This window comes from Camellia sinensis, chromosome 5 (assembly GCF_055761805.1).
Source record: "Camellia sinensis isolate YWXY chromosome 5, ASM5576180v1, whole genome shotgun sequence".
NCBI classification, from domain to species: domain Eukaryota; kingdom Viridiplantae; phylum Streptophyta; class Magnoliopsida; order Ericales; family Theaceae; genus Camellia; species Camellia sinensis.
The window spans coordinates 119,082,737-119,154,825 of NC_138965.1; the positions used below are offsets into that span (position 1 = coordinate 119,082,737).

A 72,089-nucleotide genomic window follows, 5' to 3' on the forward strand; every position below is an offset into this window, starting at 1 on the left:
CGCTGGGTTCACAATGAAATATGTAAAGTAATAATATATGATTATGAAATGGGCCCAAGGTCGTTCGGCTTACTTGAAGAGGATATAAAATGGGCCTAAGGCCGTTTCGTATAACTGTGAAATGGGCCAAGGGCCATTTCGAATAAATAAATGATTGGACCTAAGGTCATTTTGAACGCGGAAATGAATGTGGACATGATCATGGATCATAAGTGCACACAAATGTGAATATGGGTTGGTTGAACCGAAGGTCGTTTTGCCTATAAATTGGACCCAAGGTTGTTCTGCATATAAGGGACCAAAGGTCGTTTTGCAAATACGAGTTGGACCCGAGGTCATTCGGTACATGAATATGGATATGATATATGATGTGTTGGACCTAAGGTCGTTTTGCGTTGATATTGATCAACAAGTTTAGTTTATAACTTATGATTAAACGAATATCATTCATGAACTCCTTTACTTTAGTATTATTCACTGGGCGTTAGGTCACTCCTTATTTATATGTATGTAGCTGAGCCACGAGATGTCCAGCCCCAGCCCCAGCCCCAGTGAGCAATGAGAAACCAAGTTTTGAGGAGTCAACCAAGGTCGCCTCATGCAAGAGGCCTTACTTTTGTTTTGTTTTTCCTTTCATTCTTTTGTGGTCACATATGACCAACTTTGTGTATAACCTTGGTTTTGCTTAATACTGACTTTTGCATAATCTTGGACTTATGTACTGCATACATGATATAGATGTTTGTATAGTATGAATTATTACATATATGAGAATGTTTTGGTTGAGCCATGTATGCACAGCTCATTGGACAATCTTTGTAAATTTTTCTTTCGCAATTTGGCCCTCTATTATTAAATATGATTTGATTTCTGACTAAGGCCGCATGTAATCTCATGGTTATTGGTTGGTTATGGCTCTAATCCATTGGGGCGGGTTTGGGTCATGACACTTGGGGACTTAGAGAGAAGTGGGCGCATGTGTACATGAAAATGGTCATTTAATGCGGATATGCGAAGCATCCAACTCAGTGAGAGCTTGAATGCCAAATTAAAAAAGCACTTAAAATCTGACCATAATATTGTTCAATTCTTTACCCATTTTGATCAAGTTATTTTAGACAAGTGGTATAATGAAAATTATGCTATTTATCAATCTAGACAAAAGTTACCCAGGATAAAGATCAAGAGTTGTCCTATGTTAGTTCAAATCGCGAAACTATATACCCCTCCTATGTTTGACTTATTCCATGGCAAGTTTGACAAGTCCCTTTCTTGTTAAGTAAGGAGATGTTGTGAGTTAGAAGGAGAAATTAAACATGTGATTGGCATGTATGGAGAAGATAGAGAGAATATTGTGGTTGGTGAAATGGAATTTGATAATTTAGGAGGCAAAACTCTACGAAATGTTCGTTGTACTTGTCAAAAATTTGAGAATTTTGGAATTTTGTGTGGTCATGCGATTAAAGTGCTCCATCAGATGAATGTTATGGAAATTCTTGAGAGATATATACTAGTGCGATAGAAGCTAGATGCAAAGGATTGTTCATCTAAAGACAAAAAAGTAATAGTGAATGAGGTTGATTGCAAGTTGGTGATACTATTTTGTTCATTCGGCTGCTACAGTTCAGACTCAAATGTCACGGTTCTGAATCTAATCTCGTAAAGTGTAATGCAAGACCGATAAATCACCAAAGAGTCCAAATCCGGCAAATCGTTTTGGAAAACTGATTTTTTTAAAGAAGTGCCAAACATGGACTGCTTTGCCAGATACAGAGTCACTACCTAAATATTTTATTTGTGGGGAATTTAGGAAACCCTGACTCATTGCCTAAGGCCACGTGTCCGTCATCACCAAAGTTGTCTCGGCTCAGGAACTTGGGTACAAGAGGGGAAGGTCATGCAATGAGCACCTCCGCTCGCCCGATCAAAGATCGGCCTGTACTAAGCATGATATCTTGTTTTTGAAAACACATGTGTTCTTATTCCGGTTATTAGCTAGAATTATTATGTGATGTGCACAACACACAAGTATAGACTAGATCACCTAAGTTGGAACAAAACGTCTCATGTTTGTTTGAAAATGGTTTGAAGATGCTACTCGCAAGTAGGCTAAGACGCAGATTTTGCCACCCTCAAGTGGGCTTAGAAAACATGATGATTTGTCACCCTCAAGTGGGCTTAAAACTCGCATTTTGATGAATTGTTCCAATTCAGTTAATCCAACCTTCACCCGCAGGCATTCAGACAGTTATATCACACAAGCAGTTAGCCTCATGGCAATCATGCTATCATGGTAACACTCACACACATGCAAGATGCTAAAGCATAAACACTCACCGAGTACTCCGAGCCAAAACAGAAACTAGTTAGTAATCAATGCATGATCCTAGTTCATGTTAAGATGGCTAATGCAACACATACGAAATGCAACTAGAAATAGGCTCGGCTATTCTAAAATAGCATGTGAAATGCAACAGTTGATACATGTATTCAACTTGGTATTGAAATACAATGCAGTTAGTATGATGCACCGCCGAGCCCGGTGCATGCAAGACAGATGAATGATGCACGCATGCAAACATGAGGATGCTAATTGAAACATGCACTAAAACTAACCATCAAAAGTAGGTAAGTAAAAGGAAGAAAGACGTGAGGTTGGAAAACATTCACACACTCACGCACACTTATTACAAAATTCACCCTCTTGACGGAGGGTCCGAATAAATAATACAAATCAACTAATTAACTAACTAACAAGCTAATTAATTATTACGGAACCTTAACTAATTAAGCAAATTAATTAAGTTACAAAACAGACTAAGTATGAAACTAAAGAGGCTGCCACAGCTCCGCCTCGAAATGATTGAATGATGCATACTCGATCGCCTCGCTCGGAAACCCGTTGCCATGCCTCATGTTGCCTCTGTTTGCACTGTTCTACACCTCTAAAAACTGTGAAAGTCCCTGTGATGCTTCTGAATCACCCCTTGGTCACTGTGAGAGGCCATCGGCCAAAAAGTGTGGCCATTGACCAAGGGAAATGGGTTATCAACCATTTATGAGTTCATCGGCCAAAAATTGTTAGCCGATCGGCACTGAAGATAGCCGATCGTCCATCTTTTCCTGCAGATTACTCCTTTTGCTGCAGCAGAGGGCAAACAAGGGCATGGCAATACATTTGCAAGAAAATATTGTGCAACCACACCACTTATCATGTTTGAGACTCAAAGGAGTGTAGTGTTCGACTCATGATGGCCAAAGAGGCCGAATTGCACAAATCGATATGGAATGAATGTACAAAAACACATGAATGCCTCACACTCTATCATGTTGGATCAAGAGTGTCGGCGACCGAGGATTGAGGCACATTTCGTCACTTCAAGTATGAAACGTCCCTCGTTCCTCGTGTCTGGTTTGACACCCCAAACCAAACACAATGCAATGCATGCAACATGAAAAAAAGCTATGCAATGCAACATAAGCATGCCAAATGTAATATGATTCAAACATGGACACAAGGTTAAGGTAACAAGCATGCCAAATGCAATGCAACCTAAACAAGTATGTGACAAAATGCAAACTAGCAATCATGCAAAATGCAACCTAAAAATACAAGACATGCAATGTAATAGGCATGCAACAACAATACCAACAACAAGCATGCAACAACATGCAATGCAATAAGCATGCAACAACACACAAACCGCATGATCTATGGAATTATACTGAAAATGGATAGACCTCAGTTATGCCAAAAACAATGGCCAAAGTGATGAATTGAAAGCATGAAAGCACATACAAACATGTACACACTTAGGTTCATAAACAAGGCAATAAGACACCAACTTTTAAGAGCACTAAAGCGTGGAAAGTATGAACATGCGACAAGCATTGTGAGCTCTGAAATTATGCATGGAATGGTGCCAAACCACTCAAACTACATGCCAAAGTGAGTCTAAAACATGCATGGACCAAGGCCAAAACAAGTCAACATGAAAGGCCAAAAGCATGAAGCATGCAAGGCTACAAAGGGGTGTTATACTACACCTATTAAGACCAAGCATAGCATGACTTAACCAATAAAAAATAGAGTTATGGCATGTAAAAATAAGCCCGAAAACCCACTTAGATGGCATCCCAAAAACCTAAACATGGAGGCATGCACAATGACCCACTCTTAAGGCATAAAACACAAACCTCCCAATGCATTGAAAAGGTGACAAATGTGAATGGATGGCCACATTATATGGACTGAAATCTCATATGAAACAATGCCAAATCATGAAAATGGCCTAAACAACGCATGCTAGTGACTTGGACACTCAAAGTTAACAAGCTAGAATGTATTGTAGCTATACAAAGCATGGCATATATGATCAAAACAACAAAAAACAGAGCTCAAGCATGGTAAAACATGACTAAAAGCTTCTTTGAGTTGAGCTAAAACATGCAAGCATGATGGTCCAAATGCATGATGCATGTTAAGGGAAATGAGAGGATTGCAAGACAAATGCATGATGCATGTAAGAGGCTATCAAACCAACTTAAAACAGAGGTATAGCATGACAAAATAACACCAAATACTTGCTGAAATGAAGCTAAAACAAGCTAAGCAAACATGCTACCATTATGAGCCAAATATACAAGCAAATGAGACACAAGGAGAGAGGGGTGTCCCTCTCCTATACAAGACTCAAAAACCACCTTTCCACCACTGAAAATTCTCTGGATTTCAGTGGTAGAAAGGTCAAAGCAAGATTGTTCCAAAGCTCAAAAGGGAAGGCACAAAAAAAGGCCAAACAAGGCCTAAGAGGGGGTAGACTACCCCCAACCAAAATGTGACCTTAAACAAACATGCCAAGCACACAAAAAAATAACTTTTTTCAGTTTATAGTTAAGCTTAAAACAATATGCAAATAGGTCTAAAAGCTTAAGCCAAAATGGGGGATTAAAAGGTAGTTTACTCACCCTCGAAGAACACCTTCAAGAACACAACTCCAGCACCTCTTCTGAGCTTAAACCACTTCAAGAACACTGAAACCAACTCCTAAGGACCTTAGCAATCAAAGGATGGTGTTCCACTAGGTGTTTGTGTGCAATAGTATGGAGATTCTACACTTTTGAGCACAAACAAAGGCAAAACAAGAGAGAGAGGTCAAATATATATATAGAGAGAGAGATATAGAACTTGTATCTCAGATTTTCAGAACCTCTGGAAAGGGAGAGGAGGCTCCCTTTTTATAGAATTTCAATTCTCAAGCTTGTTCAACAAGCTTGAGTCTTGAAACAAATCCCTCCATACACGTGTATGGAGGATGGGAATTATGCCCACCAGCTGTTACAGCTGGCAGAAAATATCTGCAAAAAGCAGATGGAAAGGTCTCGGCTCAAAAATATGGCCGATCGACCACATAAAGTGCTAATCGACCAAAAAAAGTGCCGATCGGCCATCACTTTTGGCCGATGGAAAGAAAACAAGGCCGATGGCATCACTCCTTGGCCGATGGGTTGAGGGGATGGTCAACAAGCCACCCTCTTCCCTCAGAAGTACAACCACAAGCCCTTGGTCCACAACCAAGCACAAAACAGACAAGTTGAGAGATCCTAAGGCAAGGCGTGCAGCCGAGACCTTCGGGAACTCAAAACGAACACGAGCATGGATGATCATCGAGTGTTCAAACGATGACGTCCAAGTCTTGAGGACAGTCAAAAATGGGGTGTCTACACCAGCACGTTATAGACATCTTTGTCCTAGAATGGAAAAATTAGCAGCTCGATCATCTGAATATGATACCATAATCAATTTGTGGACAATAGTATTTCTGATTTGTGTGTAAAAGTAGACAATATGATCATTTCACTAAATAACTCAAATGCTTCAAGTAATGGAGGCCCCATTGACATGGGATTAAATGATATTGATCCAAATTTTGAAAAGTTAAGGGTTTGAAAAAGAAAGACAATTACAAAAGAGTGGTGGTAGATTAAAGCATTGGCATAAGAAGATTGGAACGAGGACAAAGTTGTTTCACGACATTGCATCACTCAAGTATTAATCTTATTTAGCTATGTAATTTCTATATTTTTTTTTTATTTTTATTTATTTATCTTACTTTGTGCAATGCACTTATAAATACTTCAAAACATCCGTAAAATATTGACCAATGCAACAACAATATAGATGCCCAAAATTCATCTTCAAACCAGCCACATATGAGTTTTTCTTTTATTTTTATTTACAATTTTATGGTGCAAATGTAATGATAATGACACATTATGTTTACTTACAATTATTTAGGATGTTCAAACACCTTATTGGTCACAAAAAATGAATTATGGGTATAATCTGTTCACGCATGATGTTAACTGCCTACCATCACACCCACAGTCGATGTTTTACTCTTCCCAAGTATCATATAGTCCACCAATTTCTCAGGTATTTAATATACTTACATTTGAATAGATAAACAAAAATATAGTCAATAAATTTTATTCTAAATACATTTTGTTCTATACTTTTTTTTTCCCATGAAATTTCAGTTGATCCAACAGTGCAAACTCCCATGGAGGTTTCGTCATGTTTGGACAAGGATGAATTTGTTAATTTCTCTAGCAATTCACAACCACCCCCACAAAATTGAAAGAGATGACATTTGATTAACATTTAACTATTGCCCTATCATTATTGTAATTTTCTACTTTCTAGAAATATTGGGCTCGATCATATTATTGTTTATTCATTTTAATGATTTTAAAATTTGAATTTTGGATGATTTGGTATGTCAAGGAATTGGATTTAGAATGATATTGAATATTGAATTTATTGGTTGGTTCACAGTTTGAATTCAACTTTATTTTTTTATTTTTGATTTAATTTAGTTGTCACAATTACACACACACACAAACACACACACATATACATATATATATATGATAGCTACATGTACTTTTTGTATTATATCATTGTTACAGGTTGTATAATTGAAATATTATTTGTTGGTTGGTTCACAGTTTGAATTCAACATTGGTTTTCTTTTAAAATTTAAAGTAAATTACATCGGTAGTTCCTAAATTTTGTCACTTGTGTCGTATTGGTTCTTACACTTTCAATTAGCTCAATTTTGATCCTTAATTTTTTAGATTTTTGTGCCAATTTCGTTCAATTGATAATGACGTTTGGATTTTTGATGAAAAATAATTACTAAGTTAGTTGATGTTAACTCAATAAATTGATAAAGTTTATAAATCTGTCCTTACGTGATACATGCCGCTCATATGCGCATTTTTCATAAATAAAAAAATAATAATTATAATAAATTGAATTAAACTAGGACAAAATCAAAAATATATAGTCAAAATAGAATTAATTAAAATTGCATGAATTAAAATGGCACAAAAATAAAATATAAAAATATCAGTATAATTTATCCGAAAATTTATAAGAACTAATGGTCAGATGCTTGTGTTTTTATTTTTTATATAGCTTCTCCTTATTTTCCTAAACTCAACCTAAATGTTGTTCTACAACAAAGCAAGACAGCAGCCTGCGTGTGATTCAATATTTTATTTTATTTTTAATAAACTAAACGATGTGGTTTCGTTGTTACAACATGGTGCTGTGACAGCACCTATCCCGTCCCGTAAAATTCCCAAAGTTGTGGCCTACCACAGGCATAGCGATCACATCGCTCAGGTCTACCTAACTAGTATAATTAAATATGAGCATTTTTCTAAAAAATTTAAAATAAACATCTTCAAATATATATTTTAATAGATAGAAAAATGCAAGTTCTACTTAATTATGTATTTAAATGGATGGCATATGGGAGTTGAGTGTTGAAAACAAGGATTTCTACCTCCCTCAGATCATTGCATTCTCAGATATTATCAAAGTTCTTCTAGTCCTCGGTAAGGGCGCTTCATTAGTTTCACACAGTCAGTCGTGTTCACATTTAGACATAGGGTCAATATGGAAACATGTTAGGAAGTGCCCCTTTGTCTGATTCCGCTTGTGAATGAGGGGGAGAACTGTTGGGCGAACCAATGAGATGCCAAAGTCAATTTTTGAATTTTAAACTATTTTAGAGTCATATTATTTTTTTATTTTTTTATATATATTTTTTAAAAACAACTTCAAAAAATTAAAAAAATTAATCTTTAACCAACTTTTAAAAACAACTCTTAGTCTTGTTGACTAGCATGACTTCTCTAAGGATTTATTCCTTAACTGAAGTTGTGAGTTCAATTCTTCCTAGGCGAGTTGAGTTTAGGAGACAAAGTATAATAGGTGGAGATGTTAATTTTCATAAGTGTTAATTTTAAAAAAAAAAAAAAAAAAAAAAAAAAAAACTAAACAAAACAAAACAAAAACAAAAAAAACAACAATTGTTTAATTGGTAATTACATCTCTTTGCACATGTTTTCTATGCCAAACTCTGAAAAATATTAAAAATTGACCTAGAACATTTAGTCAACCAAAAAATGTATGCATATATGTGTCTGGCTAGGCCTCGATCCATGTCACAATTAAACAAGAGACACAAAGAAAGAGCAAAAAAAAGAAGCAAGAGAGAGGGAGAGATTGAGGGTGGAGGAGGGAGAATGGAACAGAAGCTCCAGGAGTTCCATGAAGCAATAGTTGAAAAGAATTTAGAAGCATTCAAAGAAATACTGAAAAAAGATCCAAAGATTCTTGATAGGATTAAGGTGGGTTGTTTCATTCACACTCCTCTGCACGTAGCAGCGTATCACGGGCATTTAGAATTTGTTAAAGAAATTCTAAAGAAAAGTCCGGGACTTGTTGAGGTGTTGGATTCGCGCCGATGGTCTCCTCTTCACTTGGCATCTGCTCAAGGCCATCTGGCGATTGTACAAGAGCTTGTATCGAAAAATCGTGACATGTGCACATCTCTTGATGGAGATGCTAGAACCCCTCTCCATCTTGCAGCCATGAAAGGTAAGAAGGAGGTCTTGGACAAGTTGTTTGAAGAAAGCCTGTGTAGCCCTCATGCGTTGATGAATGCCAAGGATGTTGCTGGTAATACCATACTGCATCTAGCTGTCAGGAATAAAGAATTCAAGGTATGCTAATAATTAAGTTTGTTTTAGTAAAAATATTAGAAATCTCAAAAATTCTATCAAAAATTTTACTAAATATCTCACATAAGTATGGAACCCACGTGAAAATCACATTGTGTGATCCCACACTCATTTAATAGAATTTTGTGTCTCTGGCCTTACTATACATTTTTGTTTACTAATTTTTGACTTATTGACACAAAAAAAAATTAATTTTTAAAAGAGTTTCACTGCTATTATTAATTTTTCTTTAGCCATTCTTGAAGTTCAATTTTTTTTTTTTAAATTTTTTTTTATTCATATAAGATATTATAATGAAACTCAATGAATTACAATGATAATAATAAAGATTAAATACAATATAAACTTTTTTTTTTTATAAAGAAACTCTCAAAGTAGAAGAGAAAATCTTAATTAATATGCGGGAAATAAGACTCACACCTAGATAGAAAGATTCGAATTACTAACCTCCTAATGAGGTGTAAGAGTTCTGACCAATCGGCATAAGCCCGTTAGTTTGCCATTCTTGCAGTTAATGACTAGCCAATATATCATTGAAGTTTCCATAGTGCTAAATAGTATTTCTACCATAATTAAATTTTGAATATCATTTAATTTGTTATTAAAAACAGGGATCATAAAGATAAAATAATATTAAAAATGTTAGAAGGCCAATACGCATTTTGCATAGCAGAAGGTTTTCCTTTAACCCAAGATGTAGGTGCTGTGTGTTTGATTGGGAGGATCATTTATTGTGCGGATTGTAATCTTCGTACAGTAAATTTAATTCGATGTTTGTTTTTTTTTTAGTCTGCCGGATATGGAATTCGGTCGGACTTCTTATCCCCCATATGGGGGATTATATTATCCCCATATGGGAAATTATATTATCCTAGGGGGGGTGTGGGATAATTTTGGGGGGATTATTTACTGTTGAGATTAGGTGGTGAAATGACCATTTTGACCCTCTACTATTTAATTATGGATTATATTTAATAAAATTCAATTAAATTTAAATGTCTCAATTTAAAAATAAAATAATTTTATTTAACTTTTTATTGATGTTTTATTTATTTATTTTAAATAATTTTTATAGATATTTTATTGATGTTTTATTTTAAAATTTTGTTTATATTTTATTTAATTTCATTATTTAAATGTTAATAGATGTTTTATTTAATTTCATTGTTTAATTATTATTATTTTTAAAAACAAATTTATTTAAAATTTTAATTAAAGAAATAATATAAATTTTTATTGATATTTTATTTATTTATTTATTTTTAAAAAAATAAATTTATTTAATTGTACAAAAAATAAAATAAAATAATTTTTTATTTAATCTAGCTAAAAATAATTAAAATATTAAAGATATGTTTAATATTGCTATTACTCAGTAAACAATTGGAAAATGGTAAAATAGTCTTTTATTCATTTATCCTATCCAATCCGTCCAACCAAACGTTGGATTCACTAAAAATAGTCATTTCCAGACATCTAATCCCATGAAAAAACAAACACAGGATACATATTCAATCCAACCAAATAGTCTAGGGATTCACAGTCCTAGGACTCAAGTCCGATGGATTCTAATCACCCTTTATCCAGTCCGTCCAATCAAACACACCTTTTAAGGGTAATGTGGCACCTTATAATTAGCTAAGAAACAACTCAATTCAAGAAAACTTGTATTTAGAATCCTACTTATCTTAGATAACTTATTTATGTTTTTTGTAGTTAAATTTTTATGTCCAAAAAAAAAAAAAAATTCAATATTGGCAATTTTTAGATAACCAGCTAATTTTTTGTACGATTAAATTGTTTTACAATTAGTACGGCTTGAAAATTTACATATATCAGATAACATTGTGTGTCGTAGAATTTTGTTAACATAAATAAGTATGTTTGGTTTTATTATTTAAAAATAATTTTGAGTATTTTATAAACTTAATTTTTTTATACATTTTAAAATTATTTCCATACATCTTTTACACGTCTATTGAAATTATTTATAATCCAAAGAACTGTCATTAGCATTTTCATTAAAATACTAGTATAATAGATTTTTAATTATACCAAGACTTCATAAATTATTAGCAAATATTGTATTGCGCCTTATCTTTGAATTCATAGATATTAACCTTCATAACTAGAAAATAGTATAAATACCCCTTTTAAAGGAAGTTTGTAAGGGTGAAAGTGTTACATTTTTATAGATTTTTTTTTTTTTTACCAGCAAAAATTAAAGACACTTTATTCATGATAACATAACAAAATATATCATGGTATACATCAACAAAGAGGAGAGGCAAAAGCAAAAAGCATCATTCCAAAACAGTAGCAGCATGGTTACATTTTTATAATTGAAGGACTCAAAATGTATGAATTCATAAATAGATGAGATAAAATAATATATACTAATAGTTAAGGGTATTAGTATAATTAATCCTAGATAAAAAGTGCAACCCATTAAACCAATATATCCATAATAACTTGTGGTACTAAATAAAATGTTTTAGATAAAGGTGGTTGCATAACTGTAATTAATGTCATTAATTTTTTGTGCACTATTTTTTTAATTTTGTGTGTGTGTGTGCGCGCGCGCGCCATGACTACCTTGGCCCTAGTGTAGGGATATAGGCTTTGTATGGAGCTCTGTCTTACATTCTTTCTTTTTTATAATGAAACACTCATTTACCCAAAAACTTATTCTTTAAATTTGTAAACATTTATATCACTACACTTAGACTGTTTCATTTATAAATTTGGAGAAAAATTTAGGAAGGAAAAGAAAAAATGGAGGTGCAATGTGAATGAAATATAATTACATTTCACATACATTTTCTCTTTATTTTCTCAAATCTCTCATCAAATCTATAAACCAAACACAGTCTTATTGGGGAATTACTAGCTAATTACATCCAATTAATGTTGACAATGGAGTATAAATTTTGCAGGTTGTGGATTATTTGCTTAAAAAAATAGAAATGGCAGAAAAGACAGAAAATCGAATAAAGGCAGTAAATGCAGTAAACAATTATGGCTACACAGCATATGACATGATTGTAATGGAAATTGAAGAAAACACAGAGGAAATTAAAGCCACCTTTCGAAAAGTGAAAGCAATGAAAGCAAAAGATCTCTCCCAAGGTGCATGGTTGTCAAAAAAACGAGACATATTAATGGTCGTGGCATCACTTATCGCGACAATGGCTTTCCAAGCTGGGCTGAATCCTCCAGGAGGTTTCTGGCCAGACAATGCACCTTCACATAGAGCAGGGGAAGCTATAATGGCTTATAACTATCCAAATACATATCCGTATTTCATTCGTGCTAACACGACAGGATTCGTTGCATCTGTGAGTACAATCTTATTGCTCATAACTGGTTGGCCGTTCAAGAAAAAGTTTTTCATGTGGCTTATGGTCGTGATAATGTGGGTGACAATTACATCAATTGCTTTTACTTATGCATTTTCCATCGTAGTTGTGTCACCAAAAAAGCAAAGGGAACCACTTTCGAATACAATTGTGGTTGGAGCCATAGTGTGGTGCAGTGTAATGGTGAGTCTCCTCATAGCTCACACAATTCGCGTTATAAATTGGTGGTTGAAGACCAAAAAAGGAATACATGTTTGGCCAGAAATTAAGAACTTCTTCAACTCATGTAGACAAGTTAGAAATTCAGGTAATGGTGAAGATCATCAAATGGAACCAATTGGACAAGGCCAACAACAATCAAGAGTAAATACAAATTCAGTTAATGGTGACCATTCCAATGTTTGATCTTTATGTTTAATGTGTGAGTTTCCATTTTTTTTTTACAATAATAATAATCGTGCATGGTAACATTTGATCTTGTGTTTAATGTGTGACTTTCCATTTGTTGTAAAGTTCGTATTTTTGAGACAATAAATTTATAAGTGAAATCACAAATTAGTTCTATTCTATTATATTTGGAACTTTAATCTGACTGTTAGATTCACTAATATTGAGAAAATTAGTTGTCCAAAAGTTTGTTTGAAAAAAAGATTTTAGAATTAAATTATTGTTCAAAACTAGTAGTTGATCTATGCGATGTACCGGTTAAATTTTTTTTTCATTTTTAAATAATATTTTATAAAATAAAATAAAATTATTTACATATATATATATATATAAATTATTTTTAGAAATATGTTGCAATGTATACATTAAAAAAGAATAATACTAATTTTATCATGATAAAAAATATAACATAAATAAATATATAATTTTAGTTGAAATATTTATATATATATGTGTGTGTGTATATCTATATAGAACTATTTAAAAAATATATTAGAAATATTGCAGTGCATTTTTTGTTAGGAAAAATTAGTCTAAGGTCCCTCTCCCATTTTTAGTAATGAAAGAGATCTACAATATTATTTTCTGATATCTAAAGTCCCTCAACCCACACCCATCTATCGCAGAGAAATTTGATATTAAGAAATCTCCCTCTCATCCTCTCTCTCTCTCTCTCCTCTTTTCTTCATCTCCGTCGAACCAATCTCAACAACCGACATGGAGATTAAATTCGCACTCCACATAGCGGAAAAAATAGGTGCAGATTCGCCGATTACAAGCGTTGCAATAGAGCACATAGGGTATGGCGGCGAAGAAAACAAGAGGGTGCTGGTGGTGAAGTTGAGAGCTGATGAGGAAGGGTTTTGAAATTGGGCATCTAATGTCAAAGAAGGTTGCGAGCTGAGAGAGGTGGGTTCGGGGTCGGAGGGGTTTGGGGAAGAGGAGAGAGAAGAGAAGGGTTTGGGTGTGAGGAGAAGATGAGAGAGAAACAGAGGTCGAGAAAGAAGAGTGGATCTGAAGATTGAAGTCAAGAATGTGTCTTCTTCGAATCCGAATATTGAAATTTCAAATGTCACTGAGGACTTGCCTAACAAGTTTTCTGGTTCTGAAGCTTATGGAATTAGTATCTATTTGTCTCTATTTTTTGGCGTTTGAGTAATTCAATTTTCTCTGGATTGAAATTTTCTCTGGTTTTTCAATTTTTTTTTTAGATTGAAATTTTCTCTGGTTGTTCAATTTTTTTTTTAGATTGAAATTTTCTCTGATTGTTCAATTTTCTGACTTACCAAACAAGTCCTTGGATTCGTTTAGCATTTCAAATGTCAATAGTGGATCAAACAGGTGATTACTAGTTGGCCTTTTGAACCAAAAAGTCTATATGTACTTATGCATCTTCAAACTTTTGGATTCAATGTAGCTAAGGATAACATGGAATGTATTTCTTATGGGAAAACCACATGGGATGATATTTTATTCTGTTCTTATTAATTTTTTTTCCCTTCTAATGACGTAAACTGTCATGTTATAGATGCAATCATGCGTTATTTATCTTGAAACCTGGTGTTGATTTTTTTTAGCATTGGTTCCCCCTCTCCTGCCCCTCCCATTTTTTAAAATTTATTTTTTATAGATTTTTTCTACTCCTTTTATATATTTATTAAATATAGTTACAAATATCGAGGTAAAATGAACTTCATTGGAAGTTTGATCCCTTCAATGGCATGAAAGACCTTTTGCCTTTCAAACATTTTTCTACCCTGAAATTTTCAAGCCAGTGCATGAAGCTGTATTGTTTACAATGAAAGTCTATTGTAGACCTCTTATCTCTATATAGTATTTGGTTGTTTTTTGGTGCAAGTTTACGTAGATGGGTCTAACTATATTGGACTTCTCAAGTCTAATTTATATATGGAATGTTTTATTGCTAGCAGGGTGAGTGTGTGTTGGTGGTGGCAAAATGAGCTTTTTACCTGCAGAGGCAAATCTGCACAAGATTTGTGCAGCAAAAACTTGTATTCAAGACAGATGTAAACAATAGAATCATCATCCTCAAAGTGAAGTTGGTTTATTTGAAGTTAGACAAATTTGTGAAGTCAGAGAAATTTCCTGGATCAATGTACAATCACCAAGGTCTGTTCATAAAAATATAATTTTGCTGTAAATAGAGAGAATTTCTCTGATCTGTCTGGTTTGGAGAGAATTTCTCTGGTTTTAGACCAGAGAAATTTCTGGATTTGTTAGTAAAGATTGTATTGTGGGCTTACATATTACACAAAGTCAGAGAAATTCTTTGTGAATAGAGCAAGAGAAATTTGTGAAGTCAGAGAAATTTAGTAGATAGCCACACAAATTTTCTCTTCACAATTTTCTCTGGACTTCTTTGGTACTTAGAGAAATTCAATTTTCTCTGGCTTGAACTTAGAGAATTTCTCTGGAGAGAATTTCAATTTTCTCTGGAGAGAATTTCTCTAGGACTGAAATTTCTTTGGACAAATGTTGAGGGACCTTAGACATTATGAAAATATTTGATATCCTTTATACTATAAAATCTTAATATCAGGGACCTTAAAAAAAATCCCCCTTTTTGTTATGTTGAACTATGAAAGTGTATTTATATATATATATATATGGTACTTTTGTACTTAATTTCAATATAATAAAATAAAAATTCATTATAATATTAAAAATAATGATTAAATTAGAGGAAAAATAAAAGTCATCTAATTAAAAAATTATTCTAATTATTTATTTTGATAATCTTAAACTTATCGTTCTATAAAAGTGTTATTTAAACAAATATATATAATAATTTTATTTTAATTATTTATGTGTATTTTAATAATCTTAACCCTATCGTTCTATAAAAGCGTAACTAAAATAAATATATAATGATTTTATATGATATTAAATTATGAAATAGTAAAATAAACACTCAATTTGACTTTTATTGACGAAATTTTGAAAATGTTGCCAATAAATGTATTTTTAAAAATAAAATAATTTGGTGCAGAAAAAGTTTATTTTTAAACCAAAAAAAAAAAAATAGTCCTCAAAAGATATTAATTCATCACCAAATATCTAATTTCGTTTGTGAAAAATACAATAAAGATATTTTCGGCAACTTAAGGTTGTGTTTGGTAGAGTTTTGTAGATATGATTTAAGAGTATGAGTTGTATTTTGAGTTTGTGAGTTGTGAAATTATGATTTGAGTATAGAAAATTTGTTTGGTTATGGTTTTTGAATAGAGTGTTGAATTGAGTTTTGAATTGTATGTGGAATTGAGTTTTGAAAGTTTGATGTAACATGTGAAATAAGAAAATTTGTTTGGTGATGAGTTTTCAAAATAGTTTTCAAAACTTAATTCAACCTATAATTGATAATCAAACACACAACTCATAACTTGATATCCGTATTTTTGATCAACAGTCATAACCAAACTATTTTTAAAATGCTCAAATAAAAAAATGATTTTTTTCCAATTAATTGTTTTTAAGTAATTTTTTTGAATAATTTTTTTTCAAATAATTTTTTCTTTGAAATAACTTCTATGTAATTTATTTTATGTCAATTAATTTTTCTGTCAATTCATTTTTTAGGCATATACAAACATTTTGTGCAATACGTTTTTAATATTTTTCGAAAATTTTGTTCAAGTCAACAAGTTTGGAGATTACATATTGATAAAAATTAACAAAAATCAGTTTGTTCAATTTTTTTAAATACAAACCAATATGTAAACGTTACCAAATATTATCAGCAATTTTTCATTTATTAAATTTTATTAATTTAATAAAAAAATCGTATCTTTTTGTAGGTTCATTATTGTCCCTCACACCTAACTCTCACCCACCTATGAAGCTCATATAATTGGGGGCCATTGAGTGATATTTGTCTACAAAATAACCAATTCGCCCCTCTTTCATAGAATGGCATGTTGTTATGTAAGAATAAAATGAAAGGGTAATAATGTAATTTCACTCATCCAATAGACCCACTCCCTCCTCTGCTGCGTGTCAGTTGATCACTGTTCGATAAAGGAAAAGAAAAAAGAAGCCAAAAACGAGCACAGATTATCAGTGATCAGTGTACGAAAGAAATGAAAAAAAAAAAAAAAAGAAAAAAATGATCAGTATACTAAAGAAATGAAAAATAAAAAAAAAATAAAAAAACCCTTCTGGACCTGAGCCTTTATATAAGTCAGTATCTCTGCATTTGTTTAACCACACCATCTTCACCATCTCATTCCAACAACTTCAGCAACTTCTTCACCCTACAATATTGACTACATTTAGTGTAGATATCCGTGTAAACGAAAAGAGAAGAGCTTTCATAAGAGGTTAGTTTGAACCACACTTGATAGTTTCAGAGCTGAGTTGCAGAAAGGCGAAAAATCCACCATATGGGACAACCGCCCGGTTATCTCGCCGGTCATCCGGTTTCAGCCACCAGTTTGCCTTTTGCGCTCAGTTTCGCTATCTGTTGGTTGCCTTTTAGCAAAGGCTCAGTTTGCCTATTTGTTCCTTTTTTTTTTCACACCAACATCATACATTTTGCTATACATTTTTCATACATTTTTTTTAACTTTTGCAATCATCATGCCGAGAACAAAAAGAGCGAGACCCAAATGTGGAAAAACCTCTAACCCTGCACAACGTCAACAACAACAACAACATCATCGCTATCCAACTGTTGATTTTCTTACATACAATCACGAACAAACTTATTCAAATTTTGCTAATCGACCAATTGTTACGGGGAGAAAGGTAAATCTACCTTCTCAATATGATCCACTGTTGCTTGGCAGACTGGATACGATAGGATGGTTACCTTTAACTAATTTACCACATAAGGTATATCCCCGTCTTGTATATTTATTTTACCTTCACTTGAGATCTACTGAGGGACAAATGGAACAGTGCAGTCTGACTGGATACGATGGGATGGTTACATTTAACTAATTTACCACATAAGGTATATCTCCGTCTTGTATATTTATTTTACCATCACTTGAGATCTACCTTCTCAATATGATCCACTGTTGCTTGGCAGACTAGATACGATGGGATGGTTACCTTTAACTAATTTACCACATAAGATATATCCCCGTCTTGTATATTTATTTTACCTTCACTTGAGATCTACTGAGGGACAAGTGGAACAGTGCAGTCTGACCTCTTATGTGAAGGGGAAAGTAATCACACTAAACCCCCACACTTTCGTACAAATTATTGGAGTTCAAAAAGGAGGTTTGCAATGCCATTTTCAAACTGAGGCTCAATTAGCTAACATTGTTAGTGATCTAACTGAGGTTTATACCACAATTAGTGAGAACCGATTTACCGACACTAATTTATAAGCAAGACATTTAAGTCAATATCTCTGCATTTGTTCGATAAAGGAAAAGAAAAAAGAACCCAAAAACGAGCACAGATTATCAGTGATCAGTATACGAAAGAAATGAAAAAAAAAAAGAAAAAAAATGATTAGTATACTAAAGAAATGAAAAATAAATAAGAAAAAAAAAAAAAAAACCCTTCTGGACCTGAGCCTTTATATAAGTCAATATCTCTGCATTTGTTTAACCACATCATCTTCACCATCTCATTCCAACAACTTCAGTAACTTCTTCACCCTACAATATTGACTACATTCAGTGTAGATATCCGTGTAAAAGAAATGAGAAGAGCTTTCATAAGAGGTTAGTTTGAACCACACTTGATAGCTTCAGAGCTGAGTTGCAAAAAGGCGAAAAATCCACCATACGGGACAACCGCCTGGTTATCCCTCTGGTCGTCCGGTTTCAGCCACGAGTTTGCCTTTTACGCTCAGTTTCGCTATCTGTTGGTTGACTTTCAGCAGAGGCTCAGTTTTCCAATCTGTTCCCTTTTTTTTTTCACACCAACATCATACATTTTGCTATACATTTTTCATATATTTTTCTTAACTTTTGCAGTCATCATGCCGAGAACAAAAAGAGCGAGACCCGAACGTGGCGAAACCTTTAACCCTGTACAAGGTCAACAATAGCAACAACATCATTGCTATTGAACTGTTGATTTTCCCACATGCAATCACGAACAAGCTTATTCAAATTTTGCTAATTGACCAATTGTTATGGGGAGAAAGGTAAATCTACCTTCTTAATATGATCCACTGTTGCTTGGTAGACTGGATATGATGAGATGGTTACCTTTAACTAATTTACCACATAAGGTTTATCCCCGTCTTGTATATTTATTTTACCTTTACTTGAGATCTACTGAGGGCTAAGTGGAACTGTGCAGCCTGACCTCTTATGTGAAGGGGAAAGTAATCACACTAAACCCCCACACTTTCGCACAAATTATTGGAGTTCAAACAGGAGGTTTGCAATGCCATTTTCAAACTGAGGCTCAGTTAGCTAACATTGTTAGTGATCTAACTGAGGTTTATACCACAATTAGTGAGAACCGATTTACCGGCACTAATTTATAAGCAAGACATTTAAAACCCCACCTTCGCATTCTTCATCTATGGATATTTGAAAATGTCACTCGCAAAAAAGGACATTTTGATGCTGTTCCATGTTTTAATGTTTATTTGTTATATTGTTTTGAAATTGGACAAACATTAGATTTATGCTACATATGACTGAAAGAAATGATGGTTGTGAATCTTGGTACTCCCAGTGGCCAGTCACTACCTTTTGGAGCTTTGTTAAGAAAAATTTTCAAAGCGCATCATGTCAACCTTCAAGGTGAAGTAGATGTGATAATCACTTCACCAATTTCTGAGTACACACTGACCTAATCTAGTGGTGCTGAAAACTTACTAGGCTCTATTAATTTTGAAAATGAACCAATACTTGATGAGCAAGAACCCAATGACAATGCCGTGCCACCAAATGAACAACCCCAATACTAGACTGATTATTTATTGTTGGAACAAGAATGGTACAATTAGTGCTTACAATGGGAACAACAAATGGCTAATCAAGTCAATACATTGGGTACTCGGTTCGATGAATTTGCCGCCGCTCAGAACTCACTAATTCAACAATTTTGTGAGTTGCGTGTAGACTCTGGGAGACGTGATAAAGTGACAAGGAACCGTATTGATCAGATTGACCATCGAGTTACTCAGGTGTGCCATCACTACTTCCCTCCACCTCCACCTCCACCACTACATGACAATTATGCTTAACTTGTTTCGATGAGCGTTCAAATAATTTTTTCTTTGAAATAACTTCTATGTCAATTTTTTTTATATCAATTAATTTTTCTGTCAATTCATTTTTTAGGCATGTAGAAACATTTTGTGTAACACGTTTTTAATATTTTTAAAAAATGTTGTTCAAGTCAAAAAGTTTGGAGATTACATATTGATAAAAATTTTCAAAAATCAATTTGTTCAATTTTCTTAAATTCAAACCAAAACATAAACGTTACCAAACATTATCTACATTTTTTCATTTATTAAATTTTATTAATTTAATAAAAAAAATCGTATCTCTTTGTAGGTTCATTATTGTCCCTCACACCTAACTCTCAGCCACCCGTGAAGCTCATATAATTGGGGGCCATTGAGTGATATTTGTCTATAAAATGACCAATTTGCCCCTCTTTCATAAAATGGCAGGTTGTTATGTAAAAATAAAATGAAAAGGGTCATAGTGTAATTTCACTCATCCAATAGACCCACTCCCTCCTCGACTGGGTGTTAGTTGATCACTGTTCGATAAAGGAAAAGAAAAAAGAAGCCAAAAATGAGCACAAATTGTCAGTGATTAGTATACAAAAGAAATGAAAAATAAATAAGAAAAAAAAAATGATCAGTATACTAAAGAAATGAAAAATAAATAAGAAAAAAAAAAAAACCCTTCTAGACCTGAGCCTTTATATAAGTCAATATCTCTGCATTTGTTTAACCACACCATCTTCACCATTTCATTCTAACAACTTTAGCAACTTCTTCACCCTACAATATTGACTACATTCAGTGTAGATATCCATGTAAATGAAAAGAGGAGCATTCATAAGAGGTTAGTTTGAACCACACTTGATAGCTTCAGAGTTGAGTTGCATAAAGGCGAAAAATCCACCACACGGGACAACCGCCCGGTTATCCCACCGGTCATCCGGTTTCAGCCACCAGTTTGCCTTTTGCATTCAGTTTTGCTATCTGTTGGTTGCCTTTTAGCAGAGGCTCAGTTTACCTATCTGTTCCTTTTTTTTTTTTTCACACCAACATCATACATTTTGCTATACATTTTTCATACATTTTTTTTAAACTTTTGCAGTCATCGTGCTGAGAACAAAAAGGGCGAGACCCGAACGTGGCGAAACCTCTAACCCTGCACAACGTCAACAACAACAACAACATCATCGCTATCCAACTGTTGATTTTCTTACATACAATCACGAACAAACTTATTCAAATTTTGCTAAACGACTAATTGTTGCGGGGAGAAAGGTAAATCTGCCGTCTCAAAATGATCCACTGTTGCTTGGCAGACTGGATACGATGGGATGGTTACCTTTAACTAATTTACCACATAAGGTATATCCCCGTCTTGTATATTTATTTTACCTTCACTTGAGATCTACTGAGGGACAAGTGGAACAATGCAGTCTGACCTCTTATGTGAATGGGAAAGTAATCACACTAAACCCCCACACTTTTGTGCAAATTACTGGAGTTCAAATAGGAGGTTTGCAAGGCCATTTTCAAACTGAGGCTCAGTTAGCTAATATTGTTGGTGATCTAACTGAGGTTTGTAACACAATTTGTGAGAATCGATTTACCGGCACTAATTTACAAGCATGACATTTAAAACCCCGCCTTCGTATTCTTCATCGATGGATAGTTGAAAATGTCACCTCCAAAAAAGGACATTTTGATGTTGTTCCATGTTTTAATGTTTATCTGTTATATTGTTTTGAAATTGGACAAACAGTAGATTTATGCTACATATTACTGAAAGAACTTATGGTTGCAAATATTGGTACTCTCAGTGGCCGGTCACTACCTTTTGGAGCTTTGTTAACCAAAATTTTCAAAGCGCATTGTGTCAACCTTGAAGGTGAAGTAGATGTCAGAATCACTTCACCAATTTCAAAGTACACACTGACCCGAGCTGGTGGTGCTGAAAACTTACTGGGCTCTATTAATTTTGAAAATGAGCCAATACCTGATGAGCAAGAACCCAATGACAATGCCATGCTACCAAATGAACAAAATATTGGACTGATTATTTAGCGTTGGAACAAGAACGGTACAATCAGCGCCTACAATGGAAACAACAAATGGCTAATCAGGTCAATACATTGGGTACTTGGTTCGATGAATTTGCCGCCACTCATAACTCACTAATTCAATAATTTCGTGAGTTTCGTGTAGACTCTGGGAGACGTGATAAAGTGACAAGGAACCGCATTGATCAAATTGACTATCGAGTCACTCAGGTGTACCATCACTACTTCCCTCCACCTCCACCACCACATGACAATGATGCTTAACTTGTTTCGATGAATGTTTAAATGGTTCACACATGCTGTGGTTACATTTTATTTTCTCATTTTGTTGTGGTTATTTTGTTTTCTCATTTTGTTATGGTTATTTTGTTTTGTTATTTTGTTGTAATATTTTGTATTAATGTTATGAATAGTAAATTTGTTTTTTTGCACTGTAAAATTAACCAGTGACAATATTATAACAATTTGTGGGTTATATTATGAAATTAAAAAAAAAAATCGTACAAAAATTAATAAAAAGAAATTAAAATTAATAACAAAGCCTTCATTTCAATAAAATGAAAAAAATAAATTAATTAAAAAATGTCGTCTACCAATTAATAAGAAAATTAAAATTAATAACAAAACCATTATTTTAATAAAATGAAAAAAGCAAATTAATAAAAATATTTGGCTAAAATGATATAAAAAAAGTTAAAAATTAATAATTATACATTTTTTTTAATAAAAAGGAAAAAAAATTAATAAAAACATATTTGGTATAAAAATTAATAACAAAACCATTATGTTAATAACATGAACAAAAAAACAATTAATAAAAAAGAATTCGTATGGAAATTAATTCAAAATTGTATAGAACAATTAAAGTTGATAACAAAACCATTGTTTCAATAAAACGAAAAAAAAATTAATAAAAAAAATGTGTAGAAAAATTAATAAAAAGAAATTAAAATTAATAACAAAGCGTTCATTTCAATAAAATGAAAAAAATAGAGTAATAAAAAAAATGGCGTCTACAAATTAATAAAAAAAATTAAAATTAATAACAAAACCAATATTTTAATAAAATGAAAAAAATCAAATTAATAAAAAAAAATTCGCTAAAATGAAATAAAAAAAGTAAAAATTAATAATTATACGTTTTTCTTAACAAAAAGGAAAAAAAATTAATAAAAACTTATTTGGTATAAAAATTAATGACAAAACCATTATGTTAATAAAATGAAAAAAAAAAACAATTAATTAAAAAGAATTCGTTGGGAAAGTAATATAAAATTGTATAGAACAATTAAAGTTGATAACAAAACCAGTGTTTTAATAAAACAAAAAAAAACAAATTAATGAAAAAAAAATTCATACAAAAATTAATAAGAAGAAATTAAAATTAATAACAAAGCCTTCATTTCAATAAAATTAAATAAATAAATTAATAAAAAAAAACTCGTCTACAAATTAATAAAAAAATTAAAATTAATAACAAAACCATTATTTTAATAAAATGAAAAAGAAGTTATCGAACATTATAAACTGCAATTTTTGCATGCACCATTCAACTATCAAATTCAATAAAGTGTTTGCCCATGCATATTATACATTGCATCAACAACATATTTCAGTGTCTTCATTCACGCAATTACATTTTGTTGATTGACCATGTGATGATCTTTGTGTTCCCTTTCCTTTAATTGCCATTTAGCCCAATCCTTGTCCTCATTGTCAGTTATCCTACAAAAAGAGAAAAAAAGTCATTAAATTCACAGTTACATAAAGTGGGTGAAGTTATGTAATAAAGGTGTCATAATAATTGAAACTAGTAAAATAATTATACATTTTAAACCATTGGTCATTACGATATTCACTTGCCTTGTTCACATCACAAATTTATCTATGGCCAACACGATTTTGCCACATAGCAGTAGCAATTGCATCACTAAAGTTTGATTGGTACGTCAACCCAAGTTGTGACATATCAACATAGTTAGCTTGGTCTCCAACAAACCCGTCTGCTTCCGCTTCTACCGCCATTTCATTACCATCTTCCATGAAAAATGGGTCCATATCTGCATGCAAACGGATCCAATTGTGCCGTACACAACATGCAATCACAAGAGGGCCTTGTCTTGTAGACTTGTAATTTGGCATGGACCGCAATATTGGGAATCGCTTCTTCAGAACACCAAATGCTCTTTCTATGACGCTGCGTAACGACGAATGTCGATGGTTAAACAATTCCTTGGGTCCTGAATAATGACGGCCATGAAACTCTTACAAGTGATAGCGTTAGGAACGAAATAGGGCAAGAAATCTAGGCATGTTCGTGAAACCAGCATCCACTAAATAATACTTGCCTACATGTAAATAATGAATGCACTATTCTGTCAAATAGATGTACAAAAAAATAATTTCAAAAAATGTACTGTACGTTATTTCGTGACACTCACTATTGGGTGGGTGTGGGAACTGAAGATCAGCTCTTGTAATAGAGTCAACTAAAATAGCATTGTCGTAAGCGCTACCTTCCCATCCAGAATTAATAAATGTGAACAACATGTCGAAGTCGCAAGCTGCTGTACATTTTGCCATACCGTAGATTTTGCGACCACAGAATGTATTTTGTCTTGAAGCAGGGACCCATGCATCCACCAATGTGCCATCGATAGCACCGACACAATCCTACTTGAAAGATATTTGTTTGACCTTAAAAGTTTTCAAACTTGGATATTACTTTTATAATAGGAGAAAAACAAAATATCGTCCCTTATTCTTATTGAAAACTCACAGGACAATCATTAAATTCATACATTGAACCAGGGAAAAAACCTCCTGTCATTTAAAATTTTTGCCGGTATCTCGTCTTGGTTATGTGGTTTGATAACCGTTGATGCAAGCTTGCACAGTGCCCGCATAACAATTTTGATGTGCCGACAAATTGTTTCCATGGAGTGTTGAAATCTATCTGCCAGTAGTCAATGGCGATCATTTTGTGCGAAAGTGTATAAAAAAATTCCAAGTGATTCCGCGACACTGATATGCATATGTTCAGTATCAATAAAGCCATTTTGAAGTAAGGTGTCTTTCAATAAAATGAATGTTTGTGCATCCATTCGTATAATGTCCATCATTGTTTCTGGATGGCCATTTAATAAGTTGAAGATGTAATCATCACCTCTGAATGGACAAGTTTGTTGTGGTCGCCCACTACTTGATGCGTTGATATGGCCATGCATGAAAGCAATCATCAAAAAATCCATAAAATCTTCAATAACCTCATCCTCCTCTGATGAGATCTCCATTGCATTGTTTTATGTGTCGGATGACATATTGTTTCGTCTACATCACAGTAAAAGCATAATTATAAAATAATGTTTTACAACATGCTAACGCTTACCATTATTGGTGAAACTGAATTAAAAAGTGACTACATGAATAGTCAAACTTAGTCATTTACCAGCATCCACAAAAATATATACGAGAAGAAAATTTGTTTAATATGTAGTCATCTTGTAATAACACAACATACTGATGTAAAACAAAAACTACTTAAAAGTTCAATAAAAATAAACATACGAAGATGGAAAAAAAAAAGAGCATCTCATGGGATGAAAAAAAATGATAAAAAACAAATCAGGAATCATCAAATCATCTTGCAGAACGACAAGGAGAATCGCTAACTCAATTAAAACACAACTTCTCACTTCACTGCAAAGCTAGGATCATAGCTAGGCGCATATGGGTAGGAGTACGCACAAAAAACCTTCACCATTCCTTTTCTTTAAACAGTGTCAGTGCCCTAACATACTAGACCGGTGGTATGTCCTTAAGCTCTAGCAATGCATCTTGACATGCATCAAGGGAATACTCATCACCACCTGCACTTACAACCTCTGTGTTAGTTGATCGTGCACGTGAATGTTCTGTTTTTGCCTGTACGTAGGATGTGAAAGTTGCGCACACATCATCGAACCCACTTGACCGTGACTTTTTGGAGTGACCACTGTCAGTCTGGCTGCTTGTAGGGCCCCTATTGTGACTTTTGCCCCTCGCTGGATCCATGTATTCATCGCCGAATAAGTCAACAGGAATGGCTTTAGCAGCATTACTCCTACCAACTTCAGGGTTCCAAAATTTATTTAGCATTTCATTTTCTTCATCTGAGTCAAGGGCTCCTTGTGTGGATGCACGAGACAAGGCCCCTGTGGCATAACAATTTTCAACAATTTCCGCCATTTCTTGGAAATACTCAAATCTTTTTGTCCTAAACTTCTTTACATTTCTGGTAGCCTACAACAATTGAAATATTAAATTAAGCATACTGTACGTGTGATGAAATGTTACAAAATTTTTTTTTTTGAAAATGGTACAGGTTAATGAAAAACCTTATCTCAAAATTCATCAGGTGCAATAACAGTTCATACAATGGGATCCCATCCCAGACCAGTCTGTGCCTGCAGTAGCTTAAACATCTGGTAATCAGCTTTCAATCGTTGATATTTTTGTCGCACCTGCTTTGCTGTATACCGAAATCCATACAGATTGTGCAACTAATTTGCAAAATGATTCTAATACGTAATTGCCCACACAGTAGTATGGCCTGCTGTTTGATTTTTTTTAACCTCTTCTCTCAACATGTTTATTAATTTCATTTCAATTCTAGGAGTCCACATTTTTGTATCTTGATTGTCATCTAAATTGTTTCCATCCATCTATAAACACACAATTTATATTTAACCTACTCTAGAGTAGATATAAAAAAATAACCGAGCAAACTACTCTGGAGTGGATATAAAAAAATAACAAAGCAAAAATCAATTACAATTATTAACGCACGAATCAAAATTAATATTTATTTGAACTTGTTAAATAATGTTAGGAAAAGCAGATGGTTTAAAGGGCAACACAGAGACAAAATAAAAACCACATAACATTAATGTTTATTTGAACGTGTAAAATAATGTTAGGACAAGCAGATGATTTGAAGGGCAATACAGAGACAAAATAAAAACCACCTACCATCAATGTTTATTTGAACTATAGGAAAGGCAGATGATTTGAAGGCCAAAATAGAGACAAAATAAAAATCACATAATATTGTCTATAAAAAGTTTGTGAAACAAGTTTACACAGTGAAAAAATAACCAAAAATAAGTAGAAGAAGAACAAGACCACAAGAAGAAATAAGTAGAAGAAGAAGAACTGAAGAAAAGAATGATGGAGGAGCATGGAGGTCGACTGGCTGAATGACCCGGGGGACGACCGGCTCAGCTTCAACCGTTCAAAGAGTTCAGACAGATCAGAAACTGTCTCTATACTCGTTTAGACTTCTCAAAAACCATTTTAGAAATCATTTGTCCATACCAGATGATTAAAGGATATACGTACCAGATTAGTGGGAGTTGAATAGTTATCATCGGTGATGGAGTGAGTACAGTGACTGAATGTGCGACTCTTTGGTAGTCGTCTGATTCGAGAATAGGTTTGACAAATTTGACTTGTGACAAAAAAAATTGGGAATCAAATTAGGGATGATTCAGAAAATCAGTGTCCTGTAAGAAAATATTTGAAACAAATTTGTGAGTTATTTGACCTCGGTGTCATCGTTGTTTGGTTGCCCATAGAATGAATCTTCCACAATGCACAAATTGTAACTCACTTGATTTGTGGGAGATAGTATGAGTGGGGAGGGGGTTCACAGACATAATATATAAAATGGTTTGAGTTCACAATGAACACTACCCGTGACGAATCGTCAGCCCTAATTTTTGAAACGGAGAAAGACAAGTAGATCAGTTCACCTGTATATTTCTTTTTGCCCGTGAACCTTTTCAGAGATGATGAACATGGAAGCTTTTCAGAAAGGAAGAAGACTGAAGACGTTGAAAGTGGAGAAATGAAGAAGAAAGCTGCTAAACGGGAAGTCGAATTGTATTTTGAATGAAATGGTGGAATTCTATTTTCAAAGTCGTATCCAAACATGAAGTGGGAGTGATAGGGTGGAAATGTAATTTGAAAACACAACCAAACAGAGCTTATAAATATTTCATCTCTAAAAGTGATTGTCCTTAATTTTTTGTCTCTAAAGTCTTAATTTGTTGTAATGGTATTAGAAACTAAATTGACACACTTTAAAAATTAGAGACTAAAACAAAGAGTTTTTTTGTTTAAGGTCTTTGATATTAGGGTTTTATAAGATAAAGGACATGCAACATTTTCATAGCAGTTATGGTCTCTCAACTGTAACACCCCCAAATAATTAACAAGTGATAACCTTGATTTAATCCATCTCAATTGAACAATCTCAATTCTTCGATCATCATTTACTAATCAATCTCTATAGTTGAACTTCTTGATATATAAGAGATTTATAAAAGAAGAACACACACAATTTTATATTCAATCTTTTCTACGGTATGAATCTATAACATGTGAGATTGATATATAACTAGCGAAACAATTACAAAATCAGCTACTTGGGTCACAAGTTCGAAAGCTTAAACCCATTTACAAATAAATGGTTCACAAACCCATACACATAAGCCCTTGGCTTACCAAAAATGGAACAAACAAACAAAAGACCCTTGGGCTCTCAAAAATCCACTCGCCTTCACCAAGGCAGAATCACCACAACCTTTCCTACACAAATCCACAAGGGGTAAGGACAAAGTCCAATAGAAAGATCTTAATAAAGTATATATGTTTTAGGCAGTCTTGTAAATATGCATGCAATGCCATGTCATGCTCCAAAAATCATGAGTTTTATCTCTTTGAAATCTCATGCAAATGATCATTTCAATAATAGAAATACATCGATGCAATAGAATCACAATACGGGATGGTAAATACAACTCAGGTAATCCCTAAGTTGGTATCTGCAAATAACTCACTCAAGACTCTACCAAACCTACTTTATAGGCTCCTAACTGAAAGGCACGTGGTACCTATCTCGCTCTTGTAACGCCCCAAAATAATTAACATATAAGGATCCTGGTTTTATCCTTTTTTCATTAGATAATCATGAAACTCCTAAGATCATAATACTAAATAATTCTCCATACTTGTATTTCTTGATATGCGAGAGATGTGTAAAAGGTGTCCACATGCAATACATATTCAATCTTCTCTAAGGAATGAATCTATAGCATGTGAGACAGATAAATGTAACGAACAAAATACAAAATACAGCCCCTTAGGCCACAAGTTCTAAGGCTTAAGCCTGGTTACAAGTAAGTGATTTACAAATCCATATACATAAGTCGTTTGCTTGTCAAAAATATAACAAATAAACTAAAGAGTCATGTGCTCTCAAAACATCTATTCGCCTTCACTGAGGCGGAATCACCACATCTTTTCCTGGACAAATCCACAAGGCGTGAGGATAACACCTAGTAAGAAGATCTTAACAAGGTATATATGTTTTAAGCAGTCTTAAATATGGATGCAATGCCATGTTATGCTCCAAAAATTGCAAGTTTTATCCTTTTGAAAATCACATGCAATGCTCTTTTTGAAAACACATTATCTCAATGAATTCGAAATACAAATATGAGATGGTAAATACGACTTGGGTAATCCTTAGGCTAATGTTTGCAAGCAGGCATATCAAGCACTACAAATCGCTACTTTACTAGCTCATAACCGGAAGGAATGTGGTACCTACTTCGCATGTGTTTTCGATCTTTCACCATAGACACTCAAGCCAACTTAATCAATGCCAAACTACACCCCCTATCTGGATTTACTAAACGTATTTACCCTAAAATATTTCAAGATCTTAATTGTTTTCTCAAAACAATCATTCAATTCCAAAATATAGCCTTAATAATCAATATTCAAAGGCTATGCAAATGAATGAAATGCAAATGCAATTATATAACCTCATTGTACATTTTTTCACAATTCTCAACATTTTTCCTCAATGGCAATACCACATTCAATATTCCTCAATTTCTCAAATAATAACTAACCTCCATATATATGTGACATATGATACAACTCCATATTCACAATTTATGTAATTACCAAAAGCTTATGATTCAAGTATTCTCAACATACTATCCATGACAAATTTTTCAACAAAATCCATCCATTTCATAGATGGTTCAACAATATATCAAACATTTGTTTTTCCTCATCTTCCTCAATAAAAATCCCATGATCTCATGAGTTTTCTTTAAAAATAAATAAATAAATAAATAAAATCCCATAATTCCAAATATCTAGGGTTTTCCTTCCAAAATAAATTTTCTTATTTACAAAAGGTATTAACATTAATTGACTTCCAAGAGTTACACACTTCATAAATCAAATCATTTTCATAAAAGGGATCCTTATTGAAGCACAATCAAAACCCACAACTTAAACCTTAACTCATAACATAATGATTTTATCAAAGAAATAGGGTAAGACATGCCAAAATCATATATATAATCCAATAAAACTCCTTACTTCAAGCTTGGAGAGAAAATATGAGAAAAATCCCTAGAACCAACGATGTCGAAATTTGATCTCCACTGCACACGTCATAGCCCTTGATGAGCTCTCCAAAATTGATGAAGGAACTAGGGTCAAACCTCCAATGGATTTGAAGAGATCAAGAATTTAAGAGGGTTGGTGAGTGTATTCTCAAGAGAGATGAGAGAAAAGAGAGTAGAGTGAAGTGTAGAGAGAGATAAATGAAAAGTGAAAAGGAAGGGTTGATTGGACACACTTTTCGAACCTCCAGACAGACTGCTTGAGAGATGGATCCAGCACTCAAGCAGTGAATTCAAACTCCTAGAATCCCTCTCCTCTGCAGGCAGACCGCTCAAGCAGTAAAATCTTCACTCTAGTAGCGAAATCACACTCTCAGTATTTCAAACTTCAGAACAAAGAATTAGATGGATGGGTTTACTGCCCGAGCGACCAAATGATCGCTTGAGCAGACTCAGTTTTCAAGTAAGGCTAAAAACAACTTTAGAGTACTCCCATTGTTCCCGGACTTGTTCCAATACCAAAGACCCAAGTTGATGTCTCAAAATACACTTTTGGATGGGAACGAATAATCATAAAGAGAAGAGTAGGTGACAACACGTGATTCATAAGGTTCAAAAGTAGTAAAGATTCCAATATGGAATAGGAATTTTGAATCAATATTGTTTTAAAAAGCACCGAGTCATCATAACGCGTATTTTCAGTCTGTCACCCTGAACACTCAGGCCAACTTAATTCTCAATTAACACCCCTTATCCGAACTTTCCACCATATTTACCCCCAAAACAATTCAAGTTTCCAAAATCCATCTAAAAAACAATGATTACATCTTTCCAAAATCATAGCTTTAATAAGACTTTATTCAAAAGCCACGCAATGAATGAAATGGAATTAAATTACATATGCATATTCTCAATAAGAAATTTCAAATTTTCAACATTTATTCAATGTTAACAGAACGTTCCACATATCTCAAATTTATCTCAATCACCGATATTCCTCGAATATCATTCAACAATATAAATATATATATGTGACATATGACAACCTTCCATATTCATAATCAATCATTAAATTTTCTCAACCCAAACATGTATCAATCATGCAATCCATGTCAATTTCTCAACAATAAAAACTTATCCATCTCATGGATAACTCAACAACATATCAACAGAGAATTCATCATTTTTCTTCATGGAAATTCCAACATTTGCATAAATTTTCAGATAATCAAGTTTTCCCCAAATTACAAAAATCTAGGGTTTTCCTTCAAATACATATTTTCCTCATTTTTTAAAGACATTTTCATCAATATACTTCCAACAGTCTCATAAGTTCATAAAATAAGTCAATTTGAGTAAAAACATCAGAGATGTCACATTTTTAAGCATTTAATTCTAAAATCCAACAATACAAAATTCACCTCATAAGACTATAGATTTGCCAAAGAAGGACTAGGCATACTAACATCATATACATAACTCAAAGAAACTCCCTACCTCAAGTTTGGAGAGAAAAGATGAGAAGAAAAGCCTTAGAATCAGCGGTGTCGAAATTTGATCTTCACTGCACCAAATATAGCCCTTGAGGAGCTCTTCAAGAAGTTCCAAAGCACTAGGGTCAAAATCCTAATGGATTTGGAGAAATCAAAGGAAATATAAGGTGATGGGGGTAAATGTCAAGAGAATGGAAAAAAACCATGAAGTAGAGAGAGAAAGAGGAAGGAGTGAAGAAGAGAAGGAATAAAACGAACATTTTTAGATTCACTAAACGCTCCTGCACTACCACTACTGTAGACATCCCATTTTTGACCACCCTTAAGACTTGGGTGCCTCATGGTGGACACACAATGGTGAATTAGTACGCTGTGCAATTGTTCAATTTCCTCAGCAAAAGGCTTCAATTTTCCAACTTCAGAGCCCAAACCTTGCACCCCCTTTGAACCAAAACCTAATTTTTTTTCTAACCTGACCACTCAGAGGCCTGTTGGCCAAAAGGTGGCCGGCAAGCCAATTTTATTGGCCGGTCATCCCCTTTCTTGGCCGACTGGCTATGTCCAGCGACAGATAGATATTTGCTGTCAACTGTCCCCCCCCATGTGCATGCCTTGCACCAGGTAGCTCAATACAGATATTTCTGACAAATGAACCAATTTTTCTATAAATAAATGACCATCCCTCTTGATTTTAGGTTAGAAAAATTTGCCAAGAGCCCAAAACTTGTCAAACACACTCTCTCTTTATCTTGCACTGGCATACACTTCCAAAACCAAAAATTTGAGGCATCTTGCTGAGATTGTTGAGCCAAAATTTCAGCTCTTAAGGGTGAACAGTTTGTGGTTTGTGAACCAAAGTGTATCTTCTATTCAAAGGTATAACATTTGCCTTGTTTAAACTACTTTTCTCTCTTCTTTTTTCTTGGTGTTTATACTCTGTTTTGGACTGTTTTTGTGGGTTGAAACTTGTGAGTTTAAAGTTGCCAAAGGTGGAGGGGTTAACCACTCTTCCTTGAATCTTATTCCATAGCTTATATCCTTGTGTTTCCCACTTGTTTCTCAACCTTTAGTTACTGATTTTTAGAGTTTTCAGAGGCTCAAACATGTAATTTGAAGGTCCAAAAAGTAGTGGAGTTAGCCACCCTTCCATAGACTTGTTTATTAGCTTTGTTCTCCACTTCTTTTACTTGTTTTTTTTCTAACTTTTCAAATTAATTTCCAGCACTTTTTTTTTTAAGCTTTTGGGGCTGTTTTAGTTGTTTACTTAGTTATGCTTTGAATATTATGCTCGTATTGTTGTAAGTTCTCATAGATTTGGCGGTTTAGGCCTTAGACACCAATCTATTTGAGTTGATAGCTCTTATTCTATAATTTTCATACATATACTCACATTTGTAATAATCATCTCAGCAACCTCCATCCTTTCTTGGTTTTCTTTGTTTAAGAGTCATTTCAAACAATTGATTGTTGTTTAAGACATGAGAAAGAAACCTTCCATGCTTAATGGTTTAACCTTTTCGAAAGTTCATTACCAGGCCATTACATCTCTTTCATGTTAAGCACAACTTCTTGTTTGATACTTCTCTTCATTAGTAGACGTAATTATCACTTTTGGACAAAAATGAATAAGGGATGGCAAGGTAATGTAAAAGCAGTTAAAATTGGACTAAAAGTGGTAAACAAGAGTAATAAAATTGGTTTAGGTTCAATCGGACGTTATATTGAACGTATTATGTCTCGAGTTATTACATACTCTTTAGTAATGTTAATGATTTGAGAAGCAGTGTCTACCATTTCCCTTGAGGTAACTCTATGATAGGGAGATGGTTTTGTTGGTCTTTAATTTTCATTTATTGAGCCTTTGTCTCAAAGATACAGAGATCATCAGGCAACAAGTTTGCGAATCGAGTCTACTCCTTCCTTGATCAATTTCATGATAGAGAGATACAGAAAGAACAAACATCTCTTGGAAATACTCTATTTTTGCTCTGTTTCATTTCTGTGGCAGCAGGGCAGTACCCAAAAACAGTGGTCGGCCGACCACCTTTCTGCCAAGCCAACCATTTTCCAAGGCTGGCCAGCCACCCTATTTTGTGCAAATAGTGTCATTTTCATGGAAGAACAGAGTAGAAGCTGAGGCAAAGATAGATTAATTTTCTGATTGCAAAATAAAATAGAAACTACTAGTAAACAGAGAGGTTTTCAGGAGGACATTCTTATTCGTGTCTGTGCGCCTTCTCGTTTCCCGCTCCATTAATTAGTACTTTTTATTTTTAGTACATTGTAATTAATTAATTAGATTCATTTGAATTTGTAATAATTAGTTAATTTAGCTTATTTATTTATTTATTTTGTGTTGTAATAATTAATTTAATCTGGACATTCGGACCCGCTTGTATGAGGGCAAATTTGTAATATTGTGCATGTCTTCCAATCCCCATTCTTTCTCCCTTTTATTTATTTGCTTACGATGCTTACATATAGCATCGTGTTTTACATTTTCATATCATTGCCATGACTTGAATCCATTTTTGCATGCATTGGGTTCGGTTCACCATTATAACCTTATTGTTACTTCTTACTTAATTGAATACATGCACTAAACGCATGCTTTGAGTTGAGCTATATGTCATGTTAATAACCGAACCTAGTAGTTGCGTTTTGTATGTGTTGCATTAGTCATTTGAATATTAGAGCATGCATTTTTCTAACCATTTTTTCTATTTTGGCTTGCCTCGATTAAGTACTAGGTGAACATTTCTTGCTTTAGCATATTGCATGAATGTTAATGTTGTCATATCAAGCATATTACCATGAGGCTAAGTGCCTATTTGATATACCTATTTGAATGCCTGTGGATGAATGCTATTTTGCTTAAATTGGGATTATTTGGTTAATGTAAATATGAGCTTACTTTTTCAAGTAACATACTCAAAATTCTTTTCAAAACAAACATAAAATCAAAGCATTTCAAAATGGGAGAAATCGTCTATACTTGTGTGCCTCACATAGTAAATTAGCATTAATAAATCGGAATAAGAGCATATATTGTTGATAATAATCACATCATAATTAGTAGAGGCCGATTTTTGATCGGGTGAGTGGGGTGCTCAATTCATGACCTTCTCCTCTCATACCTAAGTTCTCGAGCCGAGATACTTTGGTGATGACGGACAAGTAGCCATTGGCACGAGTCATGAGTTTCCTAAATTTTTCAAAAACATTTAGGTAGCAACTCTGAAATCTGGCAATGCAGTCCATTTTTGGCATCTTTGATGATAAAATAGATTTTCTAAAATTTGCCGGATTTGGACTCTCATTTGTTTAATCTATTTCACATTGCACTTGTGAAATTAGATTGAGAACCACAGAGTCTGAACTGTAGGGCTATTGTATCCAAGGAGACTAAACCCCTTCAAGGAGCATGAAAAGCAAGTTACAGTTTATGGCGACTCTATTGGGGATTTAGAGAACCTGACTCGAACTTCATGATATGAAATTTTATCTACACTTATATGTTCTTTACATTACATTTGCATTGATGCTCTTAAGTCACAATGTTTTCCATCTGCTATTCCTGGACGGCTTGCTAGAGGCTTGCCTAAAAAGCTTGCCAAAAAGCTGGCCAGTTGTGGGCTTTGCCATGTTGGAAACACAATCCTTGGATCTAGATTACCGTCGTACTGCTTGATCCTCCTTTTACTTCTTGGTGTTAGGTGTGAGAGGTATATTAGGTAATCTTGCCGAGGTACCTCTTTCGACCATTCGGCCTAGCTGCATATAGCCATAATGACTATTCCAACGTAGGACAGGATGCTCACCCATATACAAGATTTTGTGAAACTACTTGCTTGAAGTAATAAAACCCTAGATCATGTCAAATCTAGGACAGGGTAACCCTACCCCCCTCATAGGGGTGTTTTGGCTCTCTTTACCTGATATGTGCTTTACAGTGAAACTGTACAAGAATACACTATATCAATGGTACAGTTGATATTAGTTTATGGGAGCAGAATTTAGTAGGAAATACAGTCCTTCAGTTGTGATCATAAACTATTGCAAATTGGGCCAAAGTACTGTCCGATTTTATATTATTGTTTTTCTTTTCTTTATTTCTTTTGCTAGGTAGTTTTGCAATGATAGCTTCAGAGAGACCTGATATCCCCCAAGTTTTGTGGACTCACTCTGTTAGGTTGCAAAATCCGAGATCTAGTTGACGGTCAGCCAGCGTTAGTCTTTCTCCTACCAGTTGTTCGAAGAAAAAGAACCAATTAGTTTTCACCAACATAGAATACTCAGCAGTCACATGTCCATTCTCACACACTCAGCTCACCAATAGCCGATTCCTCCAGACCCACAATGGCACACAGTAGTCCAGAAGAGGTTGTTGCTATGATGGTAGCTTTTTAGAGAACCATGGATATGTTGAATCAAAGAATTGTCGCTCCAGATGAAACTATAGCTGAAATGTGATGCCCATCTAAGGCATAGGCATCTACTGTGCATCCAGTCCAGGCTGCCCAACCAAACCCTGGTCCACCTTCACCAGTTGAAAATCCTTAAGTTCCAGATCCCTAGGAGGTATTAACATAGGCCTAAGCTTTCAGGTCTCTAGCACAGCCCCACTGGGGACTCATTCCTTCGACATCATCAACATCAATCCGACTATGATAAAAATTGCCAGGCTAGAGAAGGCGCTCAAGAAATCTCAAGGCTTCAATTCTATCCTAGATATTGAAGACATCTATACTGAGGCCTTTGTAAGATTGCCGAAAAAATTCAAGATGCCTTACATCGATAGATTCGATGGTAATGGAGATCCTATTGTTCATGTTCAACTATTCTCAGATGTTCTAAAACCAATGGGCCTAACTCGGGCTCAAAAATTGTCATTATTTAGAAGAACTTTATCAAATGTGGCAGCTATCTGGTATACCAAACCGGAGGACTCGACTAAACAGAATTGGAAAGAACTTTCTGAGGGGTTTATTAATCAATATTCATATAATATGCAGATAGAAGTGACAATCAACGAGCTGGGAATGACCACTCATAATCCCAAGGAACCTTTTATTGACTTTGTTGCAAGATGGAGGGCAAAGGCAACCAGGATGATGAACATGCCCTCAAAAAGGGAACAAGTTCGACTAGTAATTCAGAATCTCAGATCAAACATGTTACAATGTATGATAGTTGCTCCACTATCTACGCTTGGTGTTTTGCATGAGTTGAGGGTTCAAATTGAGAGGACATTCAAGAAAGGCATTATTCAGAGAACAAGTGAGCCAGTAAAGAGGCCGTTTACCAGGAGTACCAATGATAGCAATAGCACTATTCCTAGGCCTGTTAAGATCAGTACCGTCGCCACAACATCCAAATAGCCGATCCCTTTACCGGTGCAACTTCACAAACCGCCAGTCTAGCTTAAAACCAATATAAAACCTTTACTCCCCTTCACATGAGCCCAGCCCAGGCTCTCAAACTGCTAATAGAGTAAGGGCACCTTAAGCCCCTTGATCCTTGCCCTCTCCCTGACCCACTCCCAGCTAAACACAATCCCACCCAATACTGCATTTTCCACTAACAACACGGTCACCCCACTGATCATTGTTATCGTCTTCATCATGAGATCCAAGATCTCATCGACAACAAAGTCATAACTCCACCCTCAGGTCCATCCTCAAAATCAAATATGACCACCAACGCACTCCTTGTCCACAACCCAGTCCCCCTAGCTAGAAATATCAACCTTATCCATACATTACCGCCCACCTTTAACCCCAACGTACATATCACCCCATCCCATCTGCCTAAGCATGAGGCAGTTATTCTTAAAAGCACGGATTTGTGCATGATGGATATAACACCCAAAACCCAATCAAAGCCTATGGTGGCAGAATTGGAAGAGAAGAGAAATTCCCAGAAATAGGGATGTCTAACACCTAAGTTATGGAGAGGAGGCCCTCACTTGCAAAAAAGTATGACCCCAGCCGGTATATTGTGGCTTCGGATCATCCAAAGCCTGTAATCATACTACCAGACTTGCTCAGCATCAACGCCATTGGAGAAAATGAGCCTAGGCAAAATCTGAATTACTGGTATGGACAAGGTCTTGACAACATGGAAGAAATAGAGGAAGACCTAGAGGACCCCTACTTCTTTGAGGAAGAGGATGCAAGAAGCGTTCAGATCAGGTGATGGGATCCAAGCCAGCCTGAATCCATCCACGGGTGGTTAAGTAGTGGAGAGGAATCTAATACGGAGGAGTATATGAAGAAGAATTCGAACGGCGAGAAAGTTGGTGAGAATAGCAAGGCTGAGGCAATGCCTATGACTAAGAAGGAGCGAGCGTTGGAGACTTTCCAATGAAAGAGGATAAACAAAATACAGAGAAAGATAGCCCAGGAGCAAGAAAAAGAGAAGAGAAAAGAAGAGGTCCAGTAAAAAACGGATGATCTCCAAACCATGAAAAAGCTCGAATAGGAATCCAGTGACAAGAAAAGGATGCCAATGAAGCTTAGGCAGTACTGAGATGCAGAGATTGAATCAGCTGTAGAAGAGGAGTGGTGTGCCGACAGAGGGCACGATGTGAATATGATCTGAGTGGAACCCGATAATGACCCAGCAATGGTTGTAGGGGAATGATGAGAGGACAGAAATTTGAGTTTCGGGTACACAGATGAGGGATGAAAAGCCAATACCCCAGACAATACATAGTACACAGATAAGATTAACCACATGACCAGAAGTGGTCGTTATTTCAAACCTCCATCCCTAGATCAAGCAGAACCCTCCGAGAAAGAGGCTGAGAAGTTGAAGAAGAAGGACACAGAAGAAGACCTGGTCTTAAAGCAGCTTAAGAAGATCCTGACAGATATATCGATTTGGAGGCTGTTGATGGCTTCTCGGGAGCACAAACAAGCGTTGCTAGATGCATTGAACAAGACTAAGCTGCCTATAGACACCACCACTGACCAACTGGTGTCTTTGGTCACATCTGGGGATATTACGCTAGTGTTGTCTTTTACGGACAAAGAGCTATCACCTGAAGGGGCCAACCAAAACAAACCCCTGTATGTGACTTTGGAGAGCTAGAAGAAGTGGATCCCAGTAGTACTAGTGGACACTGGTTCAACAATTAACGTATGTCCGTCAAGGACAGCTTATGCCATAGGCTTGAAGCCAACTGACTTCACACCTATAAGCAAGCTGTTCGAGCTTATGAAAATATCAGCCGTGATGTCATGGGGACCTTCAAGAGCCAAATACTGATTGGCCCATCTGAGCATGAGGTTGAATTCCATGTGATGGACATGTCAGCAACCTTCAATCTGCTCTTAGGAAGGCCTTGGTTGCACCAGATGAGAGCAGTTTCATTAATAGTTCACCAATTGGTGAAATATCCATTCAAAGGTGGGATTGCTACTATTTAAGGCAATTCTTCGATCCACCCTCCCCCAGGAACCACCACGTCCTTACTAGAAATACTGCATGGAGAAGAGAATGAGTTCCTTTCTAGCTTCTCTTTGGTAGAGGCTCAACTAGTACAATCTATCATAGCATAAGATGACGGGAACTATGTGAGCACCCAATCCATCTAAATGATCAATCAACAAGGACACTTCCCTAAATTGAGACCGGGTAAAAGCGAAAGGCAAGAAAATACTATTGCAAGGGAAATAAGCCACAACCCTCATATTTTGGGCTAGGGCACAAACCAACCGTAGAAGACTCAAAAAAGAAGGGGGATGAATTGAGAGAAGGAGTTAAAGAAAAAAAGGCCGGGAGGCAATTTGAGCTGGTCCACAAGCCAATTAAGGAAACCTTGAACGAACACTTTGTCCGCCAATGAGAAGATTTCCCTTTTTGTGGATTTCTGAAACCATGGATCGAACAGGAAACCAAGATGAGACACCCGGGATTTGAGATCTTCTTTGATCACCGGTTGTCAGACAATGAAGAAAAGGAGGAGCAAATTGACCCGAATGTAGGTATAGGGCAAGATAGAAGCGTCAACTCAGGTAACGCTGAAGAGGAACTGTTAGAGATAACACTGACTGACCTATTGATGAACACCAACACTAGGGCTAAGTCCGTTAACTTGGGGGATAGTGTTATTATCTCTATGATCGAGGATCAACCAGTGGCAGATTACTCCGGTCTCATCGTGGATGCAGCTGAGGCTCTACGCCTAGTTTGGCAATTTGAGAAGGATGCTATTGACAGTTCTGAACCGGATGATGAGCTTGAATCTGATCCCACCGAGTCTGTTGGTTCGAAATCAAATTCAAGTCCTTTAAAGGCGTTTGAGTCTGGCATATCCAGGGGTGGTAGCCCGAGTGACAAGGTCCTGTCTATGTCCTCTTTTCCATTTTCTTTTGAGTCGGTTGTAATCGAAGAACCGGAACTTCTAAATGAGAATGCCGCACATTCTGTTTACTTCTTTATGTCGTTAATTTATTGCATTGACCAAGATTTTCAAAATTTTAATGAAAATGAAGAGAAAGAAATTCCTCGAGCTTTGAAAAACTTGATTGGCCGAGAGAAGGAGAGGCATACTTAGCCTTGCATAGTTGAAATCATTGCAGTTATGTGGATACTAAGAAAGATCCCTGCTATGTCCAGATCGGCTCCTCGTTGTCTTTGGAGGAACGCGAGTGTTTAGTCATTTTATTAAAAGATTTCAAAAATATTTTCACGTGGTCCTACGAAGTCATGCCTGGCATTGATCTTGAGATTGTACAGCACTGGATCCCTCTTAACCTCGAGGCCTGACCCGTCAAGCAGAAACTCTACAAAATCCATCCGAACTGGACACTGAAGATTAAAGAAGAGGTCACTAAGCAGATTGATGCGGGATTTTTGTTAGTATTTGAGTATCCAAATTGGTTAGCCAATACCGTTCTGGTTTTGAGGAAGGATGGCAGAATCAAAATATGTGTCGACTTTCAGGATCTGAACAGAGCTAGTCCGAAAGATGACTTTCCTTTGCCACACATCGATGAACTGGTAGATTTCATTGCCGACCATGCATTGCTATCGTTCATGGATGGGTTTTCCCGGCATAATCAGATTTTGATGGCACCTGAGGATAAAGAGAAGAATGCATTTACCACGCCATAGGATACCTACTGTTACAAGGTAATGCCATTTGGGTTAAAAAACGCCAAGGCTATATATCAGAGGGCTACGACCACTATCTTACACAACATGATCCATAAGGAAGTTGAGGAATACGTAGACAACATGATTGTTAAATCCAAAGAACGAGAAGGCCACTACACCACACTGGAAAAAAATTTCAAACAAATCAGGGAGTACAAACTAAGGTTGAACCCATAGAAATGCACTTTTGGGGTGACTATAGGGAAAATGATGGGATTTCTCATCAAGCAGAGAAGAATTGAAATAGATCCATCCAAGATCAAAGCCATCTTAGAAATGCGACCACCAAGGACTGAAAATGAGGTATGTGACTTTTTGGGCAAAGTGTAATTCATAAGACGATTTATCTCAAAATTAACCTTAACTTGTGAACCACTATTTGGTCTCTTGAAAAGGGAAAGAAGTTCTGATGGGATGATCGATGTTAGTTCTCTTTCGAACAAGTCAAGCAGTACCTTCAGAATCCACCTGTATTGTTGCTGCTAGAGCCGAAGAAACCACTAATCATGTATATGCCTGTAACAGATTCAACCATGGGGTGCATGCTAGCTCAAGAATCGAAAGCTAGGTGGAAAGAGTCATCTACTATATGAACAAGAAGATGTTGGATTACGAGACCCGCTACACTCTTTTGGAAAAAGCTTGCTTATCATTAGTTTAGGCAACTAGGAAGTTGAGACACTACTTGTTAGCTCACTCCATAATTCTGGTTTTGAGATTAGATCCCATCAAATATCTCTTTAAGAAACTAGCGCTTACGAGTAGGCTAGCTCGTTTGTTGCTTCTTCTCTCGGAGTTTGACCTTAAATATGTCACGGGCAAATCAGTCAAAGGGAGAGTCGTAGCGGAATTTCTGGCAGACCACCCAGTGGAAGGAGATGAAGCAGTAGAGTAACTATTCCCAGATGAAGACATTCTACAGGTGGAAGAGGAAACATGGACAATGTACTTTGACGGAGCAGCTAATCAACATGGTTATGGGATAGGTTTGCTGTTCATATCACCCGATGAGTCCCATATACCCCTAGCTTTCAAACTCTGTTTCAGAGCGTCTAACAATGAAGCAAAATACGAGGCATGTATCGCTGGATTAGAAGTTGTCTTAGAATTAGGGGCAATAAGGTTGGACATCATCAGAGACTCGAACTTGGTTGTTTCTCAAGCTAACGGGGATTGGAGGGTCAAGAAAGAGAAAATAAAGGTTTATCATCAGGCCCTAGATATTCTGATTCCAAGGTTTGAAAAATTGACATTCACACATCTACTAAGAGAAAATAACTAGTTTGTTGATGCACTGGCAACTCTATCCTCCATGGTAGACATACCGCTCGGGGTTAAGTTGTGTTTAATCATCATCGAACAGAAGTATACGCCTGCTTATGAGATGATAGCTGTAGTGGATGAGGCTTAAGACAAAAACGTCTGGTATTACGGCATTTAGAATTTTCTAGAGAAGGATATGTATCCACCAGGGGCAAATGCCAAGGATAAACAGGGAATACGATGCCTGGCTGCCCAGTTCATCATTTGCAGGAATAAGTTGTATAAGAAAGGCCATCTGGGAATGCCTAAGCTCTACATTGAAGAAGAATAATCGAAACGTCTCATGGAGGCCATCCATGGAGGAGAGTGTAGAGCACACATGAATGGTGTGATGCTGGCTAAGAAGATCCTCAGGCAAGGCTATTATTGGTCAACTATGGAGGAAGATTGTACTAACTTTGTTCGGTGATGCCACAAATGTCAAATCCATGCTAATCCCATTAACATTCTGCCATCGAAGCTTTACAACATGACTTTGCCATGGCCTTTCTCAGTCTAGGGAATCAACGTCATTGGGGCAGTCTTGCCAAAGGGTTCAAATGGACATGAATTCATCTTGGTGGTGATCGACTATTTTACCAAGTGGGTAAAAGCTCATTCTTAGTCAGTGTTGAAGGCATCACATGTGGCCAAGTTCATTAGGAACAACACCATCTGTAGGTATGGGATACCAAACGAGATCATATCAAACAATGGCTCACACTTCAAGAAAGAGGTGGTGGATCTGCTTAAGAAATACAATGTGGCTTTTCATAAGTCATCAACGTACAAACCACAGACCAGCGGAGCTATTGAAGCCGCAAACAAGAATGTCAAGAACATCCTACGGAAGATGGTTAAAACCTATAAAGACTGGCCAGATAAACTACCTTTTACACTCTTGGGTTATAGAACATCGATTCAAACATCTACGGGGCCGACTCCCTATTCTCTGGTATATGGAATGGAAGCTGTTTTTCCAATTGAGATTGAAATACCGTTGCTGAGAATCATGGTTGAGTATCAGATAACAAAGGTGGATTGGCAGCAGAGCAGGTTCGAAGAATTTATGTTGTTTGACGAAAGGAGGTCGGAAACGTTATATCACATCCAAGGGTATCAGTGCAGAATCACTAAGGCCTTCAATAAGAAAGTCAAATCCAGAAACTTCAAAGAAGGAGATATGGTGCTCAAAGACAACTAAGCTCCCATCTATCACCCTAGGGACAAGTTCAGACCCAACTAGACTGGTCCTTACATCATCAAATCTATCTGGTGGGGAGGAGCGATCATCCTTATGGATTTGGATGGCTTGGAGTTCATACAGTCGATCAACATGGACAAGTTGAAGAAATATTATCCCTGAGACGCTCGGTAGGCCAAAAACCCAGAAAAGTGACCTAGGCAAAAGTTAGAGCATGAAAAATTGGAAATAAAGAAAAATAGAGCTCACAAGGTTTAAAACCAGAAAGGGCAGCTTTGGTAAAAATTAGAGCGCAAAATGAGAGAGTTAATAATACTTGAGTGAACTTAAACCGAACTACGTAAGGCCTGATTCCTATTTTCGGGATACGTAGGCAACTTCATCATGAAGTTCAAATAACCATCTCCAACTCAACTGTCATGTCCATTTGTTTGATTGGTTCATCTTTTTTCCTCATTTGTTAGCTTGGTTGTGTTATCTCCATTTGGCAGAAGGGCCAGTGATAGTGAATGCAATTATGAGCAGTTATGATCTTTTGAATCGAAGTTGTATGTGTTAAGGATTGATTCCAAGTGTGTTAAATAGTGACTGTTTCTAAAAATTATTTTGAAAAGTTTTAATGAGTTGATTTTCTCAAAATTTTACCTTTTTCAACACGGACCATCCTTTGGACTAAAAAGGAAAGTTTTCAGTGCTTATAGCTTTAATTCCATGATTTCAACACAAGTACACTCTCCAACACTCTGGTTTAAATCAAAGTTGCTTTTACATCATAAAAACTTGAAAAGAAAAGTCAAAGTAAATAAACTAGGGGCACAGATAAGTCAGGCACCAGTCCTCTGCTTTTTGTTCGTACTCTCAGAAGTCTCTATAGCCAAAGATGGCCTAACATGTGTCTCATCCTCGAGCCGAGCCAAACCAAGCACTCGCCAGAAAGGGTGTAACTAAATCTAATTGCAGGGGCCAGAAACTCTCTTGTCCTCTATGCAACGAGGTATCGAGCCAGGTGCGAAGCACAAATTGGAAATGACGCAGGGTATTCCACCCCCTCATCTAGGCAAGTCTGATCATGTCCAAACTGATGTTTGAACCGGAATGGAAAATAGAACACACAGTATGTGAGGCCAATCAACTGTATACTCGGTTGGCGAGCCATATTGTAGCTCATTTCAGTTAAATTAAGCCAAGGGCAACACCAAACAATGTCAGCCGTAGATCTGCTGCACATCTAGTCGCACTATAATCCCTCGTTGGAAATTCCACTAGCCACAGGCAAAATAAGTAAGATATGGCTGAATTATCCATCAGCCACACTTGGAAAAGGATAAAGATAAGAGAGATTAAAGAATATAGAGATATATGTTGAGAGGAAAAATAAGGATAGGGTTTCAAGAAAGAAATAGAGAGTGAGTGCCGAGTGGGGTGAGAAATCATAAATAAGAAATGGTGGAAACAATACCTGAAAAAGCAGTGGACTACCTGCAAACCAAGAAGTCTCTAACTGATGGAAAGCATCCAAACCCATCAGGGTCTCCGCCAGTGCTAAACCTACACAGCTTTTACCCTCTTTGAGACATTGGGCCACTTTGATCAACTTAATACTAGCTCTGCTGCAACTAAGGGCAAGAATGAAGTGTGCAAGCAAACATAAGCAGAGGGCATGTTGACGATAACCTCGCCAAAGAAGGCTAACTCTGTCTCCAATATTGGAAAACCAATGAATCAAGCCAGGTATATCTAACTCCCCGTCGTGAGCTAAGGATCAAGCCACGTGTAAAATAAGCCCACACATCCGTTCAAGAGCCTATGCATGGCCAAAACAGGGTTGAGGCATAATCTCCTCATCACATTGGGACTCCATTAATGCTTAAAACTCTTCGTGTGTAGGACACATTTCTTGTGCACCGAAGCAAAACATGTGTGTAACCAAGTTCCAACATCGAGCAGCAGCATGAAGGAATGGAAAACAAAGCAAAGTACATCTCAACGGAAAAAGCGTGTTTATGCCAAAATCACAAACATTTACCTTTTTCCGTGCTGTCTACAGTGGCGTCCAATCGTTGAGCCTATCAGAAATAAATACCTCCATTTTCAAAGAAAACTGTAGAAAAGACGGCGTTTTGTCAAAGGAATAAGTAAGAGAAGACCTTTATAGAGGACAAGGTTATGTGAGTGGCTGACAGCTGTTGCAAGCTGTCCAGCCACATACCTTGGCTGGCTGGCCACATTTCCCAGCTAGCCATCCATTTAAGTGGCCAGTCAACTAAGTCCATTGGCCAATCAATTGGCAGCGGTGTTATGTTTGGTCGCCCTTTATTTTTGAGTCTTGTTTTGAGCCTTTTGTTTCTAGCAAATATGAATAGCTATGTTTAGGTTGTTTTTACTTTGTTTTTCCTTTATTGAGTTGTATTTTGTATTTTGGCTAGTTAAAGGCTTAATATTCTATTACAAACATCTTTCAAAATATAAGCATTTTCAGTTTCAAATTTAGTTCCAACTTTATGCAAGTATGGCGCCATTCTCGAGATGCTGTGCAAAATAAAACTCCGTTTTATAAAACTGCAGGGTTTTACCCCGATCATAGTTTTTACAAAAGAGAAAATACAAGTGTTTCAAACAAAAATTAAAGACCTATTTGAAGCAATACAAAGTGTTAAACTACCAAAATAAAAGAAAATAAAAAGAATACAAAATTCGAGTCAAACTCGAGAGGCCCTCTTCATCCTCTTCAGCGAAGGGGACTCAGGGGCACTATCACCAACAATACCACTATCATCGGAAGAATGAGGCTCTGAGCCGTTTGCATCCCCTCCGCTCCCTAATCCAGAGCCATCCTCATCATCCTCGCTCTTAGACTCAGAGTGCTTGCTTGTCGTCTCCTCAGTGCCGCTAGTCTCATCATCATCCCCACTCAAAACTGGCTCCGAGAAGGAGGAAGTCTCCTCTGCCTAAGGCTCTCTACTTTGATCTCGGGCACCATTGTCTCTACCCCGACCTCGAATCTCGACCCTGCCACGTCTAGGAGCCTGTTTGCCTCTCCTTCCCGCCGCCGGAGGAGGTGCCCCTGGTGCCACAGGTGTGGGTAGAGGCTGAAAACAAAAAATAGTGAATCAATATAGAACAGTGCAGAATTAGTACAGAGCAATACAGAGTATTGGAACAACATCAGTATCCTAGACGGATCACCAACAGATCGACTACATGAGCAACAACAGGAGCATCCCTTCTAACATTAGGCTCAGCAACGTGAGCAGCACCTCCAGCCACGGGCGCACCTACAACTTCTCCTGCGCGAGCTCCAGTAAGGGGTGGCATCAAATGAGTCCTAATGAAGGCCGCATAGTCCTCATCCCCGCGGAAAAGGTCGGCGCCCTGTATTGCCATAAACTATACGATGGCCTAAACAAGTAGACCATTGGCTGTTCTCATAGATGGTGAGGACGGAGTAGGAACAATGGGATCTGGTGGCCCCATGGTCTGGCACACAAATCTCTCCCCGAGATACCAAGTCCTACAAAAAGAACCCTCTGGTAGGATCCACATCCAGGAGGTGTCCCAGGGCCCGGCATAATCATCCCTCGTACCAGCCAGCATCACCACCCATAGCTGCTACATGATCTACAAATAGAGAATTCACAGTTGTTAGTTGTCGTCAGCTGTCAGAGTGTGGATCAAAGCAGTTTAATAGAATAGAATGGGTATGAGTTTCGGATTACCTCACACGCTGTCACTATGTCCCACGATGCCGAGGATGGCACCGGCCATCGTATTAGCGAGAGTAGGGCACAACAGCCTCTTCCTTATCTTGTGAAATGGGGGCAAAGGCAGGAAAGTATGCATAGACCCAAAGCTAAATGGAAAGATCAGTTTGTGAGTTGATAAGCAGAAATATAGAAATAAATACAGAAAGTGCAAAGTAGAAAACACAATGTGCAAACAGAAATGTTGTAATGTGATTTGGAAATACTCTTTGATCCAGGTAGATGCTCTTGATCCTCTAGTTGCTACCTGAAAGGAATGAACACTCTGGTTGGGGATGCCAGAATTAGCACTCCAACAGGCCGGTCAGTACTCTCTCAAATCTTTCTTCTTTTACAAGTTATCATTCTTTTTTTCATACCTCACTTTGGCTGACGCTCCTTTTTATTTTGTTCTCCAAGGGCCCACCTTCCCATCATCACCTTTCACCATCATATTTGGGACCCCCAAATACATCAGAAGCTTTTTGACATACTCAGCCCACAGGATGGATTCTACTCGGCCTTGTTCTTGTTCAGATGGGTTTGGTCACGCTAAGTTAGCCTCACTAGCATTCTCGGCGTCCTGTTTGAACCTCTTGCTCCCAAATATCCGAATAACATATTTACTCAACGTGTTTGGTTTCTCAGCTAATCAAAACAAAAACCCTCAACAGACAGATACGACGGTTGCACTCATTTGCGTACTGATTCCTTAGAGCAGATGCGCTACTTGAATCGTTATAGCTTCCCGTCTCTTTTGACATTCATTTAATGCATTTTGAAATTTGTACCTCCGTATACTTTTGAATCAAAAGGCTATGGACATTCTTTAAGCCTATATACTCTTGAATTGAAAGATTATTGACATCCTTTGAGCATCCTTCATATCAACCTCCTTTAAGACCTCTGCAACCCCACTTCTTATTGTTCGTTTTCTTCCTCAGCCTGTAAGTCCCCTCTCTTTACTCACTCTATTCTTCATTCCAGTTTTCCTATGTGTTTTGCTTGTTTTTTGTACACGCTATTTTCATTTCATCTTGAATGGCGAGGCATTTGAAAGCTCTCCTTTCTGAGGATCGAGTTACATCCTTCCGTCGTCACTTTTCAATTCCAGACGATGTTCACCTATCCCTCGTTTTAGATAATGTAGTGGACATGGAGAGGGCTGACACAAGCACCATTAACTTTTCTCTTTTGGCAATTGCAGATGGTGGAGTTCGATTCCCCCTCCATCCTCTTCTTAGGACAGTCTTGCGCTACTGGGGATTAATTCCCTCCTTGCCAAATGTGAACTTTTACCGTATTATCATGGGTATAGTGGAATTGAATCGCCGACTGGGTCTTAACCTAGGAGTCCCAACTATTCGGCACTGTTACGTCATGGCGAAATTAACCGATCGGCATGGCCGTTACTTTTTAAGAGCCAAGGACATTAACCATCATTTGGTAACCATGCTCGCTAGCTCTGGTAAAAGGGTTGATGATGTCATGGTCACCGTTTGAGGTAATTGATAACTCGGAGAAGGAGAAGATCACCAAGACCTAATACCAAGGCAAAAGGGCGAACCAAGTGGCCAGCTAGAATTGCTAACATGTCTTAAAATAAACGGTTTATTCAGCTTAAATACTATGCTGATTACTTGTGTTTCTTACAGACAACGATTTGAAAAGAGCATTACTATCCGCGAACAAAGTTATTTTGGAGCAGGTTAAGACGGTCCTCAATTATAAAGGCCATGCAAACCTCTAAGGACAAGGGCGTGAAGCCCATGTTTTGTTGAGATAAAACCTAACTTACTCCACTTTCTCAACCGTAGATAATACCCCTTTGCCGACACACTAATGGCACCTTATTGCACTTATCTTCCCTAGCTACAAAAGTCTAAGGGATATTGGTGTTGAGGGTTCCGAAGCTGGCGAGAAGATTGGCCAAGAGTTTGGTGAAAATGCACAATTTGAGGGTTGTGCAGGGGACCAGGAGTTGAATGGAGAAATCGACATGGCGTTTGAACATATCGACCCAGACCATTGTGCCGATCTGTCTTTTACTTCTGGCCGAGTAGACTCATATGCTCCAGAGGACGATATCTTTACCAACTTAGAAAATCTTCCCGGGGCTGAATCCAAAGCTGAAGAGATGAGTGGGGAATCACTTGCCCAGTTTGCCAGGCGACGAAATGCAAAGAAGATGGTGGCCATGAGGCAAGGTGGCGGGTCTGGGGGAAACCAAATAGTGTCGATTCGTGAGGTGCGTCAAGAAGAAACGGCCCACGAAACAATTATGGCCGAGTTGGTTCCTGAACAAGATTAGGCTGAAGTCCAGGGAACTGATCTCATAAGGCAGAAGTGACCTGTCGAGATCGTGATCGATTTACTAAAGACGCCAATTGAGAAACGGCCAAGGGTGGATATGCCACCCGTCGAAGCTGATTTGGCCGAGGCATTCGTCATCCAACCAAGGATAAAGAATGCTCCGGTGCTCACCAGTGGGTCGGCGATCAAAGATCCCGCCGTGGTCCTAAGTGTGGCTTCGACCCTCTCTTTGCCTTCAGTCCGAGCAATTTTCCGTGCCGAACCAGCTGTCATCTCAATTGCCTTAGCAGCAGAGTCGGCCATTTTGGTAAGTTAAAACACCTCAAATTTCCAAATAGCTTAAATACTTGTTCCTATTCAAACTAGTTTCATTGCTTTTCCAGATGGCGGGAAGGATTGCAGAGATCGGCCGTCGTCACTATGACATCATAGAGCGATTCGACATCCTTGAGCGCCAGCTAGAGGAAGAGAAGGGCAAGGCCACTGTGGCAATCGCCGATTGGTCTACAGCGACTACAAAAGCCGAAGAAGAGCAGGCAAGGGCAGTTGTTGATCAAGAGAAAGCTCAACACGGCGATTTGCTCCGCAGGGCCACCGAAGAGAGAGCAAACTTAATAGATGGCTCTCTAAAGTTGGTTTAAGAAGAAGTCTCCCAGCTGAAGGCCGATCTTGAAGTTGAGAAGAAGGCGAGGGAGCTCGTTAAGGCGGATGCGGCCAAAGCCTTTGATGCCGGCCAACTGAAGGCTAAGGAGTTGTATGCTGATGATGCCTTGAAGTTCAAGAATCGAGGCTTCAAAAATGGATGGCTAAAAGCTATGGCAGCCGCTAAGGCGACTCTCAATCAGCCGATTCCTTATGAGCAATTGGAAGTCGAACCGCTAGAATCAGATCCAGAGGATTTGGACTTTTGATTAGCGGTTTTGTAATGGATGTTCAGCCTTTATTGGTTTTTGTTAACTTTGTTTTGCAAGCTTTTATTAGTACTTTATTTTAGATGTAGGCCATTTTCATGTCTAAAGTGGATGTAATCATGCAGTTTATGAATGAAAATATCTATTTTGTTAATGAACGTTAATCATTGAGTATTGAAAAACAAAAATATACCATATCAATTATGATCATGACCTTTACATCTTAATTCGGCAAAATTCTTGAAGATAAACCAAATATATTAATAATAACCACCGAATATGTGGATGAAACATTCATGGGATTTGGTGGGGCATTGTCTTTATTTGGAAAAATGGTTGAAGATAAGCCGAATAGATTAGTAAATCTGTCCTTGCCCCAACTGATCACTGAGCATAACCGTTAAATGTATGGACGAAAAATGTTTATGGGATCAAGTGGGGCATTGTCTTTATTCAGCAAAATGCTTGAAGACAAGCCAAATAGATTAATAAACCTGCCCTTGCCCCAGCTGATCACTGAGCATAACCGGCGAATGTATGGACAAAAAATGTTTATGGGATCAGGTGGGGCATTGTCTTTATTTGGTAAAATGCTTGAAGACAAGCCGAATAGATTAATAAATATGTCCTTGCCCTAACTTATCACTGAGCATAACAATCGAATGAATTGACGAAAAATGTTTATAGGATTTGGTGGGGCATTGTCTTTGTTCGGCAAAATGCTTGAAGATAAGCCAAATAGATTAATAAACCTGCCCTTGCCCCAGTTGATCACTAAGCATAACCGCTGAATGTATGGACGAAAAATGTTTATGGGATCAGGTGGGGCATTGTCTTTATTTGGCAAAATGCTTGAAGATAAGCCAAATAGATTAATAAATCTTCCATTGCCCCAGTTGATCACGGAGCATAACTGCCGAATATATATGTAAATGCTGTATCCGTAATTAATAAGCTAGGCAACCAGGCGCGCGTGGGGCCTATGCTGTCGTTAAATATATTCTGTTCAGATTCAGCAGAGTGCGACAGGGAAAAAAGCATTGCGTCAGCTTGAGGAGGCTCGTATGTCAAGAAAAGTATTCTTTAACAGTAGAGGGGAGGGCAGGACACTAGCTGAACTGGATTCAGAAATGAACCAAGGGGCTGGTGGTAAACCCGCACGAATGGGTAATAAGACGTCGGAGGAGCGTGAGAGGTGCTGCTCCCCCCGTTGTTAAAGCAGGTCTTCAAGAGGGAGCGGGGTAGAAAAGTCACCAAGAAGGGAGAGGCAACAACGAAGGAGCTCCAGGACTGGGAGTGCACATGCCTCACCATGAAACCAAACTAGCAGGCCACCACGCCCATTGAGTTTTTCAGTTTTCATTGGGAATAAACCGATGACTGAAGCAGACTCAATTATCCGCGATCCAAATGTGGCAGTAGAGTTCACTCGACAAATTTTTCCGCCCAAAGTCCAACAATCAATGGTCAGTTAGCCTGATGTAGACACCCCATTTTTGACCGCCCGCAAGACTTAGACACTTGGTTCAATACACTCAATGATGAAAGTTGAATTATGAATTCGCACTGATTCGAAATCAATCAGGTTTCCGAAATAACCTCACATCTTCAACATTTACCTTGTTTGAACTCATGAGTTTCATTTTTGGACCTTTTCCTACCCCGAGCTGAGTTTGAACCAAAAAAATAGGGGAGGCCATCAAGGCCTGGCTGTGCATCAATGATGATCGGCTGTGGCTATGAATGGTCGGCCGGCCCTCAATTGTGATAAACATTGTTCTGGGCGGGAGGCCACCAACTGTCCATTTTTGAAGATATTTATCACATTTTAAGCTCAAATTCTATAAAACCGAAGCTCTGGGATTGTTTTGAGGGTTGAACAAAAATCTAGAAGTCATATATACACCTTAAGAGCTCTTGTCTCCTCCTTCCATTGCAAGTCATCTTTGAGCTAACTTAGCTTATTTGTACCACCTCTATACACCATACACAACCTTGTCTTTCCACCCTTGAGCCTTGGTTGATCTTGGAGAAGTATAATTCAAGCTTGAGAGTGCATTGAAACCAAGTTTGAAGCATCAATAACAAGCTTACCCCTTAAAAGGTATAAGCTTGCATTCTTCTCTCTTATCTTCATTTCTATCACTTTCTTCATAGTTCTTGTTGTTTTAGATTGTTTTGAGCTTATTGGAAGTGTTTGAAGTTGGGTTTGAAGAGTTACCAAAAGGGTAGAGAGAGCTTGCTCTTTCTATACCTTTATTTATAACTCAAACCTTCTCTTTTTTTCACTCTTTTCCTTTGGTATTTACACTGATTTGCAGAGGTTTAGAAGGACTAAAAACCATGTTTTGAAGCTTCAAAAGTGGAGGGGTTAGCCACCTCTCCTTATCCTTGCTTACTATCCTTAATTCTCTTCTTTATTATCTGGCTTTTCAAGCTCTTTTCATGCATGTTTTACCTTAGATTTTAATGTATTAAGGGATGTTTTGAGGTTGTCTAGGCCTTTTCAATTGGTTCATGCCTTGTTTAACACACTTGTGGTCTCATAAGTTGGCATAATTGTTACTTGTTATGTTTTCTTTGTTCATTTTCCATGTTTGGAGTCTAAGTTTACTAATCAATCAACCATCCATATCTTTCATTCTTGAGAATGGTTTCAACCAATTGAGGTTGTTCAATACATGTAAAGGAGACCTACACTTAGTGGCTTAATCTCTACAGAGATTCATCGTCAACGGTGTAGTCTCCCTCTCATGTCTTACAAAAAACTCTTGTTTGACAAAATTTTTTATTTAGAGGACTTTAACATCACATTTGGACAAATGGATTAATGAATGGCAATAACTAAAACAATTGGCTTAAAACTTGGGTTAACACACTTAAAGAAAATGGCTTAATAGCTTGAACTTGGCCGGACGTTATGCCAAGTTTCTTGTGTCAAGGGTTATCAAGCATCAGTTCATGGTGTTTTTGATGTCCTTGAAGTGTCTCATCCTCCTTTTTTGAGTTCATTCCATGACAAAAGGGAGGGATAATCATTTGCATTACATTCATTGATTTTTGTCCAAAATGATATCCGAGATCGTTAAGCAATCATATTGCTTATTGATGGTTTTGGAATCAATCCCAATCTTCTCTTGAGGCTTTCCCATGACAGAGAAGGAAGGAAGGACAAACAGAGCTTGAAAATGCTCTATCTGCACTAATTTCACCTCAAAGCACAAAAACAGAGCTTTCCACCACATTGATGCACGGCTAGCCATCTGTATACCCCGGCTGGCCATCAGTGATGCACAATCGGCCCTTAGTGTGTGGCCAGCAGTACAATTTTGTATAAACAGAGGCAGTGGCTAAAGGTGAAACAGAGATGGCCTGCGCAGACAGAGTAACTTTCAGGCGATGCGCATGTAACCTCCATCCATCTTCCATTATGCTCTTATCAAATGCGTTTACTTATTTAATTGTTTCATTAGTATAATAAATTATGTTGTAATATTTAATTAGTCTAATTAGTTGTAGCTAATTATTTGGTGTTGTAATATTTAATTAGCTTAGCCTAGTTAATTTCTTTTAATTAATTAGCTTAGATAGTTAGTTAATTACTCATTTCAAGTGTCAAAATAATTAGTTAATTAGTTTAGCTATTTATTCAAGTTTTGTAATAATTAACTTAATTAGCTTAGCTTAGCTTGGTTAGTTAGTTTATTCATTCGGACTCTCCTTCGTGAGAGCGTAATGTAATAATGTGCATGTTTTCCAACCCCACGTCTTTCTCCTTTTTATTTACCCGCTTTTGATGGTTAGATTAGGGACATGTTTCAATTAGCATACCTTATCTTTTATGCTTGCATCCATTCATTTGTATTGCATGCACCGAGGCTCGACACATCATTCTAACTGCATTGTTATTTCCATGCTTCTTTGAATACGTGTTTAACCGCATGTTATCAAAATTGATCCATATGCCATATTAGTAGCCGAGCCTATTAATTGCATTCTTTGCATGTGTTACATTAGACATTTTGCATAGTTAGGAATCATGCATATTTTTCTAACTCATATCTTCTTAGCTTGGAGTACTAGATGAGTTTGTAGTGCTTTAGCATACTTGCATGAGTGTGAGTGAATGCCATGACTAGCATGCTTGAAATGAGGCTAAATGCTTAAGTGATGAACTGTTTCAATGCCTGTGGATGAAGGCTTGTTGTTTGAATTAGAACGATTCAACAAATGTATGTTTAAGCCCACAATGTCTAGTGGCAAATTCACAACTTTAAGCCCACTTTGTTGAGTGACAAATTCGCAAACTTTAAGCCCACTCGAGGCAGAAAATTCAAACCCTTTTCACAAACAAACATGAAATAGAATTATTCCGATTCTTGCAATTTTAGTCTATACTTGCTTGCGTGCATCACATAGTAATGCTAGCCTAATAACCGGAATAAGAGCACATAATGTTGATAAAAAAAATCATATCATGATTAGTAAAGGTCGATCTTTGATCGGGCGAGCGGGAGTGCTTAATTTATGACATTCCCCTCTCGTACCTAAGTTCCCGAGCCATGGCAACTTTGGTGATGACGGACACGTGGCATTTGGCATGAGTCATGGGTTTCCTAAATTTCCCCAAAATAAAATATTTAGGTGGCGACTCTGTATCTGGCAAAGTAGTCCAATTTTAGCATTTTTGATTCAAAATCAATTTTCCAAAACAATTTTTCGGATTTGGACTCTGTGGTGTTTATCAATTTCACATTGCACTTGTGAGATTAGATTCAGAGCCACAGGAGTCCGAACTGTAGGGCTTTCTTTCAAACTTCCGAAAGGGGGCGTGAAAAAGCTGAGCTATACCTGATTACGAAAGTTTTTGAAAGGGCGTCCATGGAGCAGTTAAAGGACTATACACCTCCTATAAGATCAGCATGCGCCGTCGTGCCACGCGAAGAAAGATAGAACAGAAAGATGGCCGCATTCATAGCTTGGAACACCACGCAGAGAAGGCCAAGAATGAGCTGAGAAAGGCCAAGGCTTCCGAGACGCAGTCGGCTGGTCAAACGAACCCAATTATGACGGACAGGGTAAACCAATGCCTGGTTGATCATGCCATAACTGATCGAGATATGGCAAACATGTTCGCAAAAGAGGCAATAAGAACAAGGGCATATTAATAACGCTTTTTTGACAGCCGAAAGATAGACATTGAGAAGACCATCTAGAGTCTTATTTATGGCCAATTGTGACATCCACGAAGGGTGCTCCGAATTTGGAAGTTTATTCGGCCCAATTGTGATGTCTACGAAGGGTGCTTCGAATTCGAAGACTTATTCGGCCCAAACCTGAACATGCACGAAGGGTGCTCCAAGTTCAGATGCTTTTTCGGCCCAAGCATGAGTATGCACGTAAGGCACTTCGAATTTAGAGTCTTATGGCCAATCATGATATCCATGAAGGGCGCTCCAAATTCGGAGGCTTATTCGGTCCAAATGTGAATATGCACGAAGGGAGCTCCAAATCCGGAGTCTTTTTTATGGCCAATCATGACATCCACGAAGGGCGCTCTGAATTCGGAGGCTTATTCGACCCAAACGTGAACATGCACGAAGGGCACTCCAAATTTGGAGTCTTTGTGTTTGCCAATCATGATATCCACGAAGGGCGCTCTGAATTCGGAGGCTTATTCAGCCCAAACGTGACCATGCACGAAGGGCGCTCCGAATTCAGAGTCTTTATGTTGGCCAATCGTGATATTCACGCAGGGTGCTCCGAATTCGGAGACTTATTCGGCCCAAATGTGAACATGCACGAAAGGCACTCCGAATTCGAAGTCTTTGTATTGGCCAATCGTGATATCCACGAACGGCGCTCTGAATTCAGAGGCTTATTCGGCCCAAGCGTGAACATGTACGAAGGGCGCTCCAAATCTGAAGTCATATTTTTGGCCAATCGTGATATCCACGAATGGCGTTCCAAATTCGGAGACTTTTTCATCATTCAACCACTTTTAACGAGACAATGATAAAAAAGGCATACTGCATTGTGGAATACGTAGATGTGTACATGTTAGTATAGTAGCAAAAATAAAAAACGAACTAATATGTCGTACGAGTTGGCTTAATAATAAAATTTACGCAAATAGGTCGAATTCCAGGGGCGTGGCAAACTTCTGTCGACCATGTCTGAAAGCCGATACGCCCCCGTTCTGACAATCGAATCAATCTAATAAGGACCGTCCCAATTGCGGCCTAATTTACCGTTCACCGGATTCTTAGTAGCAGGAAGCACTTTCTTGAGGACCAATTCTCCAGGTGTATAATGACGCAACTGCACATGCTAGTTATACTACTTGGCGAGCTACTGCTGATATCGCGCCATGCACGCAAGAGCACGATCTCGGCCTTCTTCAATCAAAGTTAGATCTAAGGCCAACATTACGTCATTATGCCCCATGTCAAAAACCTTGGATTTCAATGTAGGCAGGCCGATTTCAAGAGGGATAATAGCTTATGTCCCAAAGCACAAAGCAAACGGCGTTTCTCTAGTAGACCGCCTCGGAGTGGTGCGATGAGCCCACAATGCACTAGGCAACTCTTCAGCCCACCTGTCTTTGGCCTTTTCCAATCGTTTCTTGATGCTGTCCAGGATCACTTTATTGGAGGCCTCAGCCTGACTGTTGCTTTGTGGGTATACTAGCGAGGAAAAGTAGGGTCGGATACTGTATGTATTGCATAACTCCCTGATAGATGCCACAATTAAATTGGGTGCCGTTGTTGGATACAAGCGCTCTCAGTATGCCAAATCGAGTTATAATGTTTTTCCATACAAAGCGTTTAACATCGATATCTTGAATATGTGTTAATGCCTCTGCATCGACCCACTTTATAAAATAGTCAGTTGCGACGATCAGGAATCACTTGTTATCCGGAGCTCGTGGTAATGGTCCAACGATATCAAGTCCCCATTGAGTGAATGGCCAAGGACTAGTAATAGAATTTAATTCTTCAATTGGCAGATGAGTTAATGGGGAAAACTTTTGGCATTGTTCGCATTTCTTTATGTAGTTCTCGGCATCTGTTCACATGGTCGGCCAATAATATCCCTGCATTACGGCTCAGTGGGCCAATGAGTGTCCTCTAGAGTGGGCACTGCAGCTACTTTCATGTATTTTGGCCAAGAATTCCTCAACTTTGTCTGGATGAACACATTCCAGATACGGCCCAGAGAGAGATTTTTTGTAAAACTTTCCCTGCGGATCTAGATTAATATCGTAGGGCTTTATTTCACAACTTGTGGGCTTCTTTCTTATCTGTTGGAAGCTATTCTGAGGAAAGAAATGCAGCGATAAGGTCCATCTAAATCAGTCCTAGCTTAATGATGTTAATCCGAACTGGTTCAGAAGAAGTGATGCTCAGCTCTGGGATAAACCCTACTTCAATTGTTCGTTTGACTTCTGAGTTAATGGCAGAAGCTAGGCAAGCAAGGGCATCCGCATGCGTGTTCTGATCGTGGGTTATCTGATTCAACTCGTGGTGGTCGAATTTCGTGAGCAAGGAATTTGCCGCTTACATGTAGGCTGCCATGCGGTCATTTTTAGCTTCATATTCCCTTTTTAACTGGTTGATAACTAACTTCGAGTCACAGAAAACATGTAACTGTCATGCACCAAGATGAAGTGCGTTACGAAGGCAGGTTAGCAATGCTTCATATTCGGCCTCGTTATTTGATGCATCGAAACCCAATTTGACTGCCTGCTTGATTATTACCCCTTCAGGGGTCATGATTACTACGTCTGCCCCGCTGTTGCGTTGGTTAGATGACCCATCACAGTACATTTGCCAAATGTCTCCAACGTACATTCGCTGGTCAGGTTTAGGTTGAAGGTGGACTTGAACAGACTTGAAGTCGGCATGGCGTCTCGTAAACTCGGCTACAAAGTCAGCGAGCACCTACTCCTTGATGGTCGTTTTGGGAAAAAACTGGATATCATACTGGCAGAGTTCCAAAGCCCATTTAGAGACTCGCCCCGATGGTTCCGCGCTACAGAGTGCTAATTAGAGAGGATAGTCCATTAATACCCCTATGGTATGAGCCTGAAAATAGTGCATCAACTTTCTTGAAGACACCCCAAGAGTAAGGATAAGCTTTTCCAATGGTAGGGATCATGTTTTGTCGTCGACCATTGCCTTGCTTACATAGTAAATTGGTCGCTGCTCCTCACGTTCTTCCTTTGGTAACATGGCACTGACCGCCCGGTCGGATATCGCTAGATACAAGATGAGCAGATCGCTTGGCAATGGGGTTGCCAAGAGTGGTATTAAATGGAGATAAGTTTTCAATCCATCCAGCGCAGCCTCACACTCGAGGGTCCATTCAAATGCTTTGCCTTGCTGAAGTGTGTGAAAAAATTGTCGGCAGTGATCTGAGGAACGATTGATAAACCTATTGAGGGTGATGGCCATTCCCATCAACTTCTGAACTTCTTTGACTGACTGAGGGGATCGGAGTTCTAGAATTGCTGTGATCTACCTCGGGTTGGCCTCTATTCTGCGATGGTTGACAATATAGCTGAGAAACTTGCCAAATCTGATGCCGAATGCACATTTCGAGGCGTTCAGCTTCATCTTGTACTTTCGGAGAATGCTAAAGGTCTCTGCTAAATCAGCTAGATGGGCATGCTTTTCCTTGGATTTCACCACCATGTCATCGATGTATACTTCCATGGTGCGGCCGAGTTGTTCCTTAAACATAGTGGTAACCAACCTCTGGTAAGTTGCCCTCGCATTCTTCAGTCCGAAGGGTATGACTTTGTAGCAATAGGTTCCCCTTAGGGTGAGGAATACAGTCTTTTCCTGATCCTCCGAATGCATGGCAATTTGGTGATAACCTCTATAGGCATCCAAGAAGCTCAGGCGCTGATGATATGCCATTGCGTCCACAAGTTGGTCGATTCTAGGAAGCGGAAAACAATCCTTTGGACAGCCCCTGTTCGAATTAGTGAAATCTATACAAATGCACCAAGATCCATTTTTCTTCATTACAACCACGGTATTGGACAACCACGCAGGATAAGTTACTTCACAAATTACCCTGACATCAAGCAACCTGTCAACTTCATCAAGACCGGCAAATGCATGCTCCGCGGCTGACCGCCAACTTTTCTGAATGACTGGTTTGACTTTTGGATCGACGTTTAAATGGTGCTGGACCACGACTAGATCTACCCCTGTCATTTTGTATGGTGTCCATGCAGCAGGTCGAGGTTGCCGAGTAAGAAGGAAACCAGCTCGTGTTTATCAACTTCGTTCAGGGAAGTGCCGATCATGAAGAATTTGTCAGGGTTTCCATTGATTTCGATCCGATCAAGGTCTTCAGTTGCTTTTTCGCTAGGGATTTTCCCAATGTCCTTGAGGTTCTCTCGATCCGGTACTTCAATCGAGTTCACTTCTAGTTCTTTTGGCCCCTTTGCAGCAACGATAAGATAGCATGCCTGTGCCGATTTCTGAGAGCCCTGAATTTGCTCAATGCCATATTAGTTGGAAAGCGGAGTAGTTGATGGTAGGTGCTTGGCACAGCCTGCATAGTGCGCAACCAGGTCCTTCCCATGATAAGATTGTATGGTGACAGGAGTTTGACGACCAAAAATTTCACATTAACTGATTTGGTACCGACCCATACTGGTAGTGTGATCTTGCCCAAGGGATGCTCGGGGTTGGCGTTGAAACCAAACAGTTTCGGTTTTCCAACCTCAAAGTCCAAACCTTGCACCCCCTTTAAACCCAAACCTAATTTTTTTCTAACGTGACCACTCAAAGGCCTGCTGGCCAAAAGGTGGCCAGTAGGCCAATTTTATTAGCCGGTCGTCCCCATTTCTTGGCCAGTCAGCCAGGTGCAGCGGCAAAAAGATATTTGCTACCAGTTGTCCTCCCCATGTGCATGTCTTGCACCAGCTAGCTCAATACTGATATTTCCGAAAAAGGAATCTATTTTTCTATAAATAAATGACCATCCCTCTTGATTTTAGGTTAGAAAAATTTGCCAAGAGCCCAAAACTTGTCAAACACACACACACACACACACACACACACACACACACACACTCTCTCTCTCTCTCTCTCTCTCTCTCTCTTGCAATATACATACACTTCCAAAACAAAAAATTTAAGGCTTCTTGTTGAGATTGTTGAGCCAAAATTTCAATTCTTGAGGGTGAACACTCTGTGGTTTGTGAACCAAAGAGTATCTTCTCTTCAAAGGTATATCTTTTTCTTTGTTTAAAATACTTTCCTCTCCTCTTTTTCTTGGTGTTTATACTCTGTTTTGGACTGTTTTTGTGAGCTGAAACTTGTGATTGAACAGCTACCAAAGGTGGAAGGGTTAACCACTCTTCCTTGAACCTTATTCCATAGCTTATACCCTTGTGTTTCTCACTTGTTTCTCAACTTTTGCCTACTGATTTTTAGAGTTTTCAGAGGCTCAAACATGTGATTTTAAGGTCCAAAAAGTAGAGGGGTTAGCCACCCTTCCTTAGGCTTGCTTATTAGCTTTGTTCTCCTCTTCTTTTACTTGTTTTTTTCTAACTTTTCAAACTAATTTCCAACACTATTTTTTAAGTTTTTGGGGCTGTTTCATTTGTTTACTTATTATGATTTGAATATTATGTTTGTATTGTTGTAAGTTCTCATAGATTTGGTGGTTTAGGCCTTAGACACCAATCTATTTGAGTTGATAGCTCTTATTCCATAATTTTCATACATATACTCACACTTGTAATAATCATCTCTGAAACCTCCCTCCTTTCTTGGTTTTCTTTGTTTAAGAGTCGTTTCAAACAATTGATTGTTGTTTAAGGCATGAGAAAGAGACTTCCATGCTTAATGGTTCAACCTTTTCGGAGGTTCATTACCCAGGCATAACATCTCTCTCATGCTAAGCACAACTTCTTGTTTGATACTTCTCTTCATTAGTGGACGTAATTATCACTTTTGGACAAAAATGAATAAAGAATGGAAAGGTAATGTAAAAGATGTTAAAATTGGACTAAAAGTGGTAAACAAGAGTAACAAAATTGGTTGGGGTTCAATTGGACGTTATATTGAACCTATTACGTCTCGAGTCATTACATACTCTTTAGTGATGTTAATGATTCGAGAAGCAATGTCTACCATTTCCTTTAAGGTAACTCCATGATAGGGAGATGGTTTTGTTGGTCTTTAATATCCATTTGTTGAGCATTTGTCCCATCGATTCATAGATCATCACGCAACAAGTTTGCAATAATTGATGGTTTGCGAATCGAGTCTACTCCTTCCTTGATCAATTTCATGATAGGGAGAGGTAGAAAGAACAAACATCTCCTGGAAATACTCTATTGTTGCTCTGTTTCATTTCTATGGCAACAAGGCAGTACCCAAAAACAATGGTCGGCCGGCCACCGTATTTTGTGCAAGCAATGTCATTTTCATGGTAGAACAGAGCAAAAGTTGAGGCAAAAACAGATTAATTTTCTGATTGCAAAATAAAACAGAAACTAGCAGGAAACAAAGAGGTTTTCGAGAGGACGTTCTTATTCGTATGCGTGCGCCTCCTCGTTTCCCGCTCCATTAATTTAGTACTTTAATTTTTAGTACATTGGAATTAATTAATTAGATTTATTTGAATTTGTAATAATTAGTTAATTTAGCTTATTCATTTATTTGGTGTTGTAATAATTAGTTTAATCCGAACATTCGGACCCTCTTGTATGAGGGCAAACTTGTAATATTGTGTATATCTTCCAACCCCCATTCTTTTTTCCCTTTTATTTACTTGCTTACAATGGTTACATATAGCATCATGTTTTACATTTTAATATCATTACCATGACTTGCATCATTTTTGCATGCATTGGGTTCGGTTCATCATTCTAACCTTATTGTTACTTCCTACTTAATTGAATACATGCGCTAAACACATGCTTTGAGTTGAGCCATATGCCATGTTAATAACTGAACCTAGTAGTTGCGTTTTGTATGTATTGCATTAGTCATTTTCATATTAGAGCATGCATTTTTCTAACCATTTCTTCTATTTTAGCTCGCCTCGGTTGAGTACTAGGTGAGTATTTCTTGGTTTAGCATAGTGCATGAATGTTAATGTTGTCATATCAAGCATATTACCATGAGGCTAAGTGCTTATTTGATATACCTATTTAAATGCCTGTGGAAGATGGCTATTTTTCTTAAATTGGGATGATTTGATTAATGTAAATATGAGCTTATTTTTCAAGTAACATATTCAAAATTCTTTTCAAAACAAACATAAAATCAAAGCATTCTTTTCGATTTATTAAGGCTATTTGTGTGTCTCACATAGTAAGTTAGCATTAATAAATCGAAATAAGAGCATTTAATATTGATAAGAATCATATCATGATTAGTAGAGGCCGATCTTTGATCGGGTGAGTGGGGTGCTCAATTCATGACCTTCCCCTCTCATATCTAAGTTCCCAAGCCAAGACACTTTGGTGATGACAGACAAGTAGCCTTTAGCATGAGTCATGGGTTTTCTAAATTTCTCAAAAATATTTAGGTGGCGACTCTGAAATTTGGCAATGTAGTACATTTCTGGCATCTTTGATGATAAAATGGATTTTCTAAAATTTGTCGGATTTGGACTATCATTTGTTTAATCCATTTCACATTGCACTTTTGAAACCAGATTCAAAACCATAGTGTGGACTAGACTTTCTTCGCGTGCCCCCCTTTCGGAGAGGCGCGAATTGGTTCTACAGTTTGGACTCCTGTCACGATTTTGATTCTAATCTCACAAAGTGCAATTTGAGACTGATAAATACCAAAGAGTCCAAATCTGGCAATTGGTTTTGGAAAATCAATTTTGAATCAAAAAGCGCCAAACATGGGCTGCTTTGCCAGATTATAGAGTCGCCACCTATATATTTTATTTTTGAAAAATTTAGGAAACCCTGACTTGTGCCTAAAGTCACATGTCCATCATTACCAAAGTTCCCTCGGCTCGGGAACTTGGGTACGAGATGGGAAGGTCCTGAAATGAGCACTCTCGCTCACCCAATCAAAAGATCGGCCTCTACTAAGCATGATATGTTGTTTTATAAACACATATGTTCTTGTTCTGGTTATTAGCTAATTTTACTACGTGATGCACACAACATACAAGTATAGACTAAGTCGCAGGATTTGGAACAAATCAACTCATGTTTGTTTTCGAAAATAGTTTGAAAGTGCCACTCGCAAGTGGGCTAAAGTGCAGATTTGCCACCCTCAAGTGGGCTTAAAACATGATGATTTGCCACTTCACAAAGTAGACTTAAAACTCACATTTGATGAATTGTCCCAATTCAAGCAACAAAGCCTCCATCCACAGGCATTCATACAGTTAATCATTTAAGCACATATCTTCATGGAAAACATGCTAAACATGGCAACACTCACACTCATGCAAGTATGCTAAAGCGTAAAACTTACAGTGTACGCCAAGCCAAAACAAAAGCTAGTTAAAAACAATGCATGATCCTAACTATACAAGATGCCTAATGCAACACATGCAAAAATGCAACTAAATAGGCTCGGCTACCTAAGATGGCATATGAATGCAACACTTGATAACATGCTTTGAAACACATATTCAAATAAGTATTGAAAATACAATGCAGTTTGAATGATGCGTCGAGCCCGATGCATGCAAGACAAATGAATGATGCAAACATGCAAGCATAAGGTATGCAAATTGAAATATGCCCTTAATCTAACCGTCGAAAATAGTTAAATGCAAGAGAGAAAGACGTGGGGTTGGAAGACATACACACACACACGCACCCTTATTACAACATTGCGCCCTCGCGAAGGAGGGTCCAAATAAATAAGCTAAGCTAAGCTAATTATTACAAACCAACTAATTAACTATGCTTAGCTAATTAATTATTACAAACCAAATTAAACAGCTAGCTAATGCTAAGCTAATTAAAGTATTAAAAAACGAATTGAATAATTAGCTACTCTAACTAATTAAAGCAATTAAATGGCCTCGCGAGCGAGGGAGACATGCATGCCCGGTTGGTGTCATCCCGGAAAATCCATCGCATTGCTGTCGGTTGTCCCTATTTGCACTCATCTCTATTTTCTGAACATTGTACCAACTTCAAACTGCCTTTGCCTCAAAACAGGAACGTTTTTGCACCAAAAATGGACTGGTGGCCGGTCGGCCACCAAAAGTGGCTATCGACCACCACCACTGGTCGGTCGGCCACCTCAGGTGGTCGGTCGGCCATTCTTTTTTCCAGACTTCTGATTTTGCTGCAACAGAAAACAATAGAGGCAAGACAATGCATTTGCAAGGAAATGTATGTACTGCCACCTCCTTATCATGTCTCAAGCTCAAATGAGAGTGGCACTCCGCTCTCAAGCCACCAACCAAGCATCTCAATGTACGATGGCCCAGAAACCAAGCTTGTACAAGCTTAGTGAATGCACACATAAGACTCGAATAGCCACCACCCTATCATGTATGATCAAGGGTGGTGGCGACCAAGAAACGTGACATGTTTCATCACTTTGAGTATAAAACGTCCCACGTTTCTTGTGTTTGGATTAACGTCCGATCCAAACACATGCAATGTAACACAAATGCTTATCTTGCACAAGTTTTACTTGTTTCATTTTATTTACACATTTTAGCATTACCGATTAGTCCTTTAACTAGTTAAGTCCAATGTGAAAGTCCTCTAATTGGAAAGATGGCCTAAGACACAAGTACCTTGAGCATGAAAGGTTAGTAGAAACCCTCAAAAGAGAGTTAAAACCATTAGGCATGAGAGCCTCAATTCCACACTCAAGCCATCAAGGGGCTCAAGGCCACTTTCAAAGCAAGATGAAAAGTGAAGAATAGAGGGAGGTTGCAGACTTTTTGTGCTTAAATGGCATGCTCAAGACACTAAATCATGCGATCAACATATGCACAACATGTTAATAGCCAAAAAACATTAAACTAGTGAAGAGTATTACACTAGGGGCATGAAATATCAAGCTCAAACAACCAAACCAACTCAAAATAGAGCTTAAACATGCCAAATCAGTGGCTAAATCATGTTGGAATTGAAGCATAGAAAGCAAGAAAAGCATGCTCATTTGTTAGCTCGCAAGCAAGGCTCAAAGCACAACTCTCAAACGCAATGAAAGAGTTGATATATGTGAGAGTGTGACAGAGGTTTATGCACTGAAATCACATGTTAAATGATGCTATGGCATGCAACCATCTCATGCAAGACATGTTAGAGGCCTTAAAACAATGAGCTAATGAAGGCATTTGCACTATAGCTATACAATACAAGGCTCATAAGGGACAAGCAGCCTAAAATAGTCCTAAAACAACTTAAATGAAGTTCTAAAACATGCTTGAAGTAGGCTAGAAAAAGCTAGAAAGAGAGGTTAACACATAGCACAAACTAGACCCTTAAGCACAATTGCACAACAAGCATACAAGGCAAGACTCAAAGGACCAAACCAGTCCAAAACAGTCCTAAAACATGCCAAATCAGAGGCAAAAATATGCTGGAAAGAAGCTAGGTTAAGCCAGAAAAACATGCTACCATGTGATGCTAACTAAGCATAGAAACAAGACACAAGGAGGGGAGGCCAACCCCTCCTTTTTTGGACTTCAAAGCATATTTTCCACCACTAAAATACCTCTGAATTTCAGTGGTTTAAAGGCCCAAAAAGTTTGACTTTAATATGCTAGAAGATGATGCAAAGGCTCATGCAAATAAGCAACAAGAAAGGAGAGACAACCCCTTAACACAAAATAACCTTAAACCACCATTTTTAGAACTAAAATATAGAGGTTTTTGTAGTTGAAAACAAGGCCAAAAATAGTTTGAAAATGTGGCAAAACAAGCATGCAAAACAAGCTTAAATACGGTAAGTCTTATACCTTTAAAGCAAAACAGCAAAAACAGCCTCAACTCTGAGCTAAAACCAGCTTTGAGAGTTCAAATAAGACCTCTAAGAACCTTAGCCACAAGGTAATCTAATTTGACTAAGGGGTTGTGTGCAAATATGTAGAGATTTCCCACTTTTAAGCACAAAATAGGAGGAGAGAGATGCTTCTAGAGAGAGGCTGGAATTTTGTAAAGAGAGAGGGATTTTAGAGAGAGAGGCTCCCAAACTTGTCCACCTTGCAATATGAGAGATATGGCTTCAATATATAGTAATATAAGAGCCTTGGGTCGAAATATCTGAATTGGGACAGTTGGAGCAATGTGAAAACAGCTGGAGCAAAAGATCTGCAAATTATGAGCTTTCTGGACATGGGTGGCCGACTGGCCACTTGTGGTGATTAACCGGCCACTTCAAGTGGCCAACCAGCCACTTTTCTGGACAACAAGAACCCCTTTTGGACGACATATGGCCAACAAAGGCCATTAGTGGACGACACACTCCCCCAGTGGCCGACAGCAAAAACTGGTCCCAGTCTTCGACTTCAAACAAACATAACGCCTTCATATGGACTCCTTTTCAGATCATTCTTGTGCCTAAATTGAAGCCCCGGAAGTAATCTTTCCAATGGTGGAAGACTCACATCAAAATTCCAAGTTTGCTAAGAGATATCTTTCTTTTAGTGAAGACTGCTCAGTTTCAACTCAATCGGATTGATGCCCAACTTCAACCAGCCATATATCCCTCATCCGAACTCGACGTTAGGAGATTACTGAGTGTAACATGTAGCCCCGGAAGTCTTCTTTCCAACGGTGGTGGCCTCATAGCTAAAATCCAAATGTACAAATGGATAGGCCCAATTTAGCGAGGGCTGCTCGACTCTCTCTTAACGGTTCATGCACATCTTCTCCCCCAACTTGGTTTCTTCTCTCCTCTCCTCTTTTCTTCAACCCCAAACCTATAAACAAGATGTTTTAAAGATTTTTTCAAAGAGTTCACCTCTCCTTCATTTATTCCACTATGTCCTTGCTCAGTTTACCGAAAAGCGCAACATTCAACGAAATGTGAGCCTCGGAACATCGTAGGAACTTTGTTTTTAAAAATATTTTGAAAGAGAGGGTTTTAAGGTCTAAAATCTTTAGTCCAAAAATGGGGTGTAAGGCTAGGATTTGACGCTTTCCTTGCCAAAGAAATCAAACCTTTGCACTGCATAGCCTGCACCTTCGAATGATCCAATCAGTGACGCCCAAGTCTTAAGGGCGGTCAAAAATGGGGTGTCTACACACGGGAGTCAGAACTATAGGACTATTGTATCCAAGGAGACTAAACCCCTGCGAGGAGCACGAAAAGCAAGCTATAGCCGCCTTCCTTCCACATGTGTGGGCCCTAGGCCACATGTGCGATGTTTCCCTTCCGCACGTGGGATTTCCTCCTTTCGCACGTCCTTTTATTCTAGTAGTTGAGCCTTAGAACTCGCCTCTCACTACATGGGTGACCCCACTCCTCAGGATTGCTTACCAGAAAATGATTCTAAATTTAACTAGGTTTTTCTCCACCCCAGTTTGCCTCCGTACTCAAAACAAGAAAAAAAAATCAAACCTAATAATAGTCTAGGATCACAATACACAAGAATATGGAGTGTGACGAACCCACACGGTTGACAAGGCCTCGAATTAAAACCTGAAATAGGAAATTTAATGAAATTAAAAGAAGGATGAAGCAGGTGATATACCCGGGACATCACATCAACACTTTCACACAAAAAAATTCAGCTTCACAGAGAAATTTCAGTTCTTCAAAGAGAAATTTTAGCTTCATAGAAATTCTTGCTTGTTACATAGAAATTTGCCTGTGACCTTAACTAATAAGAAAAAATGTATTTGACCTCTCCTACTACCCAAAATTAAAAATGGATTTGACCTTAACTAATTTTTCCTAAAACACAAGACTCATAATTTAAGGACCAAAAAATAAAATTAAACCTTACTTATGAACTTTGAAACATGTGATTCTAACATGAAAGATGAGATAATACCTACTAGTGTTTTATGTTGAGTTTGGATTCAACACATCACATTTTAGTAGGGCTGGGCAACAAACCCACCCACCCGCACAAACCGCCCGACCCTACCCTACCTGCAGTGCTTTGGGCAGTTTCGATGTAGGTAGGCGGGCGGGTGCGGGTCAAGAAATTGGCAAAAGATCGGGTTCGGGTCGAACCCGACCCGCCCGCAACCCGCATCTTTTTTTTTTTTTTTTTTAAAGAAAAAATAACTAGTTATTATTATTATTTTTTGCATTTTGGATGGATGGAGATAACTAGTTATTATTTTTATTTTTACATTTTGGATGAAAGTAAAATTTATTATATGGGCACTTATATACATTATCATGATCTAATGATATTTAAATTAGTGTTATTAGTTTGACTTTTATTTATATATATATAAAAAAAATCATTATATTCTATTAGTCTAGTAGACACAGTTAAATATGATATTTTGAATTGTCATTCTATTATCACATTATTGCATATTAAAAACTAAACAGTGAAGATTAATTCACTATTAAAATTAGTGTTACTAGTTTGACTTTTAAGGGTTTGTTTTTGCATATTTAAATTAGTGTTACTAGTTTAACTTTTAAGGGTTTGTTTTTGCAAGCTAAGGAGGAAGATTAATTACTATCCTCAAGCATGGTTCCATATCATCTTATCTAACATGTGGACTATTTATTATGATCATGAATTGTATATCTTTTAATTTAATTTATAACTCTTCTGAAAAAAAAAAATGTTTAGAAAGTAACAAGAAATGTCAAATTTGCTTAAGTTAAAAAAAAAAAAAAAAAAAAAAAAAAAAAAAAAAAAACACTAAATCGCAAATCGAACCGCACCCGCCCGCACAAACCGTGAACCGCATCGCGGGCGGTTGCGGGTCTATTTTTCCTCAACCGCATAAGTGCGGGTCGGGTCGATTTTGACCCGCACCCGGCCAAAACCGACCCGCGAGCAGCCCTACATTTTAGATCAGATGATTGTTATATATCACTTTTTTTATTTTTTATATTACAAAGTATATGATAATATATTATTTATTTTTATTATTTTGTTAATAATTATTTTTAAATAAAAAACCAATCATAAATATTTACATAGGTGATAAAAAAAATGGAAACATATCTCATTGAATTATTAAAAGGGGTACTTACGTGTAGGTCCTAATAAGTGAACTTATTGTCTAATAAGAGCAGTACTCGATGTTATGGTCCACTTATTTTCACTGCTGTCACAAACATTTATGCTGGCAATTGTCGTCTAAAATACACAAGATTACAAAAGACTAGATTTAGTTTTTAAAATTTCTTTTTATTTTTATTCATATTTTTTTAAGTATTTTTTTTTTCAAATCTTAGTCACAATTTTTTAGTTTTAGATATAAATATATATATATCTAATATATATATATATATATATATATTAGATAAATTTAATATAAATACACTCAAAATTTATAATATTTGTAAAGAAAAATAATTATAAAAAATCATTAATACAAAAAATGCAAAAATAGGATTCTCCTTTTTTCTTTTCAAAAAAAAAAAATTAGGATAGGTATCATGGTATCATCATCTTAGGCTCATTTCATAATTTCCTGAATTAATTGAAATATTAAATGCATGGAAACATTAAAGTTTTTTCTCATAAGTTAAATTTTACGAAATTAATTTTTACTAAATGAAATTATTCATAATTTTTTTTAATTTCAAATCAATTTCAGTTCTCTAGTTTTAAAAAACTAAATTCTATTATTATTATTATTATTATTATTATTATAGATTGACTTCAAAATAGTAAATGAAAAGATCAAATTATCACTAATAGAAGCAAAGAGACCTATTAAATTTAGAGATTATTACCTAAAAGTCCTATCAACATGTTTGGTTGTAGCTTAGGTCCTATCAAAAAAAATTTGAACCAATAAGTCCCATTTGTAGGTAAAAAGACGTGTTTGCCCTTTAACATGAACAACTGTATATAAAATTCCATTCACTAGAAAGAAAAAAGAAATCAGTTAACAGATCAGTTATGGAAGTAGCTGAAGATTCGAATCGTGAATGATCTTGAAGGATTTATTGCTTAGGCTCGCTATTATACGTAATTGATTTCTCGATTTTGATTCGAATAGGAAAAGATCTTGAAGGATTTCTTAGTTTGGTTCGCTTTTTGAGTTGAAATCTATTAGAGTTTGTTATGTACGATTTCGATTTATAAATTAAGAATTGATTTGCTGGGTATTTGATCTTCGATTTGGTTTATAGGTATGTATTGTTTCGATTTTGTATATTATGTTTTTTTAGAATTTTATTTAGTTTTGATTGAATTTATTTATGAGAATATGTTGAATAATTTTGTTTTTACCAATTGAAGACGTGATTTGTTGGATGATTTCTCAGCTTGGTTATTTATTTTATGAATTGAAAACGTGATTTGTGAAGTATTTGTATTGTTATGAAGTTTTTTGTTCTGGTGTTTATTGTTATGAAGTATTTGTGAATACTAAGAAAGTTCTTAGTATTGTTATGAAGTATTTGTTCTGGTTTTTATTGGTGCGATCTTTTTTTCTTATTTAGATTGAAAGATGAGTGAAGGTTGTATGAGTGCGCCTATTTTTTTGTTGTGCAAGTATAATGGTTGCACATTTGCAATTAAGATTGATCAAAATGTTACATATGATCAGTTGGTTGAGAAGCTATGTTTGAAATGGGATAATTTCCAATCTGATAATATTTGTCTATCTTACACATTGCCTAGACATCCTAATTGTACGTTGGACAACAATGAAGAGTTAGATTTGTTGTTGGCATTAGTTGTGCATTTTGATTCAAAGTGTATTGATGTTGTTGTGAGAGTAAAAGACTCAACCATTGATTGTGGTTATCTCAACAAAAGATTGGATTATGGAGAAAGAGAGTCAATGTTGGATCTTGAAGTTTGTGATATTGCATTGTCTCATGACAGCAATAAGTCTGTGAACTTCTCAAACAGAGCATCTATATCCTCCAAAAGGAATTCGAGGTTAGAGGTTAAGAAGAGGTTGATATGTTATCATCATTTTGTTGACATAAGGAAAAAGTACTGTTGTCTGCTGGTTGGGCAATTAGTATTACACATGTAGGACAGAAATTTGAAGGTGGAGTTGTTGAATTTTGTAATTCATTGTCGAAGTTTTCTACTGATTATGGATTTGAGTTCATATTTGTTAAGAATGATAAAGTTCGTGTTACTGAGAGACAAAAGGTTGTATGTGGAATGTTCATGGTAGAGTAGAGAATGCTAATGGGTTCTTTTGTATAAGGAAGTTGAACAATGCCTACATATGTGGTGCTGAAGTACGTACAATGAATCATT

The 72,089-nt window shown here is 37.1% G+C and overlaps 3 protein-coding genes across 3 annotated transcripts in view; all 3 read left to right on the forward strand.

Moving 5' to 3' along the window:
* Positions 1–8,523: 8,523 nt before the first annotated feature.
* Positions 8,524–13,030, forward strand: LOC114266200 (uncharacterized). The gene is made up of 2 exons (XM_028207085.2): positions 8,524–9,081; positions 12,036–13,030. The coding sequence occupies exons 1-2, from the start codon at positions 8,602–8,604 to the stop codon at positions 12,861–12,863; spliced, it is 1,308 nt and encodes a 435-aa protein (XP_028062886.2). The 5' UTR covers positions 8,524–8,601; the 3' UTR covers positions 12,864–13,030.
* Positions 13,031–36,767: 23,737 nt separating this feature from the next.
* On the forward strand, positions 36,768–37,481 carry LOC114266210 (uncharacterized). The gene has a single exon (XM_028207098.2). The coding sequence runs from the start codon at positions 36,768–36,770 to the stop codon at positions 37,479–37,481; it is 714 nt and encodes a 237-aa protein (XP_028062899.2).
* A 33,838-nt stretch (positions 37,482–71,319) lies between these two features.
* The window catches only part of LOC145791644 (uncharacterized), a 1,447-nt gene continuing 677 nt past the window's right edge, over positions 71,320–72,089 (forward strand). The window contains exons 1-2 of the mRNA XM_082872032.1: positions 71,320–71,756; positions 71,843–71,999. Of these exons, the coding sequence (XP_082728158.1) occupies positions 71,320–71,756; positions 71,843–71,999 (594 nt within the window). The remainder of the gene's footprint in view (positions 71,757–71,842; positions 72,000–72,089) is intronic.

Excerpts from the sequence above, each read along its gene's own strand:
- LOC114266200 (XM_028207085.2), top strand. The coding sequence starts at position 8,602 with ATGGAACAGAAGCTCCAGGAGTTCCATGAAGCAATAGTTGAAAAGAAT. Across the intron at positions 9,082-12,035 it reads TCAGGAATAAAGAATTCAAG|GTTGTGGATTATTTGCTTAA; the intron begins GTATGCTAATAA and ends TAAATTTTGCAG.
- LOC114266210 (XM_028207098.2), top strand. The coding sequence starts at position 36,768 with ATGATAAAAATTGCCAGGCTAGAGAAGGCGCTCAAGAAATCTCAAGGC.